Raw genomic sequence first — 72,089 nt, 5'->3', positions numbered from 1 at the left:
TTATGGAAATAAATTCTTAGGAGGAGCAAAGGCGATGCTTAAAAAAAATAATTCAGGAATTAGGATCCTTAGGTCTGTTTTTCTAGCTGCCTACTCTCTATATCCACAAAATACAATTTTTATTTAACTCTTTCATTTTCCATTCGCAGCAGCTAAGTAGTACCATGGCAAGCAGATCTTGTGGTGGGAGACCCCATGCAACCAGAAAGAGGAACAAATACTCCTAAATGGCAGTAACGTTAGGAGCTTTGGGCAACTCTAAAACTTTATATGAATCTCTAGTTTTAATATTTGCCTGAACCAAAAGTACTATCTTCTCTCCTCCTTGTTGGGCAGGTCCGTCCTTTCCTTTGGAAAGTGGATAAGGCCATCAAACCACAAAAGAGCCCACTGTTTGGCTTTAGGGAATCCATCTTCCCAAAATGTCCGGATCCACTAACCAGGTCTTGATGTTTGCATAATATTGCCTAACCTCATTTTCTAATGTCTCAACTTGACTGCATTTCATTTTAATTTATTAAACTATACTGGCAAAGTCTCAGAGTAAAATGCTGTGCTATCTTATTTTTGAATCTACATGTTAATCATGTCTAATTGGCCTTCATTTCCATCTGCACACATCTCTAGTCCTCATCTCTGGAATTAGTAGATCGACCAACCCAGTCATGACCTCATGACGTTCATTTGACTTTGCCTCAATGTTCTATCAAAGCCTCAAAATGTAAGTAACCAGCATAAGGAACACCAGAGCAATTAAAAGATGATATTTATATTTATTGTTTGAGTTAGATCTGTTGAAAGGCAAGAGTTTAAAGTACTAGGAACCCCTTATTCCCAGGGCAAGACTGATACAGACTGTAAGTGTTCTCTTTTCTAGGTGTATTCTGTAGTTTATTAAAAGGAGCACTGGGGCCAGGGTTGATACACAATACATTTTTTATAAGAAATTGAATAGAAACCGCCAACTCTGTCAACCTAAGAGTTTTGGCTTTAAAAAAGAGGGGGCCGTTCAATCTGATCTAAAAAGAGGGGCCTGACTTTATGTATCAGTGCTGAATTAATTATAACAAAGATCTCCCCATCCAAAAAAAAAACCCATAAACCTTCCATATCTGCTCATATTTAGTCTCAAAGAGTAACCTTTAAACTGAGGGAAATAATTTCGAAAGTGGCAAAAAGAAACCCTTTTGCAAAATAATTTTATACATCCAATAACAGCGTGTTTCCTTTGACTAGCTGCTTTTCTCCTGATGAAATGCATACAGCTTTAGAAGCCGCCGTATACAAAGTCTTATCAGTTATTTATTCTTTAGCATGAATGAATTCAACAGATTCTGTGGGTGTAGGGAAGAGACTGGAAAGGAAAGCCTAAAGGAACTGAGGGCGAATTCCACCAAATTTTACCTGGCCAAGTATCTTCTGAGTAATAATGCTGCCTTCATTCTATTTTATAGCATCTTTTCTCCTCTGTGGCTGAAGAAATGGCACATCGAATCTTTTCTCTAAAGTCTACACAGGAATTCTGTGTCAAGTGAGTAAAAAGATGGAGAGATGGAGGAGACAGACCCCGGGGGGCTACATCTTCCCTGTGTGCCCAGGAGGGCTTTCTGCTAATAGCATCCGAGCGGGCAGAGACAGCAGGGAAAGCCTGCACCAACACGCCAGCATCCAGGGTTCCAGACCAAGGGAGGCGGAGGGAGTGCAGAACGTTTCGTTCTAATTATGCCAAAAGTCTAAACTAAAAAAATAAAATAAAATAACCCCGGAAGGTTGTACATTGCAGTCTAAAATGAACCAAAACTACCAAAGTTTAGAGAAGGCATGGTGTTTCCGGTTTTCCGGCTACAATAAACTCGCAACCAGTAAGGAAAATTAGTGTTTCTGTAAAATGAAAAATAGAAATCCAAGACCCTTGGCTGGTGGAGAAGTAAACTCTGCTTTAAACTATTATCTTGGGGCACCTGGGGGGTGGCTCAGTGGGTTAAGCATCTGATTCTCAATTTTGGCTCAGGTCATGATCTCATCAGTTGGTAAGTTCTAACCCCACATGGGGCTCTCTGCTGTCAACATGGAGCCCATTTCAGATCCTGTCTCCCTCTCTCTCTGCCGCTCGCCAGCATGTGCCATGTCTCTCTCTGTCTCTCTCTCCCTTCCCCCTTCTCTCTCTCCAAAATAAATAAACATTTAAAAATATATTTAAAAAGAAAAAATTGCCCAAGGTAAAGAACAGTGATCATCTCAAACATACTGTTAGTTATTCTTACTGCTGAGGGTCACTATGGTTGACTGCCCTTTGGTTCGGCAAACAATATTATGAGTTTTCTGGGTATACAAAGATGCACATTGAACCTAATCTGTAATAAATGTTGCAAACTAAAATTTTCCAGGTTATATTATAGGAATGAGAGGAAGGGGAGAGAGAAAGAGGAGACATACCAGGGCTTTAGGAGCTCTGAGAGAAGACCACCCAAGGCAGGAGCTTTAGAGCAGGAAGATCTATCCTGAAGTTCAAGGGGGTCTCTTTTGTCTGCCTGATTTTGGTGCCGCTCTGGAGAATGAAAGAGGGTGGGTGAGGGCCCTGTGGTGAGCAACAGCCTCGTGAAGGCAAAGCAGTATAGACAGGTGCTAACAGGCAGAGTCAGAAGGACGAAGGGAGCAAGGAGAGAATTCAGCAAAAACTCAAGGTGAGAGGCGGCCATGGGAAGAAGGCACTGAGCTTGGGATCCTTACTAATATCAGGGAAGGTACTAGGCTTCCCACAGTATTTGGTATGGATGGTTGAGCCATTTTATTTGTAAAAACAGAAAGAAAGGAAAGGAAAGAGGAAAGGAAAGCTAATCATACCTAATTAGTTTGCTCTTGCTTCTAGTGATAATCACCAGAAGTCACAATCTCTTCGCTCTCCCAGGACGTTTCCCTTTGCTGCTTATATTCTCAGATTAGGAACCGTATGGAACAGTTGGATTCTAAATCTGGGTATCATTCCACATGACTTAGTCCCATGGTGTGCTGATAAACCAGCTCTCTGGGGAGAATAAAAAAAGTTGGCCAATTTTTATGGTATGTGTAAAAATACCCACTCTGGCCAATTTTCAGCTACAGACTTTATATCACTGTATGTGGAGTCAGGGAGAGATGTGGAATCAGCTCCCAGAAGCTGGTATGAACCAGCTCCAGCCGACTGCTGCCTCAATCCACTTGACAGTAATTCATTCCACTCTGTCACAGAACCAGCCACCTGGTCTTCTTTCAATTCTCTTTACTTAGTCTGCTTCTTCCTGCCACAGGACTCTGTATTTTCTGTTCCTTCTGCTCAGGATATGCTCTCCTTCCTTTTCGTCTAATCAATGTCCACTCATCTGTTCTCAGCACAACTGTGGCTTCTCTAGACAAGCTTTCTCTGACCTCCCTGCCCAGGTCAAGTACATTAAGTCTAGCCTTTCATTGCTCCATGCACCCTTCCCTCCTAGAACAGATCACAGGTATAATTTTACACGTACTCGATTGATCGTTTGATTAATGTCTGTCTCCCCTCCTTGATGGTATACTCCAGGAGGTCAGGCCCCATCTGCTTTTGGTCACATGGCAGAGCATGGCAAGTAACAGGTGTCTGATGACAAGCTGGTGAGTCCCAGCATCCCAGATCCTGCTCCAATCCAAGTAATCACCAGCTGGTCACTCCTCTCTTGAAGGTAGAAAGCATAGAGCAAAAAGACGTAATCTTATCTCTCTTCTTATCAACACCATTCCTGGAGGTGCCTGGGATCAAGAAGCACCACATCAGACTCACTTGAGTTTCAGTCCACAGCAACGTCTTCCTATCTGAAGAGCCACACAGTAAACTGGCAGAGGTTTAGAAATCATTTTGTGTCATCTTGAGATAAATAACCATGTCTGGTGTGGTTGCCTGATAATGCCCTCATCACATAGCCATATTGTTCCATTCTTTCCTATCTACACATACCTGCTCAATACACTTGGATATATTCAATTTAAATTAATGTCAGGTGGAAAATATGAAGAAGAGAAACTGAGACTTTTAAGGATCTATGTAGTTGCCCGTCCTCAAAATAATAATGTTTCATCATTGAAAGATTACACGAGCCTGTAAATAATGGAAATATTTAAGTCGTGTAGCAAGTTGAAAGGGTTTACCAAACAACTGTTAAGCAATAGCTAAAATTTATGGAGTACCAATGGACTAACTCCATACCAACTTTAGGAGGCAGAGAAATTAAAGTACTCAAGGTCATACAGCCAGAATGGTGGGGACTTAGAAGGTAAGGACTCTGACACTGGAGCCCACACTTCAGATTACTAAGCTCTGTAGCCCAAGGGGAACAGATCAAATGCAAAATAGATACAGTGACCCTTCAGTCAGAGAAGGCACGATAGGAATAAATACATGCAAATAGATTGAAAGAAGGCAAGAAGAAATTTTAACAACCATGCTAGGGTAAAAGGAGAGAATAATAGGTATACTTTTTTTTTTTAACTTCTAAACTTTCATTTTAAGATTGTTGTAAAGCAGTTTTTCAGAGACAAAAGCGAGCTTGCATCTTTTTGACCGACGGGACATACCCACACACTGTCCTTAGTATCCTGCTAAGGATTCTAGGAGGAAAAAAAGTAGATTTCAGTTTATTCCTCTGTAGCCTTGTGAGTTTTGCCCTCACCTAGTCATAGTAGTAGGAACATATTTTGGCAGTAAAATCATAGTTAAATTTAGGTGAACTGCTTAGCTATGCATCAAAAGTCAAGAGTTGCCTATATGAAGTTTAATATACTTTCTGTAAAGAATCCATTGGGGCCTAAAGGCAGGCTTAAGTAAAAATTTAAAAAGACACTTAGATACCAAAGTACATCACTCGCTACAGTACAATTCCCTTTATCAGTAGTTCCAACTTTCACTGAGAACTTCATTTGGGCCAACTCCAGGCTCCGTGCTTTGGTGGGCCATACAGTATTTCGTTTACCTCTCAGATACCCCTGGGATCTACCTACTACGATTATCCTCATTTTGGAGTTGAAAGTTTAAATAATATGCCCAAGTTAACAAATTCAGTGAAGGGGGGAGCAGAACTCTGAGAAAAATTGCTTCTGTCTCATTCACTGTACACATTCCATCGAAAAATACAAAAAGTTAAAAAGGAAATGTTCACTTCAAGGCTCTGAATGGCCATTCATGGGATCTGATCATTGGGCCTGTTAACTCATGACAGTTTCTTTCTGGAAACCTTTTAGAAACATATTCCATGAAGGAGGTTCTGCTTTATAAGAAGCCTGACAAAGCAGCCCCTTTGCTTCTTGGAAAAAAACAAAACAAAACAAAAAAGGCAAAAAAACAAAACAAAACAAAAAAAACCCAGAATCAAGCAATAAGCGGCCCCAAAATCCTAGCAGTAGCTTCCAACTCTGACATTTTCAAATCATCTGAGCAGTTTTGAAAAAAAAAAAAAATTCTGTTGCTTGGGCCCATCCCAGACCAATTAAATCAGAACTTCTTAGGGCGTCTGGCTGGGTCAGTCAGTGGAGCATGCAACTCTTGATCTCGGGGTTGTGAGTTAAAGCCCCACATTGGCATAGAGCCTACTTAAAGAAAAAAAAAAATCAGAATTTCTTAGGGGTGGGGCCTGGGCCATGGTGAGTTTTAAATGCTTCCTAAGCCCTGCATCTGCCTTTTCTACCGCCTCCACCCCTTGCAGGTAGAAAAAAAAAATTCATTGAGTAATGAAGACAATGGCAACAAATTTTGATGTTCTTAAGTTCTTTCGTTAATAGGTCTAATTTGTAAATGTATGCAACTGCTTGTAATTGCAATTTATAAACTTATCTAATTTCTGCTACCAGAATTTTCTAGTTTCAAAAGTCATACCAAAAGGCAACAGTAGATGGCCCACCTCTCTCAGAAAGAATGATCAAAGAACCGACCTTGGATCCTAAATGAAGAGCCCAAACTTAACCTTGCAAATTAGCTTGAGGTAGGGAGGGGGGAAGGAAGGTAAAAACATGATGAGGAAAATAGGAATTCAGAGTCTTTTCGCGAATAATTGAAGGGCGGGCTAAAAGAATCACATGCACAAAAACTCTAGGGATAGAAATGAGCAAAAATGACTCCAGTCTCTGATGCTGATAACGAAAGTAGTGAAAGTGTGCACAGGGAAGTTGGCAAACCAGAAAAGTTGAGTCCCAAAGTTCCCCCTATTCTTGGATATCTTTTTCCCCTTTTTTGGTGAAAGTGAGAGTGGAAGATTTGGCTTTATAATGGACCACATCTGTGAGGGAACTTGGTTCTGTCTTTCCTTTGACTGTCAATATGTACCATACAAACATGCCAAAAAAGCCATGAATTTTCCATTGCATCATCTATTCTTAAAATTATTTTTATTTTCCCTCTGCCATTTATATTACACTTCAGAGACACAAAGCAAACATACCACTTAGAAATTAATGAGAATTAAAGTTGCATGTAAGGCTGACTTCTACATGGTTAGTCTTCTAATACAAAGTATTTGCTATCATTGAAATGGAGTCTCTTCTCTTTTTTATACAAGCGTAATTTTTAGCTAATGAAATAATAATATACTCTTTCGAGAACTTTTCTCCTGCAGAATTCAGTACATACTCAAGGGATACGCATTTCCATCCAATAGAAAAGAACAGATTAGTATCTCCGTTATATAACTGGACCAACTGGGAGATAGGAAACAAAAGTGATGTGACAAACATCTTCCAGTGAAACTAATTTCATCTCTCCCAGTCCAGAGTTCTCCTCTTGAATGGCTCTTCAAACTTTTAGTACCTCTGGGCTTCTAGAGGTTTGATGTTACATTTTCACTGTTGAGGAAAATTGTGTCCTAGTTCTAGGACCTCTCATGACTAAACGCTCAGAGCCCAACATTAGTCATTAGTTTCAACTTGGGACCCCAAACTCACTCTGGACCCGTGTAAACCAGAGACCCTGCTACAAGCCTTAGTGGGGGGAGGGCGGCAAGAAAACACATCTTTCTCACAGTACTTCTAACCCAAGCCAGGGCTAGATGCCAGGAACCTTAAACCACACCAACAGATTCCTCTGTACTCATGACCATACATCATCAAGAGTCCCATTTCGGTATACCTAAAAAAGCATCGAACTTCAATCTAGGTCCACAATCTGGCCCTGTGTGCAACTATTGTATGCAATGCACTGACCTTGCCCTGCAGGGCTGATAGAAAGCAGAGATATTTTTCCTTCCAGCCCATTCATCACTAGGTCTCAGTGAGCAGAGAGAAGCGTGTTGTGGGGGTGGCTTAAGGTAGACAGCTGTGGCTAAAGCGGTGCCATTAGCCACGGCTGCAAAGGCAGGCAAACAGTGAGTTACAGCTTAACCACATCCTTCTGGCACGAGGTCATCCCAACCTTGGCCCAGCTCTGCATACAACAGGTAAAGGTCTAAGGATGTATTCTGATTTGTTTATTCTACCTGTGCATGTCAAGTTATTTTTAGTCAGGCTGATTTCTACTTAATGCTCAGAATGGAAAGCCGGTGACAACCCTTTTTAACAGGGCAGAAAATTCCAGCCCAGCGCCCAATTTACACAATTACATCTGCAAATACATGTGGTGGTGGTGGTAATAGAGTTGTCCTATGGTTCATTTAATTCCTGAGTACGTGGTTAATTCCAATTGCAACTACAAACAAGTACTAGATCTACTCCTGTGCACACTACTTCTGTGAGAAGATCTATGTTCAGAATTTGTTTTAAATTTTTAAAAACTTAAATCCGTACGAACATTTTCAGGAAATTAAAAGAAATCCAAGAATCATGGGATTTTTCTGCATAAAATTGCCGTGTCGTTCTCTATTGCCTCTGGAATGGAGTCCAGGCTGTCGAGATAAGGAATTAGAGGCCTTTTATAAACTATCTCCAACCTGTCTCTCCCTCTTTACGTTTCAGCATGCTCTACCACCTCACCCATCCTGCAGGACACCCCCCTGCTCTTACTACCCAGAACTAACCATCTTTGGAGCGTGGTATTTGCCAAGATTGTCCGCTGGAGATCTGTGGAGCCATCTATCCTACAGACATGTTTTGTTTGGGCCTTACAGTGTTTAAATTTTTTTTGTTTGGACATTTCACAGACCTTCTATCTTCTTGTAAAAAACGGAGGATTGGCCAACACTGGGCCCACATTCTAGCATGGCAGCAACCAGCTGACTGAAGAAATGGCTCTCTGCTTTAGATGTGGCACCTACTCTCTAATTCTCCACGATCCTCACCCCTTTCCACTGAATCACTCCCAGCCCAGTCATTCGTTTTCTTTATCTGCCTGGTCCCCACAGAGCCATGTACTTTATACTTCCAGATTATTCCCTTATCCTGGTTCCTCTTTGGGAAATGTTCTTCTGTGTTTCTCTCTGGTAGACCTCTACCAGTCCCAACTTAATATCTCCTTCACTGTGAAGTCTTTCATCTATGATCCCTTAAACATATTGTTATCATAGGACTGATCACAACTCCCTGACTACCTGTCCCCTCAGGTATAAGAATCTGGATTTATTTACTTTTTTTAATTGCCACTATTTAGCACAGGTGCCAATGAAGGAAAAATATCCAAGAGAGTCATGACATGACATAGAAAAGAGTGAACTAACTTCCTTGACATTGGAGTTAAGAGTGACTTTTTTCTGAGTCAGGCATCGGTTGTGCTAACAGTGGCTGAAAGTGGGGCGAAAAAGTAGGGTAGCAAGAAAGTTAAGAACGCAAGCAAAATCTTTACTTAAGAACAAATTCAGAAAGCAGGACGCATATTTGCAAAAACAGGTGAGAAGTACTAATAAGTGTAATTGAGGAAAACTGTAAAGGGTATATATAGACACACTTTATAGTCTCTGATCACATCGTTCTTACAATTTCTGGCATCGTTTATAAAACTATTGTTCTACATTACAGAGATAAGAGCTTTAAACTCCCAAATGTATGCTGTGGAAGAAAAGACAAAAACAAGCAAAAAGTAACTCATTTTTCTGAAACTTTCACAAACGAATGAAGGGAAGGGGGGGGAATACTGAATTCATTAATATGTTAAAGGTTTGATTGATTGGTAGGTAGACAAGAGGTCAGCTCTATTTTTCCAAAGCAACACTCTACATGGTCTTTAGAGCTTGCATCTTAAATTATATTTGCATCTGAAATTAATTCCAGGAAGCAATAAAAAATATAGGGAAACATTTGAACAGTTGTTGACTGGATGGGACATGTGAAAAATAGACATTATTTGTACACATCATAAGAAGACTAATACCCTGTGCTAATAAACAAGAGAATCTGGTTTGTGTAATGGAGTCTTCTTTATTACTCTAAGGGGTACCCACACTCTCGTGAAAAATTCTAGAGCACTTCCTTTAGCTTCGAGCTGAAGAACTCGGACAAATGTGTGCTACGGGCATTTAAAGTTATCTTTTCTATTACCTAGTGTTCATCTACTCCTACTTCTTTTCCACCAGCTGCTTTAAAAGGAAGAAGAAAGAAGCATGTAGTACTTGACCTAGAAAGACAAGTTGTCAACTTTTTAAATGAAAGAAAGGAAGTGTCGTGTCTGTAAGGTGGCAAGTTTATGTGGGAGTGTTATTTTGAATGACTTCAAGGAACCTCATATTTTTCTGGTATAACATCAAGTTAGCAGTGTGCTCCTCATTTTTAAATAGGTGTTCCCTCTCTTACAAAATCCTGTTGAAGAAATAAAACATCCACATCTAAGTATAAGATACTAATTTCCTCAAGTATCTTCTATGAAGTTACAAAACCCATGATGAAATAACAGCCTCTTTAAACACTGGGTCCAGTATCTCTGACTTCAGTTTATGCCGTTAGAAAGTCCCTGGAGTCAGAATGTTCGTTCTCCATCCCATGCCCCCAAACCCTTGCTCTATAAGCAAATAAGGGGTAGAAATGTGAAGAGGGGAAGAATTGAAATGTCTGATTCTGGGAGGAAGAAAGTACGCCTCCACGTTATCACTCTAAAACATCTATTATCTTGGTCAAATCCTTTCCTGTCACCAGTTTTTTAAATGAAGTGTTTTATTTTAGTTGAATGAACGGCAAAATGTGTCAGCCTCACAGTCTGTAAACATATTAAAAAAAAAAAAACTGCCTTCTTGAATTCATTTGCTTGATCCTAGGGAGCTAAGTTGCTTCCATTGGAAAACTGACTTAAATTTCACCAGGATACTTAAGACAAAATGACATTAGTTATAGTCCTGTTTTCTTCTACTTCTGTTCTTTACCCTAGGGGAAACTGACCTTTGACTTTTAAGAAAAATGCAAAGTTCATTATCTCTTTTTCAATAAATTAGTCAGCATGAGATCTTGCCTATCATTTTTCATGGAAATAAACAACCTTCCAAATACAGCAGTGTCTGCCATAATTCAAATTACTTAATTGAGCATATGCTTTTAAAAGAATGTTTGGTTTTGCTTCTGTAGTTTTATTTTATATTTGGGCTCATTATAATGCCTGTTAACATGTGGTCCAAACCATTTGCAAATCACCCATTTTTACATGTATATACTAAATATACAAAATATACATTTAGGGAAATTAGGCATGAGAGCCACCTGAGTGAGACCTTTGGCTCTACTTGGGCAGTTTCTTGACCTCTTTAACTCTTTGCTTCTCCATCTCGAAAAGGAGGATAATACCTTAATTCCAATGTTGCTATAAAGATTAGGTCAAGCTTTTGGTCTAGTCCCTGGAACATAAAAGCATGGTCAACAAGTGATAATGCCAACAAAAACAATGGCATCATTATGATGATAAGAAAAAAAAAAAAAGAAAAGAGAAGAGTTAGGGTTATTCCATACCCAGCCCATGTGTACCAGATAGAATTCATGAATTCTTTATGCAGGAAATGTTGGGAAGGAAGTAGAATTTTTGAAGCTGTTCAAATGGTACGAAGGAGTGAGAGAGAGTTTACGGCAGGTTGTGCAGAAGTTACTGTGTCCTCTTTGTTCATTCATTTGTTCATTAAATATTTACTGTGTGCCAAATATATGCCACACACTCTTCCAGGCAAAGGGCACACAGCTGTGAAGAAACCCAAAGAAACAAGTCTTTCCCTCTTGAGGTTATATTTTAATGCAAAAAGAGACCATTACAAAGATAAGTCCAAACATATCAGAGATATTGAATTGCCAAAGAGAAAAATTCAGCAAGGAAGGGGCATGGGAATTGTGGGGATGGGGAACTGAAATATTAGAGAGAGTACACGGGAAAGTCTCACTGAGAAGGGAAATTTAAATGAAGACCTAAGGGAAGGGAGGGAGCAAGTTGTACGGACGGAAGAAGGAACATCCAGACAGAAGAAAAAGCAGGCCTTGAAGTGAAAGCATGCCTAGTATGTTCCAGGACCAGCCAAGACGTCACAGTGATCGGAGTGCCCTGAGTGAGAGCAATGGGAGGATATGGGGCACAGAGTTGGTAAGGGGGCAAAAAGGTGGGAATCATATTTATGTCAGTATAGTGTCTTGGGCTTTTACTCTAAATTGGAAAAGCATCAGGTTTTGAGCAGAAGAATGACTGATTCTGCTGACCTGAAAAGGTCTGATTTCCCTTTTAAAACATATACCCTGATGTTTACAGCAGCTTTTTCAACAAGAGCCAAATTATGGAAAGAGCCCAAATGTCCATAGACTGATGAATGGGTAAAGAAGATGATGTACATTGGGCACACACACACTGCACAGCGGACTATTACTCAGCCATCAAAATGAATGAAATCTTGCCATTGGCAACAATGTGGATGGAGCTAGAGTATTATGCTCAGCAAAATAAGTCAGGGAAAGACAAATACCATATATTTCACTCCTAAGTGGAATTTAGGAAACAAAACAGAAGAACATAGGGGAAGGGGAGAAAGGAGAGAGGGAAGCAAACCTTCAGCCAATTTTTAACTGCAGAGAACAAACTGAGGGTTGATGGAGGGAGGTGGACAGGGGATGGGCTAAGTGGGTGATGGGTTGTAAGGAGAACACTTGCTGTGATGAGCACCAGCTGTTATATGTAAGCAAGGAATCACTAACTTCTACACCTGGAACCAATTTACCATATACGTTAACGGACTAGAATTTAAATAAAAAATTCAAATTAAAAAAGGTGATTTATAACTTAACAATTAGGCAACGTGTAAAAAAATTCTCTCTCTGAGTCACAGAAATATATTAAAGGAATACTTATTATCTAAAAAATAATAAAATAAAAAGGGATTCTGGCTGCTGTGTTAAAACCAAACTGAAGACGGCCCATTAGAATAGTATAATAGTGTAGGCGAGACATCATGGTGCCCACTAATAGAGCTGTAGCAATGGAAATAGTGAGATGTGGTCACATTTTGAATATGTCTTAAAGATACAGCCAGGGTGCCTGGGTGGCTCACTCGGCTAAGTGTCCGACTTTTGATATCAGCTCAGGTGGTCATCTCGTAGTTGTGAGACTTAAGCCCGGAGTCAGGCTCCACGCTGAGCACTGAACAGGGAGCCTGCTTGGGATTCTTTCTCTCCCTTTCTCTCTGCCCCTCCTCACTCTCTCAAAATAAGTAACATAAAATAATACAGACAGGACCGAAAAGATTTGTTGGTCTTGGATGAAATCAAATGATAACACCCAGCTTTTATAACTGGAAGAACGAAGTTGTCATTTACTGAGAAAGAAAAGACTTGGAAAGGTCCGGAGATGAGAACCAGGTACTTAGCTACATGAGTCTGGAATTCCGAACTCAGATCAAGACGGGAGATAAAATTTCAGAATTATAAGTATATAGCAAGTATTTAAAGCCATTTGTGGGAAATTGTAAAGGCTTTTTTTTTTAATGTTTTATTCATTTTTGAGAGAGAGAGACAGAGAGACAGAGCGTGAGTGGGGGAGGGGCAGAGAGAGAGGGAGACACAGAATCCAAAGCAGCTCCAGGCTCTGAGCTGTCTGCACAGAGCCTGATGCTGGGCTCAAACTCCCCAGTGGTGAGATCATGACCTGAGCCCAAGTCAGACGCTTAACCTGTTGAGCCACCCAGGCACTCCCCATTTGCAAGAATTTCTAAAGCAACAATGAGATAAACACTTAAAACAGACTTGGAGGAAGCAGAACAGAGGATAGCGTGGGGGGAAAAAAACCTATAAAAATGGAAGGGGATGGGTTTGCCACAAGGGGCTTCAGGGTCAAGGGGGCCAAGCCCAGATCACTGTAACAGGAAACTGGCCGTGGGGGCCGGGCTGTGAACAAGATGAGCAATTCTGTCTCCTCCTTGCCCACCGATGGGCCTTGATGATCTCACCTTACTGTCAGTTCTTACACCTCAGCCTACTCTCAAACATTCATTTCAGGCACATTTGTTTCACTATTTAATCCTAACCTAATTTTTCTATTAAACAGGTAACAATTTACTAAAGGACTTACCCTGCACAAAAATAGTGTAAAAAAAAATGTTTGGAAAAGGAAGGTTTCTACATTTCATACGCAAAGAAAATGCCAGGCTTATAGGGACATTGGCTGTGCTTGTCAGAAATCATCCTTGATGGTTGGTTAAGGCAAGATCTTGGAATGGGTTATCCTCAGTTATCATAACTTGACCTGTGTCGCCTCCAGTTCCTGGGCCTCTTCTGCCCATACTCTGCTTTTGGTACTTTTCCTCCCTCATCCTAGTGACTCTCCTCTTGCCCTGTCTCATTCTCGCCCTGCACTTTCTGTCTCTGAAAGCTAATCACGCCACACAACCACCACCCATGTGACAGATGCTGCCGATGTCTCAGTCCTAAGCCTATGAAAACAACACTTGACTGGCCATCTCCCATCTTCCATAGGCATTCCAAAGGCCACATATCCCCCACTATTCTTTTCTCTACAAACTCTGTCCTCCTGATCCAGAACCACCCCTCTCACAAGATGCGCCATCATTTATGAAGTCTCCGGAGCCAGAAACCTAGGAAGGACGTATACCCTTTGTCCACCCCTTTCTTAGCCCAACACCCAGTTAGTCTTGTTAATTCTACAATTTAAATGTTACTTCCTTTCCTATACCACTTCTGTAATTCCTGCACACTTTTTTTTTTTTACTGGAATACTTATTTTGTTGTGTTTATTTATTTTAATGTTTCGGGTTCTTATTTAAATTCTAGTTAGTTAAAATATTGTGTAATGTTAATCTCAGGAATAGACTTTAGTGATTCATCACTTACATACAACACCCAGTGCTCATCCCAATAAGTGCCCTCCTTAATACCTATCAACCATTTAGCCCATCCCCCACTCACCTCCCCTCCAGCAACCCTCAGTTTGTTCTCTAGAGTCTCTTTTTTTGGTTTGCCTCCCTCTTTTTTTTTCCTTCCTTTCCCCCGCATTCATCTGTTTTGTTTCTTAAATTCCACATACGAGTGAAATCATATGGTATTTGTCTTTCTCCTGACTGACCCATTTTGCTTAGCATAACACTTTCTAGCTCCACCCAAGTCACTGCAAATGGCAAGATTTCGTTATTTTTTATGGCTAAGTGATAGTCCATTGTATACACATACCACATCTTCTTTATCCATTCTGCATACTTAGATCATTGCAAGATTCAGCAGTTATTTATTTCCATGTCTGTGTTTCCTATTAGCCTGTGACTTCCTTAAGGGAGGATGCCAGATCTTCTTGTGGGCAAGAATTGACTAATTACAGATTTCAGCTGAGTGAGGTTAATTGGTAAGGGTAGAAGGTAGAGATCAGTGACGGCAGCAAGCAGCACTGAGAAGAAAGGACCTGATACAACAGTAAAAAGCGTTGCAAAGTTGATGTTCAATGGTGCCCACTAGAGCTGTGCATACATAGTCTGTGTAAATATACACTGATTCCTACACTTGAATCCATTAATGAGAATTTATTGAATGCCTGCTGTGTAACCAACACTGTGTTAGGCACTGACGCGCAATAAAGAAGTATCAGACACAAGTCTTCCTCCTTCAAGAGCCTTCCATCTAGCTGGAGAAAAGAGATGGGAGCATGAGGCACGACGGTACAGAATTAAATCAATTTACATGGCATTGACCGTGTCTTGGTAGAGAAAAAAATTGAGACTAATAAGAAAGGGCTTCATGCAGAAGGTGCACTTGAGAAGGACCTCGAAAACGGGTAAAACCCAGTGGAAAAGGAGACTGAAAAGGAAATAAACACCTACGTTCTAGAATATGTTCACAAGATATTCAAGAGACTGGCCTGACCGCAGGAGAGGGTTCCTGAGGTGGGACAGTGGGAGCAAGGCAGGGCAGGGCAAAGATGGAAAATAGGCAGCGTGAATGTGCAAAGCGTTCACGGGTCACTCGTTTGAGCAAATTTGAATATAATTTGACCCTATACACCACTCAGGGTTGCTATTTGGCTCAGTTGAATTTCCTTAAGTCTTCTTACCTAAGAAGTGCCAGGACATGGGTCCAGCTGCCTGCCGAAGTAAAGGCAGGGGGAGAGCGTGCCTGATGTCACTCAAAGGAAACACACACCAGCTGATTAAGGAGGGGCCTTATTTCACTTTAAAAGGAGGCTCTTGCTTCCTCTGACCGCTTCAATAGGAAAGGCAACATCAAAAGGAATTGAGCAGTGGGCAAACCAGAATTAGAACTGCACAGCAGAACATCAATTACAGCGCCTACCAATATGTGTTTTAACTACAGAAAGAGCCCTTAGAGCCTGATCCAAAGAAGGATCTTTGTGCATGAGTGTGATGGATGAAAACAGAAGATATCAGTCAAAGGAAGGACAAGAAAGGAAATGAAAAAGATGTGTGAGGTTTGTCAACCTTTTCCCTAAGTACCCTTCCCATTCTCGGCGAGTGCAGTATACCACCCAGCATGACAGAAAACTCATCGTGAAACTCGAACCAGTAGCCGAGCAGAATGAGCAATTTCATAGAACAACAACGGACATGAGGTCTGCAACAGAACTACAAAAGGAAGAAAAGTTAACTGTTAAACCTCCAACAGTTATGTTCTGCCTGATTTAGGAACAACAAAATTCAGAGGCCCGGTAGTCTTAACTCTCTCTAATCCCCAGATTAGATGTAAATGTTTTCCTTTTCTAAACTTGCTTAGAAGCTGAACATGCTAAGACTCTAAGAGACTTTTTTTCTGTAATTTGTTGTGCATTATCAGCTATTTACATAATTACACTAATTAAGCTAGTTACAGCAGTTCCTGTAAATATGTGAAAGATCACTGAAACATGTAATTATGTCCTTATATCATTAATTAAACTATATCAGCTGAGAAAATTACTGTAAATATGTCTGGAGGTGTTATTAGTCTGTGTAATGGAGACATAGAATTCTTTATTGAACTACAATAACGTGTTCTGCACTAATAATCCATTTAAAACACCACTCGTGAATTTTTAGAGTTAAACATAGCAGGCACAAAAGAAAACTGTATCTTTTATGCCCAGAATAGTTTGAAAAATTGATACAGGTTTGAGATTTCCTTTACTGCACACTTGGGTAGAAGGCAACTTGACAGGAGGGCTCCGTTCCCCAGTGGTCGTACCTGGTATTGCAGTGGGGGTGGGCAGCTTCTGAGGCGTGTATGGTCTTTTCCTGGAAGAGGCCCAGCCCAGGCCCAGCCAAAACCCCTGACCCCCAGGCTGTCTCCCACACTGGACTGGGCCCCCAACTGTTCCTTCTGGGATTCTCATGAACCTACCCACCAACCTCTTTCCTTAGTGTTTATGTATAAATAGCTGTCCCAATGCCCCAAGCCCCAATATTTGATTAGTAATAGTAGGATACCCAGGTAAGACTGTATTTTAAAGGACATAAACAGGGGCGCCTGGGTGACTCAGTGGGTGAAGCTTCCGACTTTGGCTCGGGTCATGATCTGGGGGTTCCTGGGTTCTAGCCCCGCATCGGGAGCCTGGAGCCTGCTTCGGATTCTGTGTCTCCTTTTCTCTCTGCCCCTCCCCCATCTCTCTCTCTCTCAAAAATAAATAAAACATTAAAAATAAACAAAGAAAGAAAGGACACAAACATCAGAAGACTGAAAATCTCAAGTCTCAAGGTAAAACTTCAGACATTGTGTGCATCAACTGTGAAGCTGAGAATCCAGCCTTTTTTTTTTTTTTTATTCCTTCAAATCAGACAGCTTCTGCCTGTTCCTCAAGCAGGCCCCTGCAGTCAGTAAGCCCTACACCAGGGAGACAGTACCCTTCTTCGGTGAAGAAACAAATGCAGATAGCTCTGCCAGCGGGTTGGCAAATGGTGGTCACAGGAGCCCTTCTTGGTTCAAAGGATGCTTGCTGTAAAGGAAAATGCAGCCAGGACTAAAACGATGAGGGGATCCCCAGAGCTTCAGAAAGACACACAGGAAACCCCCTCCCTCAGAAAATAACAAACAGAGAAAGCTTTCAGTTCTTCAAGTGCAAAAAATAAAAGCTTATGACTAGAATTCTGATTCTCTTTAGTTTAATGTTTATTTCTGGGGAGAGGAAAAGGTTAACTTTGTTCTTATACCAAAATGTTATGCGAGTTTTCATCTTTTTTGGAAATGCAAAAAGGTCTAATTCTTTGAAAAAGAAGCTTCTAAGTTTTGGAAGAAAGCACATGATTTTATTTTGAATGATTATAGAAATGATACTTCAGGGGCACCTGGGTGGCTCAGTCAGTTAAGCATCTGACTCTTGATTTTGGCTCAGGTCGTGATCCCAGGATCATGAGATCTGCCCCACAGAGGGGCTGAGCTGAGGGTGGAGACTGCTTGGGATTCTCTCTCTCTGTCCCTCTGCCCCTCTCCCCAGCTTGCTCTCTCTCTATCTAAAAATACACAAAAACAAAAACCCCACAAACTTCAATTTATTCTTTGTGTGTAGCAGGTAACATACTTGACTATACTTCCATCAAACTCACACTTATGGACTGAAGAGTTATTTAAAAACTAGATTTGGATTTGGATTTCTGCCTGTTTTCAATTTCATATCCTGAGACAGAATTAAATTCACTCTGTAAAGTGGCACATAATAACATACCTCACTTCTGGGTCTACCAATGACTTCATGAATCAAATGACTGCAGAAATTCTCCCCTTAAAAAATGAAATGAATATATTCATTATAATTTACATGTAGTGTAAAGTGTCCCCTAAAGCCTACCCCCAGACGCAGGTTGGGAACCCCTAAAGTAGACTTTGAAGTTTTAGTATTTATTGGATTGGGAATGTTCTCTGTTAGGAACTTTGGAGTAAACAGAAAAATCAACCAAAAACCTTTAATGAAAGAAAATCATGACTGATAACAATGTGTAATGCAGATTTTATTTTATTTTATTTTTTTTATTTTTTTTCAATATATGAAATTTATTGTCAAATTGGTTTCCATACAACACCCAGTGCTCATCCCAAAAGGTGCCCTCCTCAATACCCATCACCCACCCTCCCCTCCCTCCCAGCCCCCATCAACCCTCAGTTTGTTCTCAGTAGATTTTAATATACTTTTATAAACACTGGTCAGGAAATTAGATCAACTTTTAGTACACACACATTACAAATACCACTAGTCGCACTCCCTGATCCCTCCTCTGATAAATTTTCATATAGGCTTGGAATACTTTATACAGATAATCTATTTTCCACCATATTCCTAAGGTAACATTGTCTTTCCCATCATGCACTGTTGTCATGTCTGGACCCCAAAGAGAAGCAGCCTCCACAGGTTTCTCAGTTGGCTCCGGGTTGACAGCTTCTGTCTTTACCTCAGGATTCACCTACCTAGAGATCAATCTGGTTTTCTCAAGGGGAAGCATGGCCCTGAAGGCAGCTTCCTTTCCAAATAAACCCCAGTCAAAAGACTGGGGGTGGGGAATGTGAAGAGAAAAGAGCACAGGTGAGATCTTACTAGTTTTCTGGACCCCTAGGAGCACCGTCCCCAAAGCAGTAACTTGCGAAAATACTGCACCAACCCCAGAGATGAGACCGGGGTCTCCTGGGGATATTTCTCTGTCACTTGGTGATAGCCGCGTCATGATCTCATGTTGAAGCCCTCAGTTAAGCTGTGCAACTTCAAAATCAAGGGGCTTTTTTTTTTAGGGCTATACTGATATGGAAAAGCAATGTGAAAATGGCATTTTTCATACTGACCCAAAGTTTTACTCCTTCTGGCAAGTAATTTCAGAAGCTAATCCCTTGGTCAGCCAGAGTAAATAAGCCTTTCGGATCACATGGCTGGCCATGGAGTTCATCCCAGGATACTGGACTACACACGGACGCCCTGATACCATCAATGGATTAACTCACCTCACTTAGGTAAGTAGTTGCTCTCACACAGTAGCTCAGGTGGCATCAGCATGACCTCACATAAAGGAAAACAAGAATCTAATATGTAATTTGAAAGATTTCAATGATATCCAAAAAAAACCCATACGTCTTTGAAGAAAATGTTTTTTAAAACATTTTACAACATGCTGAATGTTATGTGTACCTTCTGGGTGCTGCATTTATTAGAGGCAGAGTAGCACCTAAGCAAACCTGAAAAAGTCAGGTTACCTCTAGGTTTCTTCCCAAGTCCACTGAGTGGGATGTGCTCCCTAGGATTTCTCTCCTGCTGGGTGAGGTTTTTCACTCCAGTGTCTCATCTGGGTCTATTCACCAAACCCCCAACTCAAAAATGAAAGCACACTAACTCATAGTTATAAATGCATCAGTATGTTCATTGAATTCAAGTCAATTGTTTGAACAGGAGTCTGATATCAACAAGTGCCAGGTGGACAGGGAAGGCATCTGGACAGGTCAGTCTACTGAAAACACAACAGACTGGGCTATACAGGGCCAGTCTTCTCCAACAACTTCTCTGGTTGTTCCAGAATTATGGATAACCTAAGCTCTTTCCCAGGAACTGAACGCACATGGTATGGCAATTACTACACGCTGGCCTCCCCTCACTGAGCTCTCTCAGGGCAGAAACTCATCGCATTGATCTTCGTCGCCAGTGCTGAAGGACTTGTTGGTGGCCGCACTGGTCTTCAGCTGTGTCACTCGGCTGCTGCTGCTGCTGTTCCTGCTGACACTGAGGAAGGTGTTCAAGGCCTTCCAGCTGTACTGCCCCCTTGGCTGCCTAGAGAACATGCTGAGGAGGGGCCCTGGCCAGCCAGGCACCCAGGAGTTGGAGCTAGTAACCAAGGCAATGGAGAGACTCTCTTCCGAGGAGGTGATTGATAGGGTGACCCCATCTACTGTGACCATCACAGAGTGAGCCCTGACTGAATGCTTGTTGGCCTCCAAAGAGATGATAGGATGCTCTATTCATGTGAAAATGGCATGGCTAGCATGACACTATGCTCACTGGGAAACTTGAAAATTTTTGTCTAAATGCCGGAAGAAAAAACAGACAAATACAATTTATATCTGCTCTACAAAAGCCACATACGTTTTGTTAGCCACATTACTAGAGCTATCTTATTGCCTTTAGGATATAGACAGGGGATCAAGAGGGTATCTAAATATGTGAATACAGAGCCTTACCTTCCTGGTGTTTGGAAGGTAGCTGACTTCAGCAAACCTGATGGTTTGAGTGTTTACTGTTGATTCCCTTTCTTCTCTGAACATCAAGTTACGTTTTCCATAAAAAGACAATGCTTTTAGAGTTACATGAAACCTGACTGCAATACGACTGAAGACCGGTTGTTTTCTTTAATGAGCACATGCCTAATCACTGCCAACTAATTCCTATGGCTCCAGGCTTGGCTCAGAGCCAGAAATGCCGGTAATTACCAACCTCGGAAGGTCATGTACTCCTTCTCTGGGAAATTATCTGGAGTGAATCCTTATTCACAAATCTCCGTGGAGTTATGCTTCGTTCTCTTTGCTACAATGGGTTAACCTTCATAGAGGCCGAGAATTCCATAACCCTTCTCAAAATGAGTTCTATTCTCAGCTCACTCATAATTTCCAAAAGTCATAATTGGATTACCTTATTCCATTAACTGAAAAGAAATTTAGGAACTTCAGCTTTTTTTATTGGGGGTGGGGAGGGGGAGGAGGGTGGTGGGGGTAAAGTTTCTAGGAAAGCCCATAGGCTTTGGGATCAAAAAGGCCTGTGTTAAAATTCTAGCTCTGAACTTTAAAGGTCACGTAACTTTGCACGTGTGCTTAAACTCTCATTGGCTCTGTTTCCTTCCCAGTCAAATGGAGAGCGTATCACCTACTTGGCAAAGATGCTCTGAGAATTAAGAGTTAGTCCGCAAAGTGCCTGCCATACCGCAAATGCTCAATAAATGGTAGTTCTTAGTTTAGTGTTTCAATTTAGTAGTTGTAAACCATACTTGTGTTCTTACAATAAGTTATCCACAGTTTATGAAATACTTTGAAATATATTATCCACTCGATTCTCACTTTGGCTCTGTAAAATCATGCATAAAATAGGTACGATCTCTGTTAAACAGATGTGGATACAGGCTTAAACATTAAGCATATCGCCTGAAGTTGCACAGTCTGTTTGGGAGTGTTGGGACAACTCAGGGTCTCTGAGTCTACATCAGATATATATTTCTGCCCTCCTGCTACCCTGCCTACTATCACCGACCCAGTCCAACTGTTCATTCACTCAAGGTAACATGTTGACTATTTATGTAAAATGCAAATGTTGAAAAATTAAATGGAACCTATTGGGGAAAATGTTCTTATTTTCATTATTCAAAATTCTGCAAATCTGACCCTGAATGAAAATGATGAGGGTGAGTATGAGTATCTTGAAGATAGCTCATTGATAAGTAGCTGACCTCGAACAATGTCATATTGTGTACCTACACTGACTACTACAGTAGGCCATCAGCTACATGTGGCCATTGAGTAACTAAACTGTGGCCTGTGTGACCAAGGAACTGAATTTTATATTTTAGTTGTTTTTAATTAATTTAATATTAAATTCAGTTACTAAAAAACCTTTAAGTATGTTTGAAACAGCTTAGATACATAAGTTTACTTTTTCAATAGTACATTTTATGAATTCTGCACACAGAACAAATATTTCTGATGAAAATGTAGCATCTGAGTTGAGATGTGCTGTAAGCATAATATGCAAACCAGATTTCAAAGACTTAGTGTCAAAACAGAAGGCAAAATATCTTTTTAATAATTTCTAATACAGATTATGCATTGAAATGATAATATTTTGGATATATTAGGTTAGATGAGATACATTATTACAATTAGGAATATCAGTTTCTGTTTACTTTTTTAAAACATGGCCAGGGCGCCTGGGTGGCTCGGTCGGTTAAAGCGTCCGACTTCGGCTCAGGTCATGCTCTCACGGTCTGTGAGTTCGAGCCCCGCGTCGGGCTCTGTGCTGACAGTTCAGAGCCTGGAGCCTGCTTAGGATTCTGTGTCTCCCTCTCTCTCTGCCCCTCCCCTTTTCACGCTCCGTCTCTCTCTGTCTCAAAAATAAATAAACGTTAAAAAAAATTAAAAAAAAAAAACATGGCCACAAAAAATTTTTAAGGTCAATATATGACTGGCATTAGATTTCATTTGGAGGCACTGTTCTACAGGAAACCCAATTATCTGTGTAACTGGGGAAAATCACAGATAAATATCACATTTCATTTTACTGACAAATTTTAACTTTTGGCTGGCCTGCATCTCTGTTTCTTCACTGTTAAGATCTTTCAGGATGCTACTTTCTCTGAGACAGCCAGACAGAAGGCGAGAATGGTTTGTTTTTGGTAGAGAGGCAAGCACAGGCCTAAAACATCCTGAAATTGACCTAACTATTGAATTACAAGCCGTGTTCACTCTAAATCAGGGCCTCACACACTTATGGAATATCTGTGAAATGAAAAGGGCTTGTTACACGATGGTTAATAGAACCCAAAATTCTGGTGTCTCGGGCGCTTCATTGTAAACCATCGTAAACCAAGCATCACCTGATTCTGTCTATTAAAAATGCGGATTCCTGGATCCCAGCGAGGCCTATGGAGTTAGACTCTGAACAATGGTGACTTAGAAGTCTGCGTATCGAATGGCATTCTTATCCCTCTCAAATATGAGAGCCACTGTTCTGGGGAGCGGGACAGACAGGAAGCGAGTTTGGACATAGTGGATGCACTCGGCTAGAGGCACTGGGACATCCGCAGTGTGCCACGGAAGATTCTCTCAAGCAGAAGGCGTCTAAACTGGGGCTAGAATGACAAGCAGGAATTAGTCACTAAAGAAGGAAACAGGGAGAGCAGCAAGGAGAGGACCAGAATGAGCAAAAGGTACTTGAGAACAGAGCCTCATGGCACGTGTGGTAGCATCTGAGCCGTGGACTCCTACTAGGGCTTAAACATGTAGGAGGCTCCCAAGAGTCTCAAAGGCAATGCTAAGGGTTTTGTTTTGTTTTGTTTTGTTTTCAGTATATGAAATTTATTGTCAAATTGGTTTCCATACAACACCCAGTGCTCATCCCAAAAGGTGCCCTCCTCAATTCCCATCACCCACCCTCCACTCCCTCCCACCCCCCATCAACCCTCAGTTTGTTCTCAGTTTTTAAGAGTCTTATGCTTTGGCTCTCTCCCACTCTAACTTCTTTTTTTTTTTTTTTCCTTCCCCTCTCCCATGGGTTTCTGTTAAGTTTCTCAGGATCCACATAAGAGTGAAAACATACGGTATCTGTCTTTCTCTGTATGGCTTATTTCGCTTAGCATCACACTCTCCAGTTCCATCCACGTTGCTACAAAGGGCCATATTTCGTTCTTTCTCACTGCCACGTAGTAGTCCATTGTGTATATAAACCACAATTTCTTTACCCATTCATCAGTTGATGGACATTTAGGCTCTTTCCATAATTTGACTATTGTTGAGAGTGCTGCTATAAACATTGGGGTACAAGTGCCCCTATAATGCTAAGGGTTTTGATTATTAACCTGGAGGTAGGTTGTTTTTAGGGTAAAGGAGACATCAGCAGAGGCTGTAGGGGAGGCATGTGTAGTCTGAAAACAGTTTGCAGATGACCCTCATAGTCTGGTCCAGAGCCGCTGCTCAAAGCAGGATCTTAAGCCAAGGATCACGATGGCCAGGTCTGCGTTTACAAAGTTTTCTGCCTGACGACTGGGAGGAGAATGGCTTTGAAGGAAGTTCACTCAACATCAGGGAGTTGATAAATGTCTGAACTGAAGTGGCGGTAGAAGGGATTAAAAAAGAGAAATTATTTGGATAAATATCAAAGAGTAAACTTAGCAGCACAAACTCGAAACTGTTTGATTGTATCTCGGGGCACAGGAAATTTAAGGTGACTTCCAAATCCCTGGTTTGACCCGCTGAAAGGACAGCTCTGCCATTCACTGAGAGAGAACACCACCCATCCGAACTTGTCTAATTTCAAAACTTTGCCTGGTATGCTCTTCTGAATGAGTCAGTCTATGCAAAACCTGTTGACAGGCTTCAAAAGGATCCAATAAATCCATAACATGGCACAAGACTGTATACACCAGCACACGGGAACCGTATCGGGTTTTGGGATCAATAAAAATCTGTTCCCGTGTTACATTTTCAAAGAAACCTATTGACTGTGGAATGCTTTGGGGATTTGAATGCACATTATCATCACCAAAGTTCTGCTATTCACATACCTAAAGGCATCTCTAAGAACATTGCAATGAGATTTTTTAAACATTTTAAACCTTAGTAACACCTACTTCTTATATATTCATATACCACATTGCTAATTAGAATGTATAATAATCTAAAGATAAAAAAGCATCTTCGTTCTCAAAGCAGTTTGCATATGTATTGCCTTTTAATTGTTCTATTAGGATATCATTAACTCTCTGTTATTTAACAGAAAGAAAAAGCGCCAACAGGGCTTTCAGAAATGAAACTGTATGTAATTTAGACTAAAAACAGAAATTAAAACTTTTATGGGAGAACTTTGACGTACCTGATATTTTTCAAACCAAATACTGCTTTTCAGTTACAAAAGTTCTCTCAGTCAGGCTGTACCCTAGAACAGGACCAGATAGGCCTCCCGGGGCTCCCACAGAACTATCACTTTGAAGGTTTTTAAAAATTATTTTTTAATGTTTATTTTATTTTTGAGGCAGAGGGGCAGACAGAGAGGGGGAGACAGAATCTGATGCAGACTCCAGGCTCTGAGCTGTCAGCACAGACCCTGACGTGGGGCTCGAACCCATGAACCTTGAGATTATGACCTGAGCTGAAGTTGGACTCTCAACTGAGTGAACCACCCAGTTTTTCAAAATTTTAATCCAAAGGATTATAAATAATTTGACATAGTTTTTCTAAAGGATCTTTTCTTTACAAAAAAGTAAAATGTTTTGCTTAATGCAAATATTTAAACCAAATTAAAATAATTCTGGGAACTGATTTTTTCATAAGTCAATTAACTATTTTTGTTTGCTTCCTAGAACTATTACTAACACTGAAAAGTAAATGAAATTTGTAATCTTTATAGATGTCACAACATTGTCATACTGGCTTTACACTTTTACAAACTTTTTTATATTTCTACCAATACATTTAAATGGAAAGAGAAGAGTTGCGGTATATTTCATCCTAACAGGTGGACATTTTAAATTATGTAGTCCACTTGCTGTGAAGGGCCAAAGAAAAGTAATAACTACTCTAAAGCTATTTCTGTCTTCCTGCTCTGGTAGAGCTAAGAACTTCATTTCCTTAGAATGTGGGTTCAGATGACAGAGAGAGAGAAAGACAGGGAGGGAGAGAAAGAAGAAAGAAAGAAAGAAAGAAAGAAAGAAAGAAAGAAAGAAAGAAAAGAGGGACGGAAGAAGGAAGGAAGGAAGGAAGGAAGGAAGGAAGGAAGGAAGGAAGAAAAGAGGGAGGGAATAAGGAAGGAAGGAAGGAAGGAAGGAAGGAAGGAAGGAAGGAAGAAAGAAAAGAGGGAGGGAGGGAGGAAGGAAGGAAGGAAGGAAGGAAGGAAGGAGGAAAGGAAAGAAAGAAAGGAAGAGGGAGGGGGAAGAAAGGAAGAGAGAGAGGGAGGGAGGATGGTAGTGAGGAAGAGAGGAGGGAAGGAGGAAGTAAAGGGAGAAAGAAATAGGAAAGATATACCAGTGATTAGAAAAGATGCCAGTTCTTACCAAATGGTTTTTACAAAGATTAAGAAAGCTTTTCATATTTGCTGGAATTGAGCTCTCATTAATTTTATGACTAGTTTCAAAATGGATGGCTACTTGAGGTAAAGAAATAGAATTTAATATTGTAAAAAAATTATTTAAAGTAAATAAATAGAGATAAACTTACAATGATAGAGCAGGAGAAGAAGGAACAAGATCCAGAAAAATGATATATGGGGAAAAAAAAGAAAAACAGTCTTTGAAAGAAAACAGCTCCAGAGGCAAGTTGCCAAAAGGACAATAATGTTCACAAATATTAGAAATAAAGCACTACTAGGGCTCCTGGGTGGCTCAGTCGGTTAAGCGTCCGACTCCAGCTCAGATCATGATCTCATGGCTCATGGGTTCGAGCCCCGCGTGGGACTCTGTGCTGACAGCTCAGAGCCTGGAGCCTGCTTCAGATTCTGTGTCTCCCTCTCTCTCTGCCCCTCCCCTGCTCACACTCTGTCTATCTGTCTCTCTCAAAAATAAACATTAAAAAAAATTAAAAGAAGAAATAAAGCACTACCATTAAGATTAGAATGTTGGTGTTGATACAATTTGTAAGGTTATCAACCTTTGCCTGAGGACAGAATTGAATCCATGTGAGGGATTCGCAACTTGAGAAAACTTACAAGAATATCAAAGTGTAAGAATGAAAAGTCAGAGGCTACCATAGAGCTGGGGAAAGCAGTCAGGATTTGGAATAAAAATCTGGGTTTAAACAATCCCAGCTCTTCAATGTATTATCTGTGTGGCCTTGGGTCAATCACCTCACCTCTCTCAACTTTAGCTACCCTCACCCAAAACTGGAAAAAAATAATATCTAGGGGGGAAAAACCCAAAAAAACACATGCAGAAAGACAAGAACTGCCATAAGAATTAAATGAGGTAATGTATGGCAAAGCTTGTTACAAACTCTAAAACCCAAATGCAAGGCATTAAGTATATTTTAGACACACACACACACACACACACACACACACACACACACACACACCAGCTCCTACTAATTCCTCATCAATTGTTATGAGCATCGCAAACATTTATATGCATACATGTGCTCAAGACCCTGCAGTAGGAACTGAACATGTAGAAAGATAGAAGGTACTGTCTCTCCCCTCTGGTCTTGTTTATAATCAAGACTCAAGATGAGATGAGTCACATTATAGAAATTAAAGACCGATAAATAAAGCAAATAAATAACAAAGGAAGGTAATATAGGCCATATGCTCAATACAAGGCAGGAAAGGTGGGCATCAACACAACTCACAGGTGGGAGCAGTGATTGTGGAGCAGAGAAGCCTAGAAGTTCAGAAGGAAGGCCGGGCTTCAGCGGGGGCTGAAGGATGAGGGGCACTTAAGTAAGCAAAGAGGAGGAAGGAAAGCGTTGCAGTCAGGAGGCATGGTGTAAGCAAAGGCCCTGAGATTGCCAATGGCTTTTTGGGGAGGAAGCAGAGTGAACAGAGAGCGTGGTAGAAGATAAGGCTGGAAGGTAGCTTGTGTTGTAAAGCAGAAAGACATTCAGCCAGTGCGCCCCAGTCAAGCTATACAGGTTGCCTGTGGCTACGAGCATTGTGATTGGTTGGTCTGTGAGCCATCCCAATTATTAAACACCATCAGCCCTGGGGGTGAGGCTGTGTAGGCACAGAAGCCAAAGCAAGCTCAAGACAGAAAATGCCAAGTTAAGGAGTTCAGATCTTATCTTTCCAACATCGGGGGCCAGTGAGGGATTTTTAAATATATGACTAAATCGCCAAAAGGGGTTACAGTGAGCTTGTGGGGAGTGAGGTGAGAGTAGGTCTGTTGGGGAGAAGGAGCTCAGAGAGGAGAACATTAGTGAAGGGGTGTCCGTGCTAGTTTATGCTGAAGTCATTATAATCTAGAAGGGGGTGGTGACAACCAGCATGGAAATGAGGCCCTGAATGTGCAAGATTTCTTGAGCAAAGGCCCTCTTCTGTCTGCAAGCCCATGCCTAGCACAGTGCCCAACACCGAGTAAATACTCTCCATGTGTTTACCAAAAGAAAAGAAAAGAACTGTGGAAACACTGTAAAGTATATAGAGGTAAAATGGGAGGCCCAAGTATTTTAGGGAGAAACAGAGTGTTAAGGACTGAAAGTACTTTCTTTTTTAATTTCAGAGACAGAGCGTGCACTGGGGAGAGGGGCAGAGGGAGAGATAAAATATTAAGCAGGTTCCACCCTCATCACAGAGCCCACTTGGGGACCGACCCCGCCACCCTCGGATCATGACCGGAGCTGAAATCAAGGGTCGGTGGTTCAACCAATGAGCCACCCAGGCGCCCCTGGAAATAGTTTAAAGCTTGCTACTTCAATCTCCACATTTGGCAAGTTTGGAATAGGAGGCCCAGAAAGGTTGTGTTCTGCCTGTATATCCAAGGAACCTGGCTTGGATACATTGTTACTTAGTTACTCCAGTAAGCCTGTAGGTGTTACACTGTTTTGTTGGTGTTTTTGTTAAGATTTCTATTAATAAAAGCTTGCTATTTTGTTGACTGACTTTGAAATGTGCTGTTTTACTTTTATAACATATGTGGGGGAAGTGTAGAGAAGGAGGAGGAATTGGCTAAAACAGTTGTGAGAAGATACGGGAGAAAAATGACTTCTTTAAACTGGTTTTTAGGACTTTTCCTCAAAGCTTGGAACAGATAGGACTATCACTTGGGAAAAAAGTTACCAATTTCCTAAAGCAGAAGGAGGTAAGGCCTTCATCCCTCTCATCCGCATTTTTCAAACTTGGGTTCACTTCCCATAAGCAGGGCACAAAAATAAGGCAGGGTCCATGACCAAAATGTATTTAGAATTGGATAGGATGGGATGGGATGAGATGGAACAGAATAGAATAGAATAGAATAGAATAGAATAGAATAGAATAGAATAGAATAGAATAGATCAGATTGCATGGTTGGTAGAATGAGGTGAATATTGTTTTAGGAAACTTTTTTCGTTCTAAGTGGCAATGTGTGTGTGTGTGTGTGTGTGTGTGTGTGTGTGTGTGTGTGTTGGGATGTTAAATGGGTTTCTGTGAGTCGAAGTCAAAAATGTTTGAAAGCCACTGCCCAATAAATATTTTTTCTCAAAGTAAACGAAAACCTTCTATAATCGGTTGACAAAATACAGAATTCTATCAAAAGAAGAAAAGACAAAAACATTTATTGATGCATGTCTAAAAATAAGGAATTTTCCAACAGGTCTCTGCATCTAGTCCCCTACACTCAGTCTCAACCTCATTTTTTAACTTCTCCAAAGACTTTCCCTTGGCCATCTCTCTATACAAATTCACATTAGCAAATCCATGATACAGTGCAACTATTGCCTTCATGCAGATAGCTCTTAAATATAGGATGTATCCAGTGTCACCCTGGTAAATGTTTAACAACAGGTTTTCTGGGGGTTGAGGAGCCCTTACTTGTAGCATTTTCTTTTTGTGGTATAAATACTCCAACCACAGCCAATCCCAGCTCCCATGTGACTTTGCTGAACACAAAATTGGGAAGATATGCACATTAGTATACGTTACATAGTATTTCCATCCTGCATACGTAATAGAGAAACTAACCTCCAGAGCATACACGCTAGTGAATGTAGGAAAATAACTAGGAGATTATGAGTTTTGAATATTTATTACCTTTTGAAATACAATATATTCATGGGCGCCTGGGTGGCTCAGTCGGTGAAGCATCCAGTTCTTGATTTTGGCTCAGTTCACGATCTCACAGTTTGTGGGTTCTAGCCCTGCATCAGGCTCTGCACTGACAGCGTAGATCCTCCTTGGGATTCTCTCTCTCTCTCTCTCTCTCTCTCTCTCTCTCTCTCTCTCTCTCCTCTTTTCCTTCTCATGCTTTCTCTCTCTCTCTTTCTCTCTCTCCTCTATTCCTTCTCATGCTCTCTCTCTCTCTCTTTCTCTCTCTCTTTCAAAATGAATACATAAAAATCAAAACAGAAATACAGTATATTTAATTGTAGGTTTATAAAATTTAATTAGTAATCATGTCTGTGTCTAAGAGCTGGCTCACAGAATTTTGCCTGAGCTCGCCGGCAGGCCCTGGTCTCACACTCTCTGCCACCTGCTGAACAATTATAGCTGAATCTCTTCCATGAGAAACCTCAAACTTAACATACCGAAATCTAAACTCACTTTCCTCTTTGAATCTCCATAATGCACACTTCTCTTCCCCTCTCGACTTCCCTATTTCTGTGAATGCTGCCTCCAATAGCCACCCAAGCAGTTGCTAAGTTTTGAAGGTTCTGCCTGTGCAATGATCTTCTGATCTGCCCCCTCCTTTTCTTTCCAGTTAGGGTTCCTGTCCTAGTCCGGACCAATTAACTGAACTCTTCCCCTTCATCTTCTTCTGACTACAGTCTATCTGATCATAGTACTAGATTAATCCTCCAGTGACACAGCTCTGAAAATGTAGCTCTTCCATTCAAAGCATGCATACTCTAATCTGACCTTCAAAGCTCTCAGTGCCCCAGGTGATCTGGACAGCTCCTTGTTCCCTGTACTTGGAATATGCCTTGTGATTCCTGATTGCGTGCTTTCGCTCACAGTTTTCTCTTCCTCTGGAATGCCCTTCCCTCATCATCGAAAAGCTTGTATCTTTTATTCAAGACTCAGTTCAGATGGCAATGAAAGTACGCAGGTTGTTTGTCAGAGGAATATATAAGTTTATGAGAATCTGCAGGGTGGAAACGCCCAGGGAAGTGCCAAACCCAGAAATCATTTAAAGATAAAAGTGTATTTGGGCACTATTCAATATAGATGCCCTATGAAACAAATTGCACTAAAGTAGCACCCCCTTGTTGTTATTACGCGAAGCTTTGCTGTGAGCAGACGTGAGGTTTTTTTCTCAAACCTATGGATTTCAATTATACATGCTGCAGCTGTCATTCATTAAGTGAAACGATCAAGAATTGTCTGCATTTTAACCATTTGGTGTTTGCTGTAATTATTTCCCTCTTAGTGCTCTAAAGGAAAACGTGTTGAGACCGTGAGGAAAGGGGGGAGGTGGAGACATGGAGCCCCAGAAGCCTGGTCTGTCACCACCATTGATAAGCCTCATTCCTCTTTGGGACACTGACCACAGCTGCTAAAGATCCACCACAGGCTCAGGATTTCTCAGCAGTCAGAAGCAAAAAAAAAAAAAAAAAAAGCTGAAATGTGTACCTATTACCCATCTTTCTTCCTTCAGCCATTCCCAGATGTTTAGTGTAAAACAAAATGCTTTAAATGCTTGCTTTCTCGAGGAGGAGAATCCTAACGATGGTCAGCAAGTGATAAATGATTCTTTCAAGCTTCAGATCTGAAGCTGAAGTTTAGCAGTAAAGGAAGAAAGAATAGGCTGCCACAGCCCTGCGGTCACTGGCACCAACTTTCTCATGGACCCAAATTATTCTGGATTAGAGAGGGACTGAATCCTTAGCCCAGGAGAGGTGAAAGAGAATGAGGTGGAAGAAGGTGGTGAGAAACATCAGGCAAAGGTAAAGGCGTATTGAACCTCCTGTCCTCTCCCTTGATTTTGATCCAAGACTGTCAATGAGTAGTCTAGAAACCACTTCTGGGGGTGCTGGGTGGCTCAGTCCATTAAGTGTCAGACTTCAGCTCAGGTCATGATCTCATGGTTTGTGAGTTTGGGCCCCAAATCAGCTGTCATCCCAGAGCCTGCTTCGGATCCTCTGTCCCCTTCTCTCTCTGTCCCTCCCCTGCTTGTTCTCTCTCTCTCTCTCTCTCAAAAATAAAGAAACATTAAAAATTAAAAAAAAAAAAAAAGAAAGAAACCACTCTTATGAAAACCACTTGGGTTTCATAACCACTTGGGTACTTGTTTAAAGTGCAGATTCCTAGGCCCTCCCTCAGACCTAGCCTCTAGGGACACTGCCTAGGACTGAATATTTTTCATGGGAACACTGAGTGTTTCTAATACACACTAAAGATTAAAGATCACTGTTCTAGTGTTGGCCAAGTATGGCCTGCAGGCTGGATATGGCCTTCAAGCTAAACACGATTTGACATTTTCAAAAAATTGTAAAAGAAAGAGGAGGAGGAAGAAGAGGAGGAGGGGGAAAGAAAAGAAGAACACACAACATAGCCCACAAAGTCTAAAATATTTACTTTCTGGTCTTTTGCAGAAAAGTTTGCTGAGCTCGGTCTAACGCAATGCAAATACAAGGCTGTAAATGAATTTAGCCCTATCCCAGCTCAGCCACAGCTAAAACAACTGATGTAGCAGATCTTAAAAAAAAAAAAAAAAAAAATTAAGAGTGATGAAATATATAAAGTTCTCATCTAAAACTGCATTTGTAATCATTATAAGTAGAGGGAGGAAATGTATACCTGTAGTGAACATTCCATAATGACTCTGAAAATATATTTTCATCTATATGAGAGTTTATGATAACTCTATTTGACTCTAGCCTTCCATATACTTACCAGGTGGCAATATATGCCAAATTAGCCTATTAAGAATCATTGCAGGTATACTCTTTACTGGCCTACGCTTGTCTTATGGTACACCTATGAGTAAAAAAATGTACGTCCCCAAATGTCTAGGGAATGAAAATATAATAAACTCTCAAAACACATAGAAAAATGATGCACAGGGGTGCCTGGGTGGCTCAGTTGGTTAAGTGTCCCACTTCGGGTCAGGTCAGGATCTCACAGTTCCTGGGTTCGAGCCCCTCCCCCTCCTTTCTGGCTCTGTGCTGACAGCTCAGAGCCTGGAGCCTGCTTTGGATTCTGCGGCTTCCTCCCTCTGCCCCTCCCCAGCTCATGCTCTGTCTTTCTCTGTCTCTCGAAAAGAAGTAAATGTTAAAATAAATAAATACATAAATAAAAATTTTTTGAAAAGGAAAATGATGCACAAAGTGAACAAACGGAATAAAATTGAATTTGATACCTTTCTCCTAAAAGGAGTTTAAGAATCACAGAGCAATTGCACCTCCTCAGAATCTTGGGAAACAGGTTATGAACTCATTTGGAGAAGTGTTCTTTTACTCTGTGCCAAAGAGGCTCAGCTTTTGGGAATCAGATTCATAAAGTAATCCCAAAGACACAATGCAATTCCTTTCCGAATGATTTCCATATGTTTGTTCTAATTTTTTATTTTTGATGTGTAGAAACTTTACTATAGAATCTACAAATAAATATTCGCTTTAAAAATATATTAACTTGCACCTGATTTGTCTTTCAGAATTGTGAGCTATCTCACAATAATATTGTTTCATTGTTATTTATTTTTCTCACGAAGAAAGTAATGTTAAAACCTTGCTAGGAACTAACATTTTCTGATAAGGATTTAAACTATATTACAATTTTTAAGAAACAAAGTTTAAAACACCAGATAAAGTATTGAAACCTAGCATGCTTCGCCATTTAATAAAATTATGACTCATTTCTGTAAAAAACTGCTTTTTTAGTAAGAAAAATGCTTTCTGAGCTAAGTTTAAACTGCCGGGGCACATGGGACACCCACAAACCCAGTCAGCAGAAGTCTCAAACTTCTATAAGATTAAAGGAAAAATAAATTAGTGTGTACAGAGAATGAAAAAAAAAAAATCCCCAATGGTCCGAGTCTATAAACGGAAGTAAAACTAAAACTCCCCTAAAATCCCCCAACCATCAATCCTTATAAATTCAGCACTCATCTTCTCCCTTGATTTCTTCAGGAGTCCCTAGTGAAATGCACACAAAAGTCCTCAGTGATTTTGATCTCGGAAAACAGAGTCCCCAAACTACGCTAAGCATGGCTGCCGACCTCCGTGTCCCAAACCGCTTAACTTTTAAAACCACGCAAGCACACGTGGGGCTTCCTGAGTTCTGCTAGGGTTGGGCGGTTTGGAACCCCGTGGATTTTGCAGGTGTGTAATCCAGGGCGCGCTGTACAGGTGGTGCGGGGGGGGGGGTGCGGGCAGAGGTGTGTGGTGGGCGCCGCCGGGGCCGGGCAGGGTGGGTGGGGCCGGGCGTGTGCCCGGGTGAGAGTGAAGTGCTAGTGACAATACGGAGGTGGCGTGTGGGCTCCAGAGCTGGGAAAGAAGTAAAAGCTCCGCCCGGATGCCCCATATGGAGGGGTGATAGCCGCAGCCCCGCTCGTATTTAAGTGTCCTTTGTCACTAACAAGTTAAATTAGAGATGTTATCTTAAAAACCACACACACGCACACAGCCAAACGTCCTATGAAAATACATGCTCGTGTCCCCTACTACGCCCCCCCCCATTCCCCCATCTGCAAAGAACTGAGTTTTACACCCTGCCCCAAATCCAATCCCGAATGCGGGAGCGTCTCCCTCCCCCCGGCCCTCGCTGCCCCCACTGCAGTGAGTCAGAGCCCGGCGAGCTCGGGCGCTGGCGCCCGGAGCACGCCGAGTGGGGCGACGGTGGCGCGGCAGCCGAGGAGGGAAGGCGGCAGGAGCGGGACGTAGCTCGGGCCCGCGCGGCCGGGGCCCGGGAGCGGGGTTTGCGCAAGAAAAGGCGCCTCGGCGGCCCCCGGCCGCCCCTCCCCGGCCCCGGGCTCCCCGCCCGCGCGCCTCCCCGGCCTCGCGGCGCGCCAGGCGCAGCGCGACGGCGCGAGAGCCGAGGGGAAGCGGCAGCCCCGCCGGCCCAGCAGCCCGGCGGGCGGCAGCCAAGGCGACCGCGGAGGCGGCGGGCAGGGCGCGTGCGCACTGCAGGGGCGCCAGATTTGGCGGGAGGGGGAGTGTCCAAAGCTCTTTGTTTGATGGCATCTCTGTTTACAGAGTTTACATTTTAATATCAACCTGTTTCCTCCTCCTCCTTCTCCTCCTCCTCCTCCGCGACCTCCTCCTCCTCCTCCTCCTCTCTCTCCTGAGAAACTTCGCCCCGGCGGTGCGGAACGCCGCTGCGCAGCCGGGGAGGGACGCAGGCAGGCGGCGGGCAGCGGGAGGCGGCAGCCCCGTGCGGTTCCCGCGGCTCCCAGCTGCGCCCCGCGCCCGCCGCGCCATGGCCCGGAGACCCCGACACAGGTAACGGGGAGCCCGGGCGGGCGGCCGCGGGCGGGGGCGCGCGGCGCACCGGGTGCTCGGAGAGCAGGTGGGAATGAGTTCCCGGATCTCCTGCGGGGCTGTCAGATCCTGCGAGGACCTAGAACCTCTGCCTCGGCAGAAGCTGCTCGTGCAACTGATGAATGGGAGAACCTATTCGGGAAATATGTCAGGGCGTCAGGAAGCATGCCCTGAGGCTCATTTTGCAAGTTGCACGGGGACCCATTTCTCTCTAGGGGGCAAAAAAGCAGCACGTTCCAGCCTGGGGCAGAGCGGTGCCCACCCAACCCCGGGGAGCCCACTAGGTCCCTGGCTTGATGCCGCGGGCGTCGGCGAGGGAGTCGCTGCGTAATTGCTTGATGCATTGCGTTATGTTTGGACTTGGAAGTGCAGAGCATATGGCAGATATAGGGAAGATGCCGGATTGTTTAGTAGCTGCAGGTAGTTCCTTTAAATTTCATTCATTCTTTATGGAGGCGAAGCAGAGCGGCAGCTGACAGGCGGCTGGAAAGATTTTGGGGAGGAAAAGGGTCGCTACATTTGCAAACTGCTTTAAGCCAAGGTTTTGAAGGCTCTGATCATTGTACTCTGGCAGGCTTTTACTTCTTCTTATGCAAACACTTTACACGCACACGCGTCCGCGCCGCACATGTCCCCGCACTTGGGGAGGCTCGCCGGGACGATGGGTGAAGTCCGCCAACAGTGCGGCCGCGCGGAGGGGAAGAGGGAGAGGAGGAGGAGGAGGAGGGAAATACTCGTCCGAACTGTCAGTCGCCGGCACTCCCGCTTCCCCTGGTCTCTAGGGGGACTGGACGCGCCGGAGCTCCCTGCGAGCCGCCGGGTGCGCGGACAAGCTCAGCGGCCGTCGCGGTTGCCACTCAACGGGGAAGGACGGAGGCGGGCAGCACCCAAGGCCGCTGCCGCGCAACCGGGACGCAATCCCCGCGGCCTCTTCGCTGGGGCTAGAGGTCCCGGCGCGGCGCGCACACGTGGACGCGGCTGAGGTTGCCGCGCCTCCCCACGCCCTGCTCCCGCCGTCTTAGGTCTCCGGGGCAGACGAGGGGTGATGGGCCGACCCTCGCTCTGAGCTTCTTGGTGTTAGCCCCTGGGGGCAAAGCAAATCCAACCTCTTTTCCTTCGGGTTGTTTGTTTTTCTGGTACTTATTTGTTTTTGAACCGGCTGTCGCTCGTCCCTGCGCAGCGCTGGGAAGTTGCAAACAGCGTGGGTGTGGGCCCTGCCCCAGCACCCTCGGGTCGAGTCTGGCCAGGCGGGAAGCAGCGCCTAGGCATGGCTGGGCGCGGGAGAAAATGGGAGGCCACCTGGAGGGCCCCTGGGCTCCCTACGCCTCGCCTAAGGCCCCGCCACGCGGGGCGGGGGTGCTGGCCTTGAAGTGGTTTCACCTTCGCCTTTGGGACTTAACAGCAGAACAGCCAAGGCACCTATGTTTTTTTCTTTTCTTTTTTTTTCTTTCTGAGAGCAGAAACTAGGAGTAGGAGAAGAAGGAAGCTGGGAAGGGGTGCTGGGAGGAGGCGCGGTGGAGGCTCCGCGCCCCGCGATCTCGGCTGGGCGGGTGGGGCGGGGCCGCGCAGGTTCCTTGCAGCTCCCAGGTAGCGGAGAAGGGTGGCGGCCTGGAGGGGCGGGAGCCTTGAACCTGCCTCAGGGGGAAGAGAAACCCGGCTGCGGGCTGGAAGCCGTTTCTTGCAGGGCGAGCGTCAACTCGGCAGGGATTATTAACCAGGTCAGCGAAATGAGTCTGAACCCCTTTTCTAGAATCACAGTAGCGGCCACAAGGCACTTCCTCCCACTCCCCTCCCTCTTCCCAACCCCCAACACCTCTTTTCTTTTTCGTTTCTTTGCACGGTTTGTTTCCTTGACAGAATGTAATATTCATAGTTGTACTCTTGTAACCACACCAGGTCTAGCAGGTGGGGAGTCAAGTGCATCAAGCCTGAAATCAGCCTTTGAAAGTCCTCTGACTGTTGGGTCTGAGCAGATAAAGGAAAAGTTATTTCAAGTCCTTAGTAGAAATTAACCGTGCTACTTAGCCTACCAGGACAACTTAGAGCAAGGACATCGCATGCAGAGCTTAAAAGCCAGCCCGGGTTCCCAACCTGCTGATGGACCCAGGAGCGGACTGTGGGCCGCCCTGGGTTCTCCCTGCTGCCCTTGTGGCCTCTTCAGGACCTACGGAAGTTCCACACCACATTTCCCCCCAGGACTTCGGTTTTGCACATCTCTGCCTCTGTGCTGAATTTGTAAGAAGCAGGGAATATCTGAAATCATCATTTATTAGCACTGGAAAGTACCTTCCTAATAGAATCCAAGTCCTTAGGTATAGGCGAGGAACTGAGGTCCTGAGAGAGAGGAAGTGATTTGTCCGAGTCATGCAGGGAGGTGGAGGCAGAACTGGGACTGGCACCGTTGTCTCCAGACCCCTGGTCCTGTTTGATGCCTACCCGCTCTCACCTGACATTGGCTGCCCCCTATGGGCGGCGGTATTTGTTGCTTCTTCCCGAGAGGTGAGCTGTTTCCAAGAGAAAGATGCCCAGTTACTAGTTTGGAAAATGTAGTTCTCACCTCTGAAAATGTGATCTCCAGATTTAACCAAACCTAACACTTTAAAGTAGATGGAATCTGTGACTCCTTGTTCAGACTACCCTAGTTTTCCTGGTATTCCTGATATTTTATAAGGGGGCCACTTCATTTGGGGGCTTTTCAAGGAGTTCCTCATGACCCTTTTGAAAGATGCTGACCTACAGCTCTGGGAAAATATTTTTTTTTTCATCTTCTGCTGCTGGTGGGATTTTTTAAAGGGAAACTATTGCATTTATTAATCAGAGACTGTTTAGAGCCTCTTGTTGACAGTGGGGAACAGGAGTAGACTCTTGTTTTAAAGAATAGACACTAAATAAAAATTGACTATAGATTATAAATACAGCTCTCTTTTGTAGTGGCATTTGGAGTTTGGATCACAGCCTACTTGTCACCATGCATCCTAGACTTTCAGATTGTTTCTCAAAATGATAGTTTTAAATTATGAGAACCTCACATTCAGGATTTTTGGAAAGCACTTTTGCTTGACTTGTAAGGTCTTGTAAGGGTATATATATTTGGGTATATATATATATATAAGGGTATATATATATATATATATATATATATATATATAAGGGTATATATATTTGGGTATATATACCCTTGTAAGGGTATATATATTTTGCTTGACTTGTAAGGACTTGTAAGGGTATATATATTTGTATATATTATATACCTGTATTCTATATGTATGAATTATACATATTGTGTATATATCGTGCACTTGTATTATATCTATACTTGTAAGTTAGTTTGCGAAGACAAAACCTGATATAAATATAAATTTCCTTTTTAAAAATAATAATTTGCATCATGATGCTGCTTTATATCAGCATTTTTATTGTTCTCAGTTTGGTGGATTTCTCAATATTACAATGGAAAATTTTACTGAAGTTTCTAGGATAGTATAATTTAAGATATTTAGGATATGTTTGTATTACATTAATTTCTTAAGATACAATTTAAGATAGCGTGTCATACGTTGTATAAGTAAAATTATAGGTAAAAGTAAACTGTAACTTTTACTGGCTGTAACATTACTGCCATCTATTTAGTATATGATTAATAAACCTGAAGTGTAGAATTATTTCAAAAGTCATCAAAATTCATAATTTTGTCTACTAGGTAAAAGAAAAGCTCTCTTCAAAACACTAATGCATTCTTTTTAAAGCCATCTGGGGGAATCCCTCAGTTTTGAATCAGGTACATCTTAAGAGGTTTCAAATACCGTTCAGTCAGAAATAGAAAAAAAACAAAACAAAACAAAAAAGTCAGTAAGAGTCTGACTACCAAGTGGCCTAATTATTCATTTAGTTACTTAGGAAACAGTATTGTAATCACGGCCACAGGTTGGATCAACTGTGCTGGAGTTTGGGGCTGTTGGATATTTTAATGCTTTTGGGATATTTTAATATTTTAATGGATATTTTAATTTTATGAAACCGTCTGATCACTTGATGGCCTTATCCTTCCTCAGGTTTTTTAAATCCTTTCCTCTTACATTCTCTTAATCTTCTAATCTTTAAGGGATGACTATAATTGTATTGTTGGGTGTATTACTTCTTGAATTTTTTTTTTCTCCCAATAAAACACCAGTACCACTGGAGTAGCATGATTGAGTTGTTTATTTTATTGGAGAAATATTATTTAAGTGATGTGGTGCATGCCAAAGATTTTGAGTGTGTACTTATGTGAAGGACATAGGCTCTTGTTTCTTTGATTGTCCTTAACATTAAGTTTTAAACTTAAACCTCCATTGGTTGGAAGGTTGCCAAATGTGTAACTTGTCACTGGGCTGACAGTCACAGCAGGTTTAAACATGCAGAGCAATAAGAAAGTTCCAGGTCCTTTGCCGTATCTGTGGATACCAATAACAGCAGAACCAGTTTACAATACTAGAGCAACAGAATGAAGAAAGCAGTCTTGTTGTGCGAGTTTTCAAACTTTTATCTTCGTAACCTTTGAAAAGATTGAGTTTTTTTGTAAGTTTTGTAATCCAATAGTTTTAAGTCTTCTGGTTTCAGTCCCCGTCTGCCCATTTTTTATTTCTGCAGCATATACAGCAGTGACGAGGATGACGAAGACATTGAGATGTGTGATCATGACTATGATGGACTGCTTCCCAAGTCTGGAAAGCGTCACTTGGGGAAAACTAGGTGGACCAGGGAAGAGGTAAATAATCATGTTATCAAAACATGGGATAAACCTAGAGTGTGTCAATTTATGAAGAAAATGTTACAGCTAAACTACAGGTGCTCAAACTCATTAGCATGAGCCTATGCACCATGCTGAACTCGCAGCACTCCCCCCACGCGTGCGCCATACAATCCTCTTCCAAACTCTTTGTAGTTCTTTGAATTTCCCGTCCTCAGTGTATGTTTCATCTGTGTTTCTCTCTACCTTTTCTGCTCTTGCCCTTCTGCACAACTCCTTACTCCTTCTTCATCATCTGTGAAGACATCACCTCTTCAGTGAGGCCATCCCTGGCTTCCCCAGGCAGGTTAGATGCATCCTCCAGGCATTGGCTACACATTCGTCCTCACTGCTGCTGTAACGTGTGCCTCCCCCAGTAGGCTGACTACAAACCTACCGAGGGCAGGGCTAAACGTCTGTTCGTTTCCGTGTTCCCTGAGCCCAGAATTGCTTGATACAAAGTGAGATGGTAGTAAGTATTCTCTGTACAAGTGAATGAATTGCTATGTCCAAAAACAAAACAAAAGTATGAAACATAATACTCCTATCTTGTCATAATGGATTACACATGAATGTCTGTTCTAACAGTGTGCAATGATGGGTGGAGATGTGTCTTCTTTCCACCTTTCTCTTTCCGCTAGCTTATCAAAATCTTGATCTTTGTAGAAATGGGAAAATACTTAAGGAGCAAAATTATTAATGTATGGGGAAAGTTACTTTTTCTTTAGAGTTTTCAAAAACTTTTGCGACTGATTGCAGAGGATTTTATGTTAGATTAAATAGTATTGATTCTTCTTCAGTTTCATTCTACCCCACTTCACTCACCAGAGCCCCAGTTGAGAGGCTCTGGCAGGATTGCTAGGGAGGTCCCTAGGAAATGCATAGTTTACCTATGGAGGCTGTGCTCTCAGATGATCCTGAGAGCTATAGAAGTTCTGTTGTTAACACTGGTTTCCTAATCCCTGTGTCTGTGTCCTTCTCGGGACTCACAGTGTGTGTGAAAGTTACCTTTGCAGAAAGGTGGGGGTTCTTTTTTACTTGAAGGAACATGCTTAGGAAGACACTTGTGAACTGAAAGATTTCTCCCTGACGTGTGGTGTCTTCTGTGTTCTAATAAGTTTGGCCTCATTTAAATTATGACTATGTTGATACAAAAATGTAATTACTTTCTTACATTATAAATACCTTCAAATGTAATTAAAAAGTGATCTTCTGTTGTTTTCGTGAAAGAGGTTGAACTAAGGAGATGTTAAAATAGAAATTGAACTGGTTCTTACTCAAGATCCTATTTGTTGCCATAGTTGAATATCTATTGACTCTAACATTTGGGTTCATAACTTTTTCCTATCAAGTAAAACTTTGAACAGTTATCATATACTAGACATTCAGTGAGCCAGGCATTGTACTAAATGTTTCGCGTAGCTACTTCACGTAATCCCCAAATAACTACCTCGACATCAGCATTGCTACTGCGTAGATGACAGTATTGAGGCCCAAAAAAAGTCAAATGATATCCCCAAGTGTATGTAACTAGTCAGTAGCTTAAAGTCAAGTTTTAAACTTTGGTCTGTTTGACTCTAAATAAATCTATGCTCTAAACCAGTATATTAGATTAGTATCTGTTGTATTTGGATATTTTTGAGTTTTTTTTTTTCCTGGGTTGGATTATTGGATTGGTTCCCTTTTACTCTAATTAGAGCAAAGTTATACAGTAAATGAATGATATCCTAGGATTAACTTTAAATGTCTTAGGATGAAAAACTGAAGAAGCTGGTGGAACAGAATGGAACGGATGACTGGAAAGTTATTGCCAATTATCTCCCGGTGAGTTCGTAATTTTTTCTTCTATGAAAGGAAATCTTCTCCCCATGATTTAAATAAGATATTCGGAGAGAGGGTATTAAGACATTACACATTTGCTCATATACAAGAATCAGGGGGAGAACTGCCTCAACCATAACTTATGGTTTATATTTTAATCTTTTTATTTATTTGGGTGATATAAATTAGCATTTTGATGACTTGTGTACATTAGGATGACTGAACTCATGGTCTTTCCAAGTTAGCTTTTTTGAATTTCCTGTTTATTTCAGTAGTCATACTTTTGGTACCCTGGCTGAAAATTTTGGACTCCATTTTGATTTATTCCACTTCCCATCCCCTACGTCTAAGCAGTGACTGAGGAATCTGAAATTCCTTTGTCAGTCAGTCCCTTGTCTCCATCCTCCTTGTTGCTCTACAGAATTGCCCCCTTCCCTCTTCTCTGGACAATTCTGGTGGCTTCCTAACTGGCTTTTCTATTTGTAGCTGTCCACTTTTATCATCCACCCCAACCACTGTTGGCAGATGGAGCCTCCTAAGATGCAGCTGTATCCTTTCAAAATCAACAGCAGTAACATATATAGTCTCACAAATTAAGTACACTGCCTAGACCTGGCACCTAGGGACCCTTCCACACGGCTCCAGCATACAGCTCCGGTTCACTTTCCTACTTCCTCTCTGTCAGCAGGTTTGGTTGAATTAATTTCTGCTTTACCTCCTTTGGGCTTTTGTCCTTGGTGATGCCACCTCCTAGAATGTTCCATCCATCCTTCAAAGTCCCCATCAAGAGCTTTTGCAGACACCTCCTAAGGAAACATAATTTCTGCTCCTGAGGAAAAGCTTCTGCTCTCAGCCCAATATAATTTTGCTTTGGTTTCTTCTTGCATATGAATCAAATTCTGCCTTCTATTAGTTACATATCTGTCTTTTTTTTTTCTTATAAGATTATACTCTCTTAATAAGATTATACTCTCTCGTCCTATCTTTATTGATTTTTGTTCTGCAGTATTAATACTTGAGGCCCTAAGCTGAAGTGCATCTCTTAGGTTGAATGGGAGGCAAACTTTAATCATTTAGAGTAGGTTTCCATGGAAGCCCAACCTTCATGTGGAATCGCTAACAAGTCTTAGTTCATAGAGGCACTTCCACATGCTGAAGTTAAGGTTGAGTTAAATCGACAGCCATGTGTACAATATGAGGGTCCTTCAGTTCGCATGGCAGGATTATTTCACTTAACAGGTAGAGCTTCTAATTTTAGATCCAATTTTGATATATTCTTTGTATGTTTGTTAGCTGTAAGCAATGAGGGATAGATAGGCTCTCCAAACATGCCCTAAAATGTTCCTGAACGTGTTTCCTGTATATTGTCTGTGTATGGTTCATATAATAACCAAGTCTTCATGTGCTTATCGCATCATATCTATATGACAGTGCATACTTTATTATTTGTCTAGAATCGAACAGATGTGCAGTGCCAGCACCGATGGCAGAAAGTACTAAACCCTGAGCTCATCAAGGGGCCTTGGACCAAAGAAGAAGATCAGAGAGTAAGTTCTTTCCTCATTGGTGTGCGAATCACAGTTAAGAATATTCCCCAGACATCTTAATTAAATGTTTCCCAACTTGAAGAAACAGGTAAAGTGTACAAACAGGAAGCAGAGGACTCTATTCCCATATTTCCAATGAATGAAAGCAGAGTTTTAGACCCTTTCTAAAGATCTTGTAACACTGAAGAATGATTACACTGAGTCATTACATAACATTAAAACATAGGTTATTTTTGTGTGTTTATCTGAAGGTGATAGAGCTTGTACAGAAATACGGTCCGAAACGTTGGTCTGTTATTGCCAAGCACTTAAAAGGGAGAATTGGAAAACAATGTAGGGAGAGGTGGCATAACCATTTGAATCCAGAAGTTAAGAAAACCTCCTGGACAGAAGAGGAAGACAGAATTATTTACCAGGCACACAAGAGACTGGGGAACAGATGGGCAGAAATCGCAAAGCTACTGCCTGGACGGTAATAATATGTCAAAAAATATATTGATTGGGAAGAATGAGGGAGTGGGTATTGAACATTTTGTTTTAAATGTATAGCGAGTGAATTACATTCCCATGATTGTAAGTGTTTCATTAGATATGCCAGATCCATAGGTTTTAAAACTGGAGGAGCTCTTAGAGTTTATCTGGTTGGGGACTTCCAGAATCCATCCAACAGTGAACTTTGGGCCGAGTCATTGAACTCTCCTCAGCTTCAGTTGCCCCATTTGCAAAATAAATAATAGCCTACTTCACAGGGCCAATGTTTGTATCGAATAAAATGATTGTCAAAGCACTTCGTAAACTATAGAACTCTAAACACAGAGAAGCAAACTGAGGGTAGACATTTTGTCTCTGGTCTGAGTTCATACAGCTGGTTAAGTGACCAGAAGGATCTCAGCTATCATTTTCCTGATACCAACATTCATTTCATTATACCACTTGGCTTAGTTTTTTTCTTTTAAAGAAAGAAATAAGAGTATTTCTAGAATTATCCTACTGCTTCCAGGTTTTTAAACAATGTCAGTGTTATGCTTTCTTTTAATGAACAAGGCACAAAAAATGACCTCATCGTGAAGGATATCTCTAGAAGCTCATTTTTGTCGCACTCTCCCCACTTGAACAGTTTATGACACATTTTCTTTAATTTGGAAGATACTCTTCATTATAAATCTTATATAAACAATGTAAGAAAATATTTAATAAATTATATTCTTACGCAGCAGAATTGGAGAAAGGGACCTTCAAAGAAGGCCATGGCTCTGATGGTTTATGTAGCATTCTTGGGTGATGGTCCAGAGCACCGCCTCCCTCATGGCTCCCTATCAGCTTACAGGATCCAAGATACTGAGGAAAGAAGGCCTTTTCTCCCATCTGGCCTGAGAATATGCTGTTGATTCTTGTAAAAATTTAAGGGGCAACTGAACTTCCTCTTTCTTTAGCATACATGCCCCCACCCCCATCAAAATAGTAAAAGGGAGGCCTAAAACGTTTTTTGTTTTTTTTTTTTTTTTTGAATTGAGAAACTTTTCCTGAGAACTGTAAGACTTTAGTGAAAATGCTTTTCAGTTTGAACTGATATGGGGATGTAGCATCTTTCCCCTTCTGGATCCCATTTTCCGTTGTCACCTCTGGTTATAGAACAATTTGAGATGGCCGTCAAAAGGTGGGAGTTTCTTTTTTTCTTTTTCCCCTTTTTTTTTTTTTTTTTTTTTTACTCAAAATTTCTGGCTAGTGCCATTCGAGACAAAGAGTGGACAGTGAGGCAGTGGCGACATCATTATCATTCACCAAACTTTACTGTGTGCCTGTTGGGGTGTGTAGGCCCTACTAAGCCGGTAATTTTCCAGAATAGTTGGATCTTTAAGTTGTATTAGAGTCTTGTACCGTGAACACTCAGAATAAACAGGAAGGGTTTGTATCGAAAAATTCTCTTTTATCAAGGAAACAAAATAGTTACAAAATTTAAAGATTTCTCGAAAGCCACATTTATTCCATCTTGTGTAATGAAGGAAAATCTATGGATTTTCAATTAGATAATAGAGGCAGCATGACTTTCAGAGGTCGGGAAGACTAAAACAATTTAAAAGAAAACACAAAAAACAAAAGACCCAAAGAAGACGTCTCTGTGGGAAACAGTTTTCTGTCAATTAACTCTAATCTGAATTAAAATGTTTTTTTTGTAAAATTCTTACATGATATATTTCTGTGCAGAACTGATAATGCTATCAAGAACCACTGGAATTCTACAATGCGTCGGAAGGTCGAGCAGGAAGGTTATCTGCAAGAGTCTTCTAAAGCCAGCCCGCCAACAGTGGCCACAAGTTTTCAGAAGAACAGTCATTTGATGGGTTTTGCTCATGCCCCACCTTCAGCTCATCTCCCTCCAGCTGGCCAGACTTCAGTTAACAATGATTATTCCTATTACCACATTTCTGAAGCGCAAAACGTAAGCCATTTCTGAGAATTTAGTTTACTGAAAGAGATGGTTATGTTAGCCCCAGGTAACAGTAATACCTCGCAGTCGCTGACTTTTCAAAGACCTTCCACAAAGGTGATCACCCCGCTTCAGAGCCTCGAGGTAGATAGGGGGAGGTATCCTTACCCCTGGTGTATGCCGGGAAGCCAGGATGTTAAGTAATCTGCAGAGGTGCACAGCTCGTAGGGCAGACTGCAGTCCAGGCTTTTGGATTCCAACTGAAGTGCTTCAGATCAGATTAGCTTTTGAATGTAAATCCACTTAACAAGTTCCTGCCGGAGAAGAATGGGGTCATGAAGATGCATTTGTGGGCTTTTGTTTTTCTCTTCCAAAATGAAAAGTGAATGTCATATTAAACTTAAAGCAGGGATCCTTTGACACTGAAATGCGGCAAGTTTGATTCTGTAAAGTTTGATTCTGGTAGTGATCTATCTAGGAGAAAAGTCTTAATTTGCTCCTTCCACGTGTGTTTACCTTCTCACTCCGAGTCAGGTGCAGTTCTGTGACACCACTCTCTGATGTCTTCTTTCGTCCTCCTTTGGATCAGTGTGATGCCTTCCTGATTGCCAGACATTTATATTTAGGGAAAGAAATGTCCAGAATGGGTGGGGAAAGAAAAATACGAAGCATAAAGAATAAAATCAGTGAACTTGAATCTTACAACTAACGGTAATAGATGGTGAAACTTAGCCAAGAATATGGAGCCCGTGTGCAAGTTATATTCAAATCATATTCCTGAATAGTTTTTATTCTTCTCTGTCTGTTCTATCATTCATTTGACTACAGACTTTCCAGAAAAGTCTCAGATGAGTGAACCATCATAGGCAGTTCTGTGCTCTTTACTATAACTAATAGTTATTCCAAGAAAAGTATTTCTATTATAAACAACTAAGTCATCAGTTTTTCCCATTACAGCTTCTTTCATACCTTCATGAATATATTTTAGGTTATATTTTTCATTGTGTTATTCTCTAATTAAGGGATGCTTTTGGTCAAGATCAACGAGCACTCCAAATCTCTTTACGTTGCGTAAGCTATTTATTTGGCTATTTTTAAAGGCCCGGCTAAAATTTCAAACTAGAGGGTTTTTTGTTGTGTTTCTTTTTTCCTCTGTGCATGTGTGAATTTTATTAGTACAGTATTTTTTTTCTCAATCCTAGAGGAAGCCAATTCCCCTGAAGCGTGTGTGACCATGAATGACTCGGCCTTTGTTTGTCTGCCTTTTTGATCTAGGTCTCCGGTCATGTCCCATATCCTGTAGCGTTACATGTAAATATAGTCAATGTCCCTCAGCCAGCTGCTGCAGCCATTCAGGTAAGATCATGTGAAGGACCATTTCGTAAAGAAACCCGTTGGCTGTTCAAAGCAACTTTTTCAAGACATGCTTTATTTCTTTCATGTAAATACTTATTTTCGCTTGACTGACTGATGTTAAAAAAAAAAAAAAGGGAGTAGCAGAGGGGTGGGTAGAGTTCTGGCCAGCAAGCTACCAATCTTCGCTTCTAGAGTTAAACCTGCTCAGGAATTCTCTGATTCTCTGATGTCATAAGTTGAACCAGCTCATCAGTCAGCACCCACTTGAGCCTCAGATTTCACATCGCTCCCTTAGGTGTGGAATGACACTCACAGAGCTTCGTGCCACATTTCGTTGGTGCCAGTCTCACGCTGAGGCTCATTGGGCTGTATGGCCCCTCATGACTGCGGGCCACAGCCATTGTATCTGCAGTAGCTTCAATCAGGCCCTTCTCTGTTTTTCTTCCTTTACTTTTAATTTCAGAGACACTATAATGATGAAGACCCTGAGAAAGAAAAGCGAATAAAGGAATTAGAATTGCTCCTAATGTCGACTGAGAATGAGCTCAAAGGACAGCAGGCGCTACCGGTAAGAAGGCAACCAGGTGCTTGAATGTGGGGAGAACTTCACCCCGGTGCCCTCCTGTCTCTTTTCCCTTCTCTTCTGAGTGTTACACTAATCAAGACTGTAGATCCATTAATGGTGTTTCAAAAAAAATTTTTAATGTTTATTTATTTTTGAGAGAGAGACAGAGAGTGAGTGGAGGAGGGGCAGGGAGAAAGAAAGAGACACAGAACCTGAAGCAGGCTCCAGGTTCTGAATTGTCAACACAGAACCCAACATGGGGCTGGAACTCACGAACCACTAGATCATGACCTGAGCTGAAGTCAGAGGCTTAACCCACTGAGCTGCCTAGATGCCCATTCATTAACACTGTTTGAACAGAAGTTGCTTGTAGTAAAATGCAGTCGGTATCACCATGTGTGTTCACTAAATTAAAAGTAGCCCTTTTGAGTGGCAATAGAAACACAATATCCACTTGTGATTGTCACCATCAATCTTCCTGTTTTTCCAGGACTGTTACTAATTCAAAGACCGACTAACAGATATAAATGAATGAAAATCTGCTTTTATTTACAGTTATGTATCTGTATGATACCTACTCATTTGATTTTTTCTTTTATTATTTTTCTTAACCTACATTTTCATACTTTCTAATTTCACATATGATTTGAAGCATGTTCAGTATATACCTGTGAAAAAGATACACGTCCTCTCTCTGTCAATAACACGGCTGCTCTCTTCTGTTTGCATGCATGAAAGCCGTGTGGACCATTACTGAATTTTGACATCTTTTTGGTGATTGGCCGCAAACTGAGAAATCAGCGTGTACTTTGTGACAGAGTTAGTTCAGCAACAAAGAGAATAAAAGAGATGTGATACCCAGTGGGTATTCTTAGGAATACATGTCTTTGGGGTTAAATCATAAGATGATTATGTGCATATGTTAGTTCGACCACTTTTTAACTCTAGCTCATGTTTTGCAATTTCTCTTGTTGCATGGTCATGCCGAAAGGAGACTTCTGTTAATTTGCCCTTCTGCTTTCCTAACCACGTTGATTTGACAGCCCTTCACTGCATCAGTGCAATCCGTAACATTAAAAAGGGATAGAAGCAATGAGAACATATGCAGAGAAAAGCAACTCTAACTCTCGAGTCCTCTGGCCTTTTTGTAGGTTAGAATGAGAACAGGACAATTCTTAGTTCACAGCAACCATGCGTGGTCCTTTTGGAGATGATGTTAAAGTAGACTTTTAAGATGGACCATGGGAGAGTGGCACTTGAGGACACAGTCTCTCTGTTGGCAGTTTTAGCAAAATGATGACAGTGAGGGTGTTCATATAGGTGACAGACTATGCCACTATTAAAAAGCAGGGTCTTGCATCGATAAAAGGAAACATCTTGACGACTGTTTCATAGGCGCAAGTTTTGGATGATGCAACTACTTTTATCTTTCCTCCAACAGCATCTGATACCTTGTGCAACTTCATTGCTAAGTTCCTTCTCCCTTTCTTCTCCCTACTCTTTCTTTATTCCCCCACCCCCCCCCCCTTAGACGCAGAACCACACATGCAGCTACCCCGGGTGGCACAGCACCACCATCGCTGACCACACCAGACCTCATGGAGACAGTGCACCTGTTTCCTGTTTGGAAGAGCACCACTCCACTCCCTCTCTGCCTGTGGATCCTGGCTCCCTACCTGAAGAAAGTGCCTCTCCAGCAAGGTGCATGATCGTCCACCAAGGCACCATTCTGGATAATGTTAAGAACCTCTTAGAATTTGCAGAAACACTTCAATTTATAGATTCTGTAAGTAGAATTGTTAAGGCAAGTGAATGTTTTTGATGGTGAATTAGGAAACCCAGTTCTCAAATTATTACCATTTTCTATGGCAAATAACATGTTATTAGCATGTATGAATGTAAAAGTATGATTTTAGCCTTTGTGTCTGTTTTTTCAAAGATCTGATTTCATAGGCTATGCAGATAAAAGGTGGCTTTTCACGCATTTCCTTCAAAATGCATACTTTTTAAAATAGTAAAGTTGATGACCTATAAGTAGATCTCGGGTTATGGAGTACTGTTTGAGTTATTTTTAACGTATTTGTTACTTTTTTGTGTTTCTTTAGAATTGTGCTTTGCTTTTGTTTTTAAGTTTTGTTTTCTAATTTTTTGAAGTTGATTTGTTTATTTTGAGAGAGAGAGAGAGAGAGAGCAGGGGAGGGGCAGAGAGAGAGAGGAAGAGAGAGAGTCCCAAGCAGACTCCATGCTGTCAGCACAGAACCCGATGCAGGGCTTGGACTCACGAACCATGAGATCATGACCTGAGCCAAAACCAAGAGTCGGATGCTTAACCGAATGAGCCACCCAGGCGCCCCTAGAATTGTGCTTTGCTTTTGGATCGCACATTAAGAATTATGTTTACTTAGACCTTTAAGCAGTCGTTCCGTGTATTTGAGTGGTAGCGAGTTCATTGCTGGTACCTGGCTCTCTTCACAAAACATTGATGATTGATTACCAGCCCCACTGGTTCACTGAGATAAACCATCTTCAGTGAAACAAACGTGAGGTTGGCACCTAAAAAGCAAATGTTCAGTTCATTTCCTTTGTTGCCAGTTGGTTAAAAAGCACTTACCTGCATATCCATCAAACGGGATGAACGTTGCCAAAATGTGCCATCTAGAAAAGGTTTTCTCTTTGCTTCGGATTGCATGCAAATGAGAGAATACCCGGAGGTCCCCGAAGCACACACGTAGGACCAGCCTGGAGGCCACATGGTAGACCTGCCGTGCGGTGTGCTGGAACGGTTGTTAATCCTGACGCTATTTCTCAAGAGGGCCAGGTGTTTTCTCTGCATTCGGTGTTCTTTCTCAGTACTGTGTTTCAGGTGATGGCACATATCATGCACACACCGTCTCAGAGTTCTGTGCCTCCCACATTGTTTCAGGATTCTTCATCATGGTGTGATCTCAGCAGTTTTGAATTCTTTGAAGAAGCAGAGTTTTCACCTAGCCAACATCATGCAGGCAGAGCCCTAAAGCTTCAGCAAAGAGAGGGCAGTCTGAATAGACCTGCAGGAGAGCCTAGCACAAGGGTGAACGCTCTCAAGTTGAGTGAGGGTTCACTTGACCCGCTCAAGCCCTTACCTCCTTCGAGGCACGGCACAGTTCCACTGGTCATCCTTCGAAAAAAGCGCGGCCAGGCAAGCCCCTTAGCCACTGGAGGCTCTAGCTCCTTCCTATTTGCTGGCGTCAGCAGCTCAACTCCCAAGCGTTCCCCTGTCAAAAGCCTACCCTTCTCCCCTTCACAGGTAGAGCATGATTTCTACACAGCTATTACTAATTTTCAACAGATACTCAAGCCTTCATAATCTAGAAACTAATCCTTTGGAACAAATGACTAATTACTGTTGCCCTCACTGATCTCGTTCCATCGTTGAATCTAGCTGTTGCCAAGTCATACTGCTTCCCAAAGTTTGAGCTGTCTGTAGGCTGACTGATCATTTTGTCATAATTCTCGCTCTTTCTTTTGGTGGTTTGAAACCTGGTTAGCTGCATGGGACGTGTTTTTATTTCCTTCAACACTAGAGTTTAACATTTCGGTCCCTTCCTTTTCTCCCCTCCCTTCCCTCTCCTTAAAAACTTTAGTAGATTTTCTTCCTATTTGTTCACTTATTACTTTGTGATTCACTGACCCAGGGGAGGAGGGAACCAAACTATATTTGGAGAGCATTTGTTTGAGTCGCAACCCGAAACTTTAAAGGTTCCGATCCATCCTTATGTGGAAAAGTTTTGGAAAAGCATAAGGAACAAATGCTTAAGGAAAGCAACTTCCGTTTTAATTTTAATTTCTCAACATTGGCTTTTTGAGTTGTGCCATAATATGCTATCAACCCAGTATTTGCCATAAATATCCTTTCATAGAATTTTTTTTAAGGCATGGAAATTATAATTCTTATCAGAGACTTGTATTCCTTAATTATGAGAATAATTGAAGTTAATAGTTAATTTGGCACTTTCAAACATTTTTCCAGTTATGTCTGTTGAATTTATTTTAAGGAGAGCTCTAAATATGAACAGATGAAGCACCTACCAAAATAATTATCTTGCTTTTTGCTTGTATCTTCCAAATTGTGTTCTGAAGAATATTAGTTCTACAAGACTTTAATAGATGGTCCAGAAAAAATGGAAGTATAGAAGTTTGGGAAACACTAAGTCAGAGTTAAAATTGGTCTCTTTACTACAGGACCTCTCAGAATTTTTAATGAATTGGTGTGCATTATGAATTTCAGGAGGAGATTATGATATATGTATGTATCCCAAATTTATTGTATCTTGGAACTTTTTGAGGAACACCTGCTATTTTCCCAGAATGATGGTGTTCTGAGAAACACAGCTTACTATCCAAGAATTTTCCACATAATGCAAATCTTCTATCATAATTCATGGATCATTAAAGAGAAAAAATAGCATGAAAGAAAAACAAGAATTACTTTCCAAAAAATCACCTTAATGCTTATAATCTTAATCAAGAGTGCATCTCATTCTCTTTAATGGCAAGTGGCACTTATTGAAAATTTTTTCTTAGGATTTTGCAAGTTTTTCAGCAATGACCCTAGATTTTATTTCTTGGAAATTTCATTCTGAACCTCGGGTGCTCAAATGAAATAAAACAACAATACCCTGTCCAATGCTATGTGCTTGTTAACATCTTTATTATTTTACATAGTGGGTCAGTAAAACATACTTGCTAGTTTTCATGGTGTGGTTTTTAAGTTGGGCTGAATAAAGAATCACTGTTTAATCTAAGTAATTTTTTTCCCTTTCTTCCCATATTTAGTTCTTAAACACTTCTGGTAACCATGAAAACTTAGACTTGGAAATGCCTTCTTTAACTTCTACCCCTCTCAGTGGTCACAAATTGACTGTTACAACACCATTTCATAGAGACCAGACTGTGAAAACTCAAAAGGAAAATACTATGTAAGTCCTTGGTTCAAGAATAAAATTATTTCCCCTCATTTACCTATATTTAATTAATGGAATACAGTCTCCAATGTCTGATCCATTTGCATGTACATAATTTTACTGATCTACCTGTAATGTACATAATCATGTATATTCCCACATTGAATATATCTGTCTTGCACATGTTACAACTACCTAGAGGTGGCGAGTCAGAGGATAAACTAGATTACTTTTTGTAGCTCACTTCAAAATGTTCTATACATACAGAGGTAGTCCTTATAATTTTTCTGTTCAGTTTTTCTGTTTGCTCAGTAAGGCTTTTCTTTCTTCACCGAAGACAAGATTTTCAACCTCCTTTGCTCTCTGATTACAAAATTCAGAATAACAGTGGTATGGTTCTGTACTTAGTTCATATTTTTTTAATCTTATGTTTCCTTTTTGAAATTTATCTGTTGGTAGGACTGCTTCTAAAATCCCCAGGGATATTATATGATCAGAAGCCAAGGAGTGATGCCTCCCACATATTCAATAAAGGGCTTAACCAATTCAAAGAAATGACAGAGAACATCAATAAAAAAATTCAGTCTTACTATTTCCTGTTACAATAAGTACCTTTTAAAAGGTGGTTTTCTATGTCTTCTGTGATGAGCCTGTTTTAATGAATAGATAAAATTTATTTGTAAATGACATCAAACCTTTACCATGTTTATGGCCATTAGAAAGACCTAGAGGCTCTCTGTGTGTCTTCAGAACCACTAAAGAAAGATGAAGAATATTTTAATGCTCTTAGTCTTGGGAATATAATACTTTTAAATATTTGGAAATATGTGATGTATATGTTATCTTTTTGTTAACAGTACACATATGATTAATTCACATATCCAAATGCATATCAATTATAGGGCTTATTCAGTATAAAAATATATTTGATAGGTAGAATGATGTAAAAGGGCTTATGTTCTTTCATATTGAACCAACCCTTGTTTTCCCTTTAAAGTTTTAGAACTCCAGCTATCAAAAGGTCAATCCTAGAAAGCTCTCCAAGAACTCCTACACCGTTCAAACATGCACTTGCAGCTCAAGAAATTAAATATGGTCCTCTGAAGATGCTAGTAAGTTTTGGCCAAGTTCTTGAGGTTAGCTGGTGTATTAATTACAGACAGAAATTTGCCTCTGATGCAAACATACCCGCTCTTCCTTGCAGCCTCAGACACCATCTCATCTAGTAGAAGACCTACAGGATGTGATCAAGCAGGAATCTGATGAATCTGGAATTGTTGCTGAGTTTCAAGAAAATGGGCCACCTTTACTGAAGAAGATCAAACAAGAGGTAAACATGAGATCCTTGGGATCAAGAAGGAACAAGATGTGAATCCTGCTCCCTCTGTTCCTTGTGGGCACGGAACGTTCCTTTATACGTCTGGCATCAGTACTGGGTAGCAGCACTGCTTTTCATACAAGGTTTGCCTGCAAGATGTGGTTAAGAGGTACTGCTAGACTGGGCACGTAACCTTTCATTTGGGAAGCCAAGCCACTTCTATCTACTTCATGTGTGAGCCGAAAACATGTTAGAGAGGATAAAGGAGAGAGAGGGAAGCAGCTTTTTACTGTACTGTTTTATCACTGATACACAGATGGATAGATAAATAATACACCGACTTTTAATTTTCAGATGTCATGGAGAATTGAAATTTATATTAAAACAATAGTATCTAACTTCCAGCATAAAAGAAAAACGCTGTAACTTGCAGGGATCCAAGTCTTAGCTTGGTGGCAAGAAGCATTTCCAGCAGGTAGATACCGTGCCTCTTGAATTTATTTTCATATTAGGATTAATATTTAAGAGACTGGCCAGAAATTTACTTTTTTTTTTAGCTTTATTGAGATATAATTGACAAAATTGTAAGACATTTAAAGTATACAACATGATGATTTGATATATGTATACATTGTGGAAGGATCACTGAGTCAATGGACATATCCATCACCTCACATGTTTATCTTTAACTTCTGCTCTCTTAGCAAATTTCAGTTCTACGGTACAACATTAGCCATGACAGTTCCCATGTTACACATTAGATCCTCAGATATTGCTCATCTTACAGAAATTTACCAACAAGTGCCAATGTTCCATGGGAAGTTCTAGTTCTAGAAACAACAAAGCACTTCCTGTTTGCTTTCAGGTGGAATCTCCAACGGATAAAGCAGGAAACTTCTTCTGCTCCAACCACTGGGAAGGGGAGAGTCTGAACACTCAGCTGTTCACACAGGCATCGCCTGTGGTGGATGTGCCAGTAAGTACACGCCCACGTTATGAGATGTTGGTGCCTCGCAGAATTCTCCATGTGGCATGTGAGGCTACTGTGGTTTTAGCACTATTTAATGCATCATATTTCTGAACATTCTCCATTACATGTTTATTTCCTTATGATTCCTCATGATCATTAATGTTGAATGTGGAAATTTTGTTTCTGTGTTGGAAATTCTTTTTCATCGCAGATTGTTTTCATTATTTATTTTCTTATGATTTGAGAGTCTTTGCCACTTAAAAAAATCCGTGGCATGAAAATATGTATTTCCGTGAAAACAGAATGTTAATCTTTGCATTTTCTTCTCCTTTGTTTATCTGTCTCCCAAATGTAGTATTTTCTCCTTGTTACGTAGTCTCCTGTTTGGTTTTGTGCAGCATCTAACATAATGCCCGTCAGCATCTATAGTAGATGCCCTTTATTGTTCCTATTATTGCATTACTTTGGTTGCCACCATTTTTTAAGATAAACTTTATTTTTTAGAGCAGTTTTGGGTTCATGGCAAAGTTGAGCAGAAGATAGAGATTTTCCACATACCCCTGTCCCCACACGTGCATAACCTTCTCCATTATCAACATTCTCCGCTAGAGTGGTACGTTTGTTACACTTGATGAACCAGCACTGCTGACCCTTTATCTCCCAAAGTTCATAGTTTATATTAGGGTTTGCTGTTGGTACTGTTCATTCTGTGGGTTCGGACAAATTTATGCCATGTATCCACCATTATAGTTTCGTACAGAGTAGCTTCACTGTCCTAAAATTTCTCTGTGGTCCACGTATTCATCCCTCCATCACTCCCCCACTCCCTCGCCAACCCCTGGAAGCCAGTGATCTTTTTACTATCTCTATAGTCTTGCCTTTTCCAAGACTTCATATAGTTAAAATCAAACAGTGTGGAGCCTTTTCACATTGGCTTCTTTCATTTAGTAATACGCAGTTTCCTCCATGTCTTGTCGTGGCTTGAGAGCTCCTTTCTTTTTAGCACTTAGTTACCACTAAGTAATTTTTTTTTAAGTGTTAAACTTTTTAAAAATTTTTAAATAATGCACGGCTGTCCTTCATGGAGAATCAGAGCTAATAACAATTGCTGATATTTATTCAGAATATACTAAGTGGTAGGTACTCTTCTAAACGCTTTAGATGCATTACTTCATTTAAACCCCACAACAGCCCTGCAAGGTTGGTAACATTATCATTACCATTATACCAACTGGGAAACAGGCACGGGAAGGCTTAGTCACTTACTTAAGACTACATAGCTAATAAGTGATGGTTCAGAGTTAGAACTCAGAAAGTCTAGTTCTAAATTGCATAGTTTAAAAAAAATTATTTGAAAAAAAGAGAGCAGGTGCATGAGTGGGGGAGGGGAAGAGAGAGGGGGAGAGAGGATCCAATGTAGGCCGCGCACTGCCAGGGAGGAGCCGAATGCAGGGGTAAAACTCACAAACTGTGAGATTGTGACCCAACCTGAAACCAAGAGTCAGATGCTTAACCAACTGAGCCACCCAGGCGCCCCTAAACTCCACACTTTTAACCATCATACTATACTGTCATTAATTGATAACTCTAAAATATTTCCATACCAATGTATAAAATAAATAGCTCTCTAACTAGAGCTTAGTAGATCTTTCATTTTCAAAAGTATGGATTTACCGATTCCTTTAGTAGGTATTTTCTGAGTGCCCATCTCCCACCTAGAACTATATTAGGACCCAAAGCTTTTTGTTGTAGTGGTGTTTGCCACAATGGGATTAGGGTGAGTACTAGCTAAGGCCTTCTCGGAGCTCGGTGAGAAGAGAATTTCTGGCAGATCCCTGCCTTTGTTCCTGCTCATACGTATCACTTCATAATAATCTCCTGTCTATGGTGTCAGAATGTGTCAGCTCTCATATTCTCCACTCTCATTTAAATTTCAAATTGTTCTTTCCCTTTAGAATATTCTTACAAGTTCCGTTTTAATGACGCCAGTATCAGAAGACGAAGACAATGTTCTCAAAGCATTTACAGTACCTAAAAACAGGTCCCTGACGAGTCCCTTGCAGGTAATTACTATTCCAACATTGGTGTCTTAAAAGCCATTCACTGAAACACTGTCATCTTGAGGGTTTTTTTTTTAAGACTTTAGATACAGATATAGATATAGCTTTTAAACAACTCTTGATGTCTAAAAATCTCCTAAAATTCCCTGTTGCCACTCATCTGAGACATACTAGAACATTTTATTAGAGCAGGTTTCCAAAGCATGATGAAGTGACACATTTCTTACTGTGACTGAGGGCAAGATCATGGGTTACATGTCTGTCAATATTTCTCTCTTCTCTCTTAAATAGTTTATACAAAGTTTATTGGTATAGTTTTCTTTTTATTTCCAACTTTTTATTTTTTACACTCAATTACTAAGCCATCAAAACTCAGGCACTGTTCGAATTTTGAATGAAGTTTGAAATTAGCTGGTTGGAAAAGAATTACAATGTATTTGACTATCAGAATAAGAAAGTCAGCTGCCAATGTTGTGTGGCTAATCTGCAGTTGACCATCTGCTGCTGGGTTTTAATATCAAAAGAGATTTCCCTTGTAACTCTGAAGTACGTGTATGTTGATGAAATACAGCAAATTCCAGATTAATCCTGAGCCAAATGTAAATAAGAATGCAAATTTACTCCCCTAAATTATTTAAAGCGGTTCCCAACATTAAATAGCCCGATATCCAGCCACCTGCAGAGCTCACCTCCCCCACCACCCCTTTGAGCTACACCCAGAGAAACTGCATAAACCCTGGAGCATAAAGAGAACCTGGAGTCTGAAGGGGAAAGTGCTGTTTGTACTAAGAGTTAAAGGCGCTGAACTAGGTTGGCTTGCTTTGAGAACTGCTCTCTTTTCTTTTCTTTTTTTTTTCTTTTTCTTTTCTCTTTTAAGGGCTTCCCCATCATTGTGGTAGGGTTTCTCTCTGCAAATTGTGAGAATCTTAAAACTTCCCCATTTTAAGTATTTTTGATATCTGGCATTATAGTTTTTAACTAATGCAAATGTAGCTGGAAGGGCTATAGGCAGGCACATCTTGTTTCTTAATTCAATGAGGTTGCTTTCCTGTTGCTTCTCTCTGGTCCAGCTACTTTGGTGAGAGGTGATGGTTGACTGGAGTGTAGGACACAGAAGAGGGAAAGCCAGTGCCTGGGGTGGGGGATTCTGGAGTGTTCTTGAGTTAGTCAGGGTTGGGTAGGCCACCTGTGGAAAGACTCAGAGTATCACCAAGAATTGGGACAGGAGGAAGAGAACGAATTCCACCAAGGCCGAAGGGAGACACAGAAAGCAGATTAGAAGCATGTCAAGGCAAGGGTCAGCTCCTTCAAAATTTTACCTTGCATTGATCCTGGCTCCAAAAAGGCCATGCTTTCTTTGTTTTTCTTTCCTTCTTCCTTTCCTAAAAACTTGGCCCTTGGTTTCCAGAACACAGAATTTGATTATTGCTGTTAGTACAGTAAGCTAGAGTAAACCTTACATATATTTTATAACCTAGTTTGGGATTCAACCTATGTAAGTTGTCTAATTTTTTATCTTAAAGTTTTTAGTGCTATTGCATTTCATAAAAATGATCAGTATGGAACTATATTCTCAGCATATTCATATATTACTTAATGGAAATAGTAGTTATCTTTGAAACTGAAAATTAAGTAGTAGCCCTGTTTTATTAATCTGTATTTTCTACCATATAAAGGAGTCATATTTGGTACTCTACAGATTCTAATATCTGTATATTGGGATTAAGCCATTCACATACATCATGCTGTGAAGGCAATACTCGTCAATTCCATTAAATGGAGTAATTGAGATCCAAAAATTAATTTTAGAGTCAGTGCTTCTGTCTGTACTATAGGGCTTATTGATTTACACTGCTTAAATATATCTTACTATTCTGCTACAATAGATAACTAATTCATTTTAAGAAATCCTCATTAAATGAATTAATAGTACACACACACCACATATTTCCATTGTTTTGTGTCATGGAGATCTAGCTTCTTAGGTCATAGAAGTATGTGATTTCTAAAATGTTTTAAATTCTGTGATAAATATTGGAAAATTGATCAAGTGAATCTAAATATTTAAACAGATGCTGTTTATATTTCATATAATCCTGATTCAACAATATTTACATAGGTGTTTATGTGATTTGTTAATTTTGTTTAGAAGTTTTGCTTTATCATATATTTCCATTGGTAATTCGATTTGACCTAATCAGGCAGATTTCTCATTTCTCATGAAATTTCTCATACTCTCACGAACAGTATTATTGAACAGATGCATTTCTTACATGATCTGGCTATTCAACTTAAGAGTACTTAAGTAACCTATCACTTTTGTACTTCGTACTTAAATGTTGAATGGGATTTTAGCCATTCTAGATAGTTTTATCATAGTGCTTTTAATTAAAACAACTAAATATAATTCATAAAATATTTTTAAATTTTGATACTTCTTTTTTTTAAATGTTTATTTATTTATTTATTTATTTATTTATTTATTTAGAGAGTAGGGGAGGGGCAGAGAGAGAGAGAGAGAGAGAGAGAGAAAATCCCAAGCAGGCTCTGTGCTGTCAGCACAGAGCCCAGCCTGGGGCTCAAACTCATGAACTATGAGATTATGACCTGAGCTGAAATCAGGAGTTGAACACTTAACTGACTGAGCCACCCAGGTGCCCCCAAATTTTGATACTTCTAAAATATAAAATACCTGCCACTTGTATAGGGCAGTTGGATTGTCTATCCATCCAATAGTCTAAATAACTTAGGTATAAGAACAGTTTATTGAAGACTAGTAATTCTGTGTTCTGTCATTTCAGTGTTAATCATCCCTGGCTTAATTATGACAATCACGCTTTAGACAGAGCAATTACTATTTTTGAGGCCAATATACTGGAGCTGCACAATTCTAGCTTCTGATGTACATAGAAATGCACATGCTTATACATAAATATGTGTAAATTACATTTAATATTTTACAAATTAATTAATTAATTAATACAAATGCAAGAAGCTATGAATTGGCATTTTATTTTGACAAATTTCAAACATACATAGAAGTATAGAAAATATTCTGTGATTTAGATTTAACCATTATTTACATTTTGCCATATTTACTTCATCTATTTTTATGAGGCATGTTAAAATTCCAGACAGTATGACATTTATTCACATATGTACTTCCAGATGTATCTCCAAAAATAAAGTTGTTTTCATATATAACTGTCATCACACATTGTTATTTATAATAATTCTTTAATATGCTAATTCTCAGTCTGTATTTAAGTTTCCCCATTAATTCAAAAAAGAATCCTTTTATTATCTGGTCAGATTGAAACAATTTCACATATTGCATTTTTTAAAAATGTCTATTTATTCTGGGGGGAGAGAGGGCAGAGAGAGAGAGGAAGAGAGAATCCCAAGCAGACTGCATGCTGTCAGCTCAGTCTTACAAACCGTGAGATCATGACCTGAGCCAAAATCAAGACTTGGACACTTAATAACTGACCCCACCCAGGCGCCCCATTCACATTGCTTTTTGTCTCTTAAATCTCTTTTAATCTCAGACCAATGCTGTCCAATAGAACTTCTGCAGTGATTTAAATGCCCAGTATGCTCCTGTCCAATGTGATAGCCAGAATTTTCAGTTTTATTTAATTTATTCTGTTTTTACTTAATAGGCACATTTCCTTCCTCTTTTCCTGGAATTAACCATTTCCCCAAAGAGTTCTGATCCTTTCTGTGGGAAACGGTACATAGAGACCAGAATCAGGGTGCTAAATACATCCATGTGTTGTGTGGGTTTTCTTTGAGAAATAATGAATTTTAGTAACTCAGAACTCTGAGTTACAGTTAAATTATAAGGCTTACGTAGAGGCTATATTAGCCATTATGCACAAATAATGTTCTATTTGTTTTTAAAATGATTTATGCTAATCTCTTTCCAAAAGGAATTTGTAGCAGCTGCACAATCTTATAATTGTTGGATGTCTTCTTCTTGTTTCAAAGGTGCTTTAATTTTAAATTGTAACAGTAAACAGGGATTCTTATAATAAAAATGTTCTGAGACATTTTTGATATTTGTGTCTTTCATGTAGCTCAAAATATGCTGAGATTTTCACATTGGGCCATTGTACCATTTTTCCTATATTGTGTAGGGGTAGAGGATGGAGTCTAGAAAATTATCAGATTATCAAGTTTAGGGAAATAAAATCCAGCTTAGAAAACTTGCAGTTTGGGACAGGAAAGAGATTCATGGTGGAACACGATTCTGAAGTTACCCTGAGAGAGCCCGAGGCAGACGCACACATCCACACACACCCACACAAAGCTCCCTCTTCTGCAAGGAGAAAAGTGCTGCCTATTTTCTTCAGCATGCTTTCCATTTGCTTTCCATTTTGAAATAAATACATTATGCTAATAAACATTTCTTGAGGTAGACATTTCCATTGGCAGATTCGAAACTGTACTTAAGTTGTAAGCCTACTGAACTTCTGTATTTTTCTCTTAAATTATAATTTCCTTTTATTCCTATTTAAGACCCGAGTGTAAAAGATGTATTCATATGCTCTCTTTACTCACTCACTTTCCTCTTTTTTGTAACCACAGAATGACAGCCTTAAATTTTAATTTCCTGGCTTGGCTTGTCATGGCCTTACTTTTGTAAAACAGTGAGTTTAATTTAAGTGAATTTCTTAAGCTATTATTATTTAAACACATTTGCACAACATCAAAGAATCTTAAAATATTATTGCAAGCAAACAAAACTCACTTTTTCAATTCCATGTGGTTTTGATTGCTCCTATCTTTATGTGAATTGTTAATGAAAAAATTTTTTTAAATAGGGCAAACCCTTTTGGTTTGATCAGCATTGCTGAAGAGCACAAGAAACTAACACGCAGGCAAGAGAAATCTGGGTTCTACTCTAGAGTCCACCATTTTCAGATTGCATGATCTTAATTCATTAACCTCTTCAGGACAACATGTTCTCATCTATAAATTGAGGACTGTAGTATAGTATTGTCCTCCTCTCATCATACAAGGCTGGTAGGAAGTGGAAATGGATATAATATTGGTTTCAAAATGGCAGCACAGTTGTCCATATACATTGGTGGTATCTATTATTAGGCAAAAGCTGTGCGCAGTCTCTCAGAAAGGAGGCCTCATCTTTGGCCAAGTCTTCTTGCCCTGTGGTGTGCTATTTCCTCTAGCACGTTCTTTCTCATTCCTTGTTCCACTCTCACAGAAGTGTGTCAGTGGGTCACCCGAAGAGATGGCTGACTCAACTGATGCCTGAAATAAAGGTAGTCAGATCTCTGATGGAGATGAAACATCTGGTTGATTGGTTTTCTCTATTTTTCTGCTACTTGTGTTGGCATGTCAACAGACATGGAAACCATCTGTCTACATGTGACATCTGTCTTTCTGGGCATTTCTTAATGTAGTGTGCTGTTGTTGACCTGCTTTCCTGGATACCCCTGGACTCATTTGGTTCTCCCTTTGGGCCACTGTTTTCCACCTGCCCCAGCAAGAATTCACGTAGCCGTTGGTAGTATTTCAGCGACCTGCTTTCAATATATGTTATAAATTAAGCAAGTTTGCTGTGTACAGCTTTTGGGTCGTAATAGGAAAGGCCGAATGAGGGAAGAAAATATATCAAGGTCAAATTCAGAGTGCCCTGCCCCAGACATTACAAGATGTAGATTTTTTGTTTGGTTCGCCTTGGAAAACGCTATGATACTGACTCTTCCATGGGACAGCAAAGAGAGAATTGCTTTAGAGAAATTTGGCACTCGTCTTAATCTTAATAGTCTGAACTAATGTATCACTAAGGAAAGAACTATTTTCTTCAAAAATTGTGACACCCTAGGTTATGCGACATAAACTGTATGTAAAGTCTGTAAACATGTGAGATGAAGAGACCCTCGGAGACATCTAGGACAAACTCCGGACTGGGGAAAGTCTGTCCACATTAGCAATAGTTAACTTAGGCTTGGGTGGGAGGTAGAGGCACTGGTGGATAGGGTAACCTCCAGTCACCGTCTGGACCTTTAATTCTCTAGCTTTTAAGGCTCTTTTCTATGACAAGTTGAAAATCCCGAAATTGGGGGCATTCCACTGTTTTGTGCAGACATAGGGAAGCAGTCGTGCATGAGAAAAGTTGGGTAGCCATAGACCTTGCCTTACATTTCTTCTCAGGTTTATCTCTGACTTTTAAGATACAGCAGCTTTCAAGATTTTTGCATTATCTCTTATAATTGATACATTTTTAGAAGATGCTCTTTGGGGAATGAATTCTGACTTTTAGAATTTTAGTCCAGAGTAAGCATTTTCTTCAGGTGAGTTAAATAGAATAATCAGATAATTTTTATCCTTATTCTTTAGGACACCGTTCGTATCTGTTTATTATTTAAAAACAGACCAAAAGAAAAATCCAATGCCATCTCACGAGTTGCTCTGGTTTTACAAAATCATTTTTTATGACTTATGCAAATTTTTTATTAGGTCTGCAAATTGTAAAACGCATACCTTGCCAAGGTTTTTGACATGAGCAGCTATTGTGTGAAGCTGCAGTATAATATAATAATAACAGCAGTTGTTCAGCATGATAAAAAAAAAAAACTATATTCCAAATGAAAATGTGAAGATAATCTAATTCTGACAGAACACCACCTGTGGACATGGTCTTGACTCATTTTATTTCTTCTGTTTTCCACAAAGGATCCCAGTATTTGTTTAAAGTGCCCTAGCAGGATATCCCCTTTAAAGCTTTGACAGTCTGTTTGCAGTTCACTTCTGCCCGGGAGCAATTAAAGGCACATTACAGGATAAACAAGGTGACTGTCAGGTGAGAGGAGGAGAATGTTCCCTAGGATTATTAATGTTGAAATGAATTAGGGTAGAGTGACAGGTCTGCATTCACATAAGAATTCATGGACAGAAATCCATAATTCTTATCAGTTCTTTAGTGTAAATGAAACTAAAATTTAGGAAGGAATAGAGAGGCACAAAGATAACAGATGACAGTATTAAAAAATATTCTTCTAGCACAAAGACATTTAATCCCCCTTTGTCAAAACTATTCTGTCTGCTTGAAAAGTTGGCCAATGGCCCCAGGGTTTCAAGGTAAGGAGAGAGAAGGAAATAGCAAAAGAGGAGGCCGCTGTCATTTCAGCTGTTGGACCTGAACACTTCTTTTCATACCTGAGTCCTTGACCTTCTGCTCTGCCTCAACTCTCACCCTATAGGTCTGTGTCTGTTCTGACTGGATTTTTCTTCATTGTTGCAAGGAGTACTCACAGAGTGCAGAAAAGGAGCTGGCACACAATGACTACTGGGTCCTGGCATTTGTCCACGCTGGGAGGTTCAGGTCTTCCAAGGGGCTTGCCCTCCTGAGACTCTGAGCTCCAAGGCTTATATGCCCCCGGGATGGTCCATTTTCTGGAATTCGATGTGTTTCTTGGAAAAATCCAGTCTTGGCTGAGGAAAAGTTGACTGTTTGAAAAGTTTCCTCAAAAGACTAATTAAAAATGTATGATTTAAAAAAAAAATACTGATCTTGTGTTGAATATCTGGCCCTGGAGAAAGAGGCAAACATGAATAAAGTGGTGGGCCATGTGGGCCATCCAGTAAGAACACGGTCAAATTTCAAGTTGAGAATATATGAAACTGATAATACTCAGTATTTGGTTCTCCTGAACAGATTCTGGGAATCCTGCATTAACTTAAGTACTGTATGGCCAAGGATCAGAATTTGACTTTTACCAAGAGACATGGTATTGTATTCACACGAGATTGTTTTCACATAGTATTTTAAGATACTTGATTTACGCATTTCGAAAATTAAGTTTGCATTAATTGAAGCACCACTAAAGTAGAAGAATTCTTAACCAGAGGAAAATAGAAACGTTTGTCCTTTCTTCTCATTTTTTTCTCCAACCTCAACTTACATTCTCCTTTCCACTCCATTCATTCGCATGTGTTCTCTCAAAATATGTATTTTGGGGTTTTGTATGTATCTTTATGTAATTTGGATTTGCATATAAGATATTAGTATACGAAGATACTTCCTTCTGCTGTTTCTTTACTTGTTTTTTAATTTATTTTTTTTACTTGAGGTGGGGGGTAGGGGCAGAGGGAGAGAGAGAATCCCAAGCAGGCTCCACGCTCAGTATGGGGCCCAACACAGAGCTTGATCTCACAACCCTGGGATCATGACCCGAGCTGAAATCAAGAGTTGGATGCTCAACCGACTGAGCCACCCAGGCGCCCCTTTACTCACCTGTTTTTTTAGATCCATGCACTTTGTTCTGTGTGCATCATCGGTTCTGAGCACTGCACAGTACTTCATGTAGACATCTGCCATATTTACCTGTTCACTCTTGAGTAGTGATATGTCACAGTGCTACAGGGACTCCAGATGCAAGCTCAGTAATTGAAACGGTAGCATCAGCTTTTTCCTTTTTTTAATTGGGTGTCATGTGTCAATTGGGTGTTTCAGTGCTGCACCGAAAATTTAGCAAAAACACGTAGGCAGCCAACTCAACTGAAATATGAACTCTGTATGGGCAGATATACACTAGAGAAATATGTACCTTTAGTCCACTTGCTTGAACCTAGAGAAACATCATTTATTCAGAACTATTTCAAAGACCCTGGTGATTTTGTCTAGGAAAAGATTAAATGTGACCCAGTGGCAGAAGTCTGCTCCAAAAAAAAAAAAACACCTGTCATCTTTGTGATACACAGCTCCAGGAAAATATTATAATAATCCATCTTGCTATGTAGTATTTCAAGTTATGTGTTGAACCTCTGAGCCTTCAGAGCAAACATATGTAAACTTGGACAACTTTGCCTTGGTGGTGAGACAGCATGGCAGACCGGGCAGAAGCCGGGAAAGCCGGTTTGCGTCCTCTGAAAGCTCACAATTTAGAAACATGGCACCGTAAGCCTTATGTCACTGCAACTTTGTTCCAGCCACTAGGCTGGGAAACCCCATCACCAGACAAATACCACATTCATTCAGAATTACTCCTGTTTGCTACAAAGTCTGATGACCTCGACTCCCCCTGCCCATCTAAATGCTTCTTCCTGCAATCCCAAGTCCACTGAGCCGCCCCCACTGTTTTCCACTGTGGAGGATGCTCATGGAAGCAGCATCTTACCCTCAGTAGGGACTTGCTTCATCACTTCTTAGCTGGGTGTCCTTGAGGATGTTGCCTAAATTCTCTCTTCCTTTAAAATTGGCCGGTGTGTAGATCAGGTGCACTGACTCCCACCTGTGCCCCAGGTATTTTGTGTAAGAATTAAATGAGATAAAACCTGTGAGACACTGGGCAGCATGGGTGGCACTTGCTAAATGTTGCACTTGACCCACTATATCTCTTTCTGTCTCGCGGTCCCTCCCACAAGCAACGTACAGATTGCAGCTTCCTGGTTCTTTTGTGCTCTCTCTCCACCCAGGTACACTCCTTCTTTCTCACTGGTCCATATAAATCCGCCTTTTCTCGGGGCGCCTGGGTGACTCAGTCGGTTAAGCATCCGACTCTTGATCTGAGCTCAGGTCGTGATCTCACGGTTCCTGGGATCGAGCCCCACGTCGGGCTCTGCGCTGACAGCACGGAGCCTGCTTGGGATTCTCTCTTTCCCTCTCTCTCTGTCCCTCCCCAGCTGGCGTTCTCTCTCTCGCTCGCTCAAAATAAATAAATAAACTTTAAAACATGAATAAATGAATCTGCCTTTTCTTGCCATTTCCCAGGCAATTCCTCGTGGTGCCACCCTCTCTTCACCTGGGCGGGGCACCACCAACGTCTTACCCTGCCCATTACTACTCCTCCTGTTCCACACCTGTTCACTCTGTCCCCTAAAGGACACTCTAGAGAGCAGAGAGGCCTTTCCTGTCTTCTTTTGTCCCATGGAAGAATCGCTCTTAGATGTCAATTCCAGGAATAGTTGCGCTTTGACTAAACCGCTGGTTTAGTTTTGAGCTTAGGGACCCCAAATCTTACATCTGCTTGAGTTTCTGTTTACCTCTGCGTTGACGGCTGGACAGCTCAGAGACCAGCTTGAGGCTTACACCCAGCTGGTGCGCTGTACTTCGTGACAAGTGTTTTACGTACAAATCTCACCCAGATCATCATGTTATTTATTTTTTCCCCGTTTCCCTGTGACCCTGCCTTGCCCACTGTTTAAACCCTGTTATCTTATATTTATATTGTAATTATTCTAAATCCTTTTGGGAACTACGTAGAGCATAAATAGCACATATTTCAGTGGGAAGCAGTATGGAGGGAAGGCAAGAGCCAGGGCTGTGCAGAAGACAAACCTGGGTGCAGAGCCTCTCCACCCCTCACCCTCAGCGAGGCTTTGGAGGGTTATCTCCACCCTGGGTTTCCATTTCCTGCCTGACTGAAGACAGAACGTACCTCCCCCTCAGGGGGGTGGTGCTGTGTAAATGAGATCATGACCGTGAAGTGCCAAACACTGGCTGCCTATTAGATACTAGTTCCATCTGTATCTTCCAGTGTGTCTATCCTGGTGAACAGGTATTTCTAAATTAATTGATACTTAATTGGTATCTACAAAATAGATGCCATGTTTAGTAGGTGTTAATTGATTCCAGCACCTCCAGGAGCTTCTTCACTCAGAGGACTGAAGCACTCACCAGTTTGCTTCATGAGACACATTAGGTACCTGGGGGAATTATGCTCCTTTCTGTCTCCAGCGTTGTAAAATCACCCAAGAGACAAAAGTGGGAAGTGTGCAGCCGTAGCTTATGGTATCGTTTGGAGTGGGGTTTTCTCTTAGCAATAAATGATTTCTGGCCCTTAATAGCACGTCCGAATGCTGGGGGGCAGAGGGTTAAGATTTTATCTGACAAAGGCTCCCTGGTAACTGCTCTTGCCATCCCGAGGTCAGAATTCTCTACGCTGGTTCTGCTGGGATCGGGAATCCTTTGTGGGCTCAAGTATGGGCTTCCTGTCTGACCTTGCCATTGCCCTCTTTTCCCCCCATTAGCCTTGTAGTGGTGCCTGGGAGACCGCATCCTGTGGAAAGACAGAAGATCAGATGACGGCTTCTGGTCAAGCTCGTAAATATGTGAATGCCTTCTCAACCCGGACTCTGGTCATGTGAGACGTTTCCAGACAAGCATTATGGTTTTCAGAACACTTCAAAAGTTGACTTGGGATGATATATCATTCCTTCACATGAAACTTTTCATGAATGGGAGAAGAACCTATTTTTGTTGTGGTACAACAGTTGAGAGCAGCACCAAGTGCATTTAGGTGGATGAAATCTTATGGGATTTCACCCAACTAAAAGGATTTTTTAAAATAAATAAATAAATAAATAAATAAATAAATAAATAACAGTCTTACCTAAATTATTAGGTAATGAATTGTAGTCAGTTGTTAATATCTTAATGCAGATTTTTTTAAACATAAAATGATTTATCTGTATTTTAGAGGATCCCACAGACCAGTATTTTTTTCCTGTGATGGGGTTTTTGAAATTTTTACACAAAAAAAAAGGTACTCCAATATTTCACTTTTCTCAATCACTAAACACAATGCATTACTATAAATGTTGACTTAATACCATGGGATTATTAATCAAGATTGTAAATGCTCATTTATGGTTAATAACATTGGAGGTACATTTATTGTACTAAACCATTTTATGAGTTTTTTTTGTTGTTGTCAGCTTGCTTTAAAAATTATTACTGTGTGAAATAGTTTTATAAAAAATTATATTTTTATTCAGTAATTTAATTTTGTAAATGCCAAATGAAAAATGTGTTTTGCTGCTATGGTCTTAGCCTGTAGACGTGCTGCTAGTATCAGAGGGGCAGTAGAGCTTTGGACGGAAAGAAAAGAAACCTGGTGTTAGGTAATTGACTATGCACTAGTATTTCAGACTTGTTAATTTTTTATATATATATATGTACTTTTTTTTCCTTTTGTAATACCTTGGAAAACTGGTTTGGGAGATTTTGCATTTGTTGATGTCATTGGTTTTTTTTGTTTTTTTTTTTTGGTTTTTTGTTTTTTTTTTATTATTTTTTTTTTTTGGTTATTGTTGGTTTAGAAGAACTCGCATTGCACTTCTTTACTTCTTTTTTGGGAGATCTGTGTTGTTGATGTTCTGTGTTTTGTTTTGAGTTCAGCCTAACTGTTCTTTAATTCAGGGGTTATGTGTTTGATCAGCGTCCCCCATGGTTTCCAAGTGTAAGGTCTCAGAACTGCCGCACAGAACCTGTGTTCGCAGCTGGGGTCGAGAGCCTGGGGTCTATAGCCAGTTGCTGCCTTAAGAACATTTGGTGCAAGATGGCCGGCACTGAACTTTGATATGACAGTGTACTTACTGCCTTGTAGAGAAATAAAGCTGTGCCCTTATTTTACTTACTTCTGGCTTCTCTCTTGTGATTGTGGACGATAGTTATACTTTTAAGGAAATGGAGCGAACCCAAAGCACTTTCTTAGGTTAATAATTTGTGCACCATCTGAACCTCAAGTGAAGAAGCCAAGAAAGAAGAACAAGCAAACCAAGTTCAGTAGTTTAGAAAATCATCACGTGCAGAGTGACAGCTGGGAGGAATCTTGCAGAATGTATTAAGGTTCCAGCAGCATGTGCACTGGGATAATGAGGACTGGTACCACAGATGTGGGTGGGGATAGGAGGACACGGGGTTGGTGCATGCACCTGGGTGGGTAGAGGCCTGAAGGACACTGTCACCTGGAGAGGGGCAGTCACGGAAAGCAGGAGCCCTAGAGAAGAGTCATGACCTTTGAAGACCTCACAGGGAGAGTGCCGAGGGCAATGCTTGACTTTACTTCCATCCCTTCCATCTCTGTCAAGGGTCCTCGTCCACAGAACCAACCAGAAGCTAGAAGGCAAGGGAGCACTTGGATGTAAGGTCAGTCAGCCTCCGAGGACAGAGCCCAAGAACATTGACCTGCTGGGGCAAGGGTAGGGCATTCCAGCTGAGTCACCCATTCGTTTCACCTCCCTGTGTTACAGATGAACCTCTGCTGGCCTCCCTCTCTGCTCACCCTTCTTTTTCCTGTGCTACAATAGCCCTCTCACCTGGACGTCTTACAATTTCCTCTAGTCACTCTTGTCCAACTTAGACTTTGCATTCTCACCTGCACGATGCACTTGGTGTTCCAGAGCCAAGGATTTATTATCCCAATACCAGTCTTTAGGACTATTTAGGAAAAAAAAGAGTAAAAAGACTGTTTAGTATTCTCCAATTGTCTTTTTTTAAATGTTTATTTTTTGGGAAGGCGCCTGGGTGGCTAAGTCAGTGGAACGTCCGACTTCGGCTCAGGTCATGATCTTGTGGTCCATGAGTTCAAGGCCTGCATCAGGCTCTGTGCTGCTTCAGATTCTGGGGAGCCTGCTTCAGATTCTGTATTTCTCTCTTTCTCTGCCCCTCCCCCATGCGCGCGAACACGAATAAACATTTTTTAATTTAAAAAATTAAAAAAATAAATATTTTTGAGAGAAAGGGCATGCAAGCGGGGGAGGGGCAGAGAACGAGGGACAGAGGAGCCAAAGTGGGTTCTGCACTGACAGCAGCAAGCCGGACTCGGGGCTCGAACTCAAGAACACGAAATCCTGACCTGACTTGAAATCAGGTGCTTAGGCTTAACTGACTGAGCCAGCCAGGCGCCCCCTTTGTCTTTCCGAGAGGTAATAACACATCATCCCTAACACAGTGTTTTTATATTCATGAACTCTCCGAGTATGTTCCAAGTGCTACTCTGCCCCTTACTGGCAGTTCAAAGTTGGACAGGTCACTGACCTTTCTGAGACTCTTTTATTCACCTGTGAGATGAGTTCATTCCTACAATGAAGTCTTGTTGAGTAACATGCTATACAAATATTTGTTGTTACATATGCTTTCTGTAATTAAGTAATGCATGCCATCTAGTGTGTCAAATGTTCATCTGACTGGTGATGTGCATTGCTGATTACAGAGTTAAATGCAGAGGTCATATTGTAACTATTAAATTAATGGCAAGAGCGAATTCAGCATTATGCAGAACTGAAACAAATATTTACCATTCTGAGGGGCACCTGGGTAGCTCAGTCGGTTCAACCTTGGCTCAGGTCCTGATCTCATGATTCGTGGGTTCGAGCCTTGTGTTGAGCTCTGTGCTGACAGTTCAGAGCCTGGAGCCTGTTTCAGGTTCCGTCTCCCTCTCTCTCTCTCTGCCCTTCCCCTGCTTGTGCTCCGTCTCTCTGTCTCTAAAATAAATAAACATTAAAAAAAAATTTTTTTACCTTTCCGACAAGTACATGACCTAGTAACTAGAAACTTGAACTAATGAAAAATAGTGCAGATTTAGGTTTTATGTGCAAATACTCACACTCGTATAACACCCATTTCATCAGCATCTCTAAGACATTTATTTGTCCGGGCTTTTTGTTTTTAATCATCCTCCTTTCTAAAGCAGAGATTCAGGCAGTAAAATATATGGAAATAACATTTCTTACTACTCAAAGGAAAGGTTGTTCTTTTGAGTTCCTGTGTGTAAAGCTTGTGTCCACATGTGTGCATCTGGAGAACAGGAGAGATGCTGAGAAAATTCTGATTTGTCTCCCAGCTGATAATGGGATTAATCGTTCAAGATGAGCCAGAAGTGCAGGGAAAATTTTCTTTGTTTCTTTAGAAATTATAAAATGCTAGAACTGGAAGGGACCTTAGACATCTTAAGGGGCTTCCCCTGTTTGTCACACTTAGAGGCCAACCAACTGATCTGAATTGAATGCAGACTCTGCCTTTTACCAGCTCTATGACTTTATGTAAGTTTTACTTTATCACCCCAAGCTTCATATTATTCATTGTATGTTTTACTTATATAGGACTTTCTTGTGTTAATAATTAGTGCACCAGCTGATACATCTCAATGTTGTTAGGTATTACGAAGATTATCGCATGACAGAGTAAATGCGTTCTTGCATCTTTGTAAAATGTTGCAGTGCCTAATGATTGGGTAAGTCACTGTAATGACTTATCATCAATCAGAGAAAAAAACATGTCGATTACCTAGCAATGGAGAAGGGAAAACCACTGAGGCCCATGTCTCTGATTGTGTTAAATCTAGTCTTCATATTAAAACTAACTTTAAATCTAAGTTATATCCTCTCAAAATATTCCTAACCATTCTGAGATGCCACTAAAAATATGTTTCCCCT

The 72,089-nt window shown here is 40.9% G+C and overlaps 1 protein-coding gene across 2 annotated transcripts; it reads left to right on the top strand.

The window, feature by feature from the left end:
* Window positions 1-34,989: 34,989 nt before the first annotated feature.
* Window positions 34,990-68,609, top strand: MYB (MYB proto-oncogene, transcription factor). Of its 2 annotated transcripts, XM_047102842.1 has the most exons (16): window positions 34,990-35,088; window positions 39,757-39,874; window positions 41,648-41,719; window positions 43,171-43,263; window positions 43,515-43,735; window positions 45,469-45,703; window positions 46,967-47,047; window positions 47,511-47,615; window positions 49,144-49,398; window positions 50,536-50,898; window positions 52,428-52,570; window positions 53,553-53,667; window positions 53,760-53,885; window positions 54,739-54,849; window positions 56,799-56,906; window positions 67,902-68,609. In XM_047102842.1, the coding sequence occupies exons 1-16, from the start codon at window positions 35,066-35,068 to the stop codon at window positions 68,016-68,018; spliced, it is 2,286 nt and encodes a 761-aa protein (XP_046958798.1). In that variant the 5' UTR covers window positions 34,990-35,065; the 3' UTR covers window positions 68,019-68,609. The 2 variants fall into 2 exon arrangements, with proteins under 2 accessions (XP_046958798.1, XP_046958797.1); XM_047102841.1 differs by lacking the exon at window positions 50,536-50,898.
* Window positions 68,610-72,089: the final 3,480 nt, after the last annotated feature.

The sequence above is a fragment of the Lynx rufus genome, unplaced genomic scaffold (assembly GCF_022079265.1).
Source record: "Lynx rufus isolate CCGP_SWC_20201006 ecotype Redwood Valley unplaced genomic scaffold, mLynRuf1.p SCAF_6, whole genome shotgun sequence".
Classification (NCBI taxonomy): domain Eukaryota; kingdom Metazoa; phylum Chordata; class Mammalia; order Carnivora; family Felidae; genus Lynx; species Lynx rufus.
Note: the sequence above shows the minus strand (reverse complement) of the source record. Positions and strands in the feature narration are given on the sequence as shown.

Bases quoted from the DNA above. Each gene is read 5' to 3' on its own strand.
- MYB (XM_047102842.1), top strand. From the start codon at position 35,066: ATGGCCCGGAGACCCCGACACAG. The intron at 35,089-39,756 runs GTAACGGGGAGC...TTATTTCTGCAG, and splicing joins GCCCGGAGACCCCGACACAG to CATATACAGCAGTGACGAGG. The intron at 39,875-41,647 runs GTAAATAATCAT...TAAATGTCTTAG, and splicing joins CTAGGTGGACCAGGGAAGAG to GATGAAAAACTGAAGAAGCT.